This window comes from Camellia sinensis, unplaced genomic scaffold (assembly GCF_055761805.1).
Source record: "Camellia sinensis isolate YWXY unplaced genomic scaffold, ASM5576180v1 Unanchor14, whole genome shotgun sequence".
Taxonomy (NCBI): Eukaryota; Viridiplantae; Streptophyta; class Magnoliopsida; order Ericales; family Theaceae; genus Camellia; species Camellia sinensis.
Genome location: NW_028129020.1, coordinates 5,983,367 through 6,055,455, shown reverse-complemented (window position 1 = coordinate 6,055,455; position 72,089 = coordinate 5,983,367). Strand labels below are relative to the sequence as shown.

The 72,089-nt window shown below is 34.8% G+C and overlaps 3 protein-coding genes across 5 annotated transcripts; 2 read left to right on the top strand and 1 right to left on the bottom strand.

Moving 5' to 3' along the window:
• Positions 1–37,044: 37,044 nt before the first annotated feature.
• LOC114265331 (RGG repeats nuclear RNA binding protein A) lies at positions 37,045–40,020 on the bottom strand. The gene is given in 5 exon segments (XM_082911849.1): positions 37,045–37,441; positions 38,202–38,230; positions 38,233–38,257; positions 38,344–38,502; positions 39,738–40,020. Coding segments are annotated over 5 exon segments (597 nt in total). The 5' UTR covers positions 39,969–40,020; the 3' UTR covers positions 37,045–37,288.
• A 7,222-nt stretch (positions 40,021–47,242) lies between these two features.
• LOC114256146 (E3 ubiquitin-protein ligase RING1) lies at positions 47,243–52,042 on the top strand. Of its 3 annotated transcripts, XM_028195750.2 has the most exons (4): positions 47,288–48,415; positions 51,088–51,148; positions 51,577–51,617; positions 51,712–52,042. In XM_028195750.2, exon 1 carries the CDS (start codon positions 47,411–47,413, stop codon positions 48,404–48,406), a length of 996 nt encoding a protein of 331 aa, XP_028051551.2. In that variant the 5' UTR covers positions 47,288–47,410; the 3' UTR covers positions 48,407–48,415; positions 51,088–51,148; positions 51,577–51,617; positions 51,712–52,042. The 3 variants fall into 3 exon arrangements, 2 of the variants coding, with proteins under 2 accessions (XP_028051550.2, XP_028051551.2); XM_028195749.2 differs by lacking the exon at positions 51,088–51,148 and having other exon boundaries at positions 47,243–48,415; XR_014358146.1 differs by lacking the exon at positions 47,288–48,415 and having other exon boundaries at positions 48,475–51,148.
• A 2,035-nt stretch (positions 52,043–54,077) lies between these two features.
• LOC114311433 (uncharacterized) lies at positions 54,078–68,677 on the top strand. Its single transcript, XM_082911856.1, has 3 exons — positions 54,078–54,327; positions 67,111–67,276; positions 68,199–68,677. The coding sequence occupies exons 1-3, from the start codon at positions 54,198–54,200 to the stop codon at positions 68,431–68,433; spliced, it is 531 nt and encodes a 176-aa protein (XP_082767982.1). The 5' UTR covers positions 54,078–54,197; the 3' UTR covers positions 68,434–68,677.
• Positions 68,678–72,089: the final 3,412 nt, after the last annotated feature.

Genomic DNA, 72,089 nt, shown 5'->3' with positions numbered 1-72,089 from the left:
GATAACACCACTTCCTGTCACAAAAAAAGAAACTTTGTACAACGACAACAACTGCAGTCGCAAATAATGCGCATTTTTTGCGACGGTAACCCTTACTGTCACAAATAAAGCTATTTTTTGCGACAGCAAGAACTGCAGTCGCAAATAAGAGAGTTTTTTGCGACGACAATAGGTGTCGTCGCAAAAAAAAAAAAAAAAAAGAAAAAAAAAAGCGATATTATTTTGATATAACATTTCTCTTTTCACCCATTTTTTCATCTTCCTGTCCCTCTGTCTCATCTCTTTTCTCTTTCTCTTTCTCTTTCTCTTTCTCTTTCTCTTTCTCTTTCTCTCTCTGTCACGACCAGAACCCGCCCCTATGGGTTAAGGCCATAACTGGCCAGTAATCGCGAGATTACCTACGGCCTCAAATCAATTAAAACAAAATTTAATCAGAGTAAAGGGGCCAAACGGAAGCAAATTAAAACTTTGTCCATATAGCTGTGCTTATATGCACACCATAGCATTCCAAACATTTATATGTTAATAACTCACATCGAAATATGTACAAACACAAAACACTGTACATACAGGATCATACAAGTTAAAGTCAGTCGAACCCAAGACTTATATACAAAAGTAGTCCAATGCTTTCGCCAACATAACAAAACTATAACAAAGGACAAAAGCGAAAACAGTCTCGTGCGTGAGATGTTTGGGTTGACTCCTCAAAACTTCGACTGTTTCTCACAATTTCACCGGGGCTAGTTTTGGACGTCCCTTGGCTCACCTACATGTACATGAATAAGCGTGAGCGAATGCCCAGTGAATAATATCAAATGAGGAAGATACGTAAGCAATCATTAAAACAGTTACAACAAATGGCCTATGGCCCAATCATTTATATCTATTGGCCTTTGGCCCAAACGTTTATGTCAGTCGGCCTTCGACCCAGTCATTCATGTCAATCGAACTTCGGCCCAATTATTTATATTAATCGGCCTTCGGCCCAACCATTCATGTCAATCGGCCTTTGGCCCAATCATTCGTATCAATCGGCCTTCGGCCCAATCATTTATATCTATCGGCCTTCGGCCCAATCATTCATGTCAATCGTTGTCCACCATTCAGATTAATGGACTTACAAAACTTACATATAAGTAAATAATTGGACAACAGTATATTTCAAATATCTTGATAAGATATTACTCACAGTGGTCGGCTTGTGGATTTGCCCTGGAGCTCGACCCTACACATTCCATGAACACAAAAGGGTCACTAACAATTCAATCCGTTCTAAATTCACATTTTCCTCTTTAGGCTTTGTTCTTATGTCTTTAACTCATTTACAATGTTTAACACATGCCTAAGAGTGCTTGCAAGTGAAAGAGAACAGAAAACGAAACACAGAATGCGAAAACAAAATTTCAGAAAACAGGGTCCCCGCTCGAGCGTGGACTCCCCCGCTCGAACGGACCCTTAAGGCCTGCAAAAGTACTAGTTGCATGAAAAATAAGCTTGAGCGTGAAATAGGGCACTCGAGCGAAAGGCTTGTCTACAAAGCTCCCCGCTCGAGCGTGAAATAGGGCGCTCGAGCGGACACCAAGTTTGCAAAAAGTACTGGGAGCACGTAATTTATGCTCGAGCGGAGGTTCTCCCACTCGAGCGGACCTCAAAATTCTGGAAAATCCAGAATGTGTTCTTGAGCTCCCTCTCAACATTCAAACCAACATTTCTCACATTTTATGGCTCCAACCTCACATATTCTTGTACTAACATGGTATAAACACTAAAATACATCATCATGGAGCTCAATTTCATGAATCAAACACATGCATGCCCCAAATTGACACCAAACTCAATTTCAATATACACAATCATGCATTCAAAGCTCTTATCTTCATAAATTGTACATGCATGTGATGTATTGCTCTCATTTTCAACTTAGATGACACAAATGGTGATTATACATGAGCTTTAACCAAAATCCTACATGGATCATGTATTTTAAACTCAAACATGCAAATTCAAGCAATTACATACATGCATGCACACATAGGTCTTTAATACAACAAAATCAAACTAATTCATGTTCTTAACCCTCATTCAAACTTGAATTCACAAGATGATAACTAAAAACACATGAATTACTCACCAAGGAGCTTTAATCTTCACAATCTATGGCAAATTCTTGGGTTATCTTCAAGACCTTCAAAGTTCAAGAGCAAAACTTGCACAATTCTTCTTCTTCTCTCTCTCTCTCTATAGCCAGCCTTCACACCCTCTCCATGCCTATCTCAGATTTTTGAGTTCAAATAGGAACAAAGAGAGTGTATATGGCCATATAAAAAGTCCCACTAATGCTTATTTAATAATATTAAATAGTTGGGCACTAATTCACCAATTTAATCAACTTAATTTGATCCAAATCAATTTTCAATTAAATTTCACCGTAGGCTCTAAAAATTATGCCAATCACAATGGCGTAATCAATTTCGAGTTCTGTGGCCGATAAGGCCTTCAATTTAATTTCTAAAGTGGAAAAATCAAACAGATATTCCTACGATGAACAGATAGACATTCAAAACCACATAATGGCATACAAAATCATATCAAACACATACTCATATTCAAATAAGGACCAATTAACATAATACGGAACATGGGTATTACAGTCTTCCCCCCTTTAGGAAGTTTGGTCCTCCAAACTTAATTTACCTTCGTCAGGAAACAAATGCGGATAGCGTAGTCGCATTTCCTCCTCTTTTTCCCATGTGGCATCAGTCCCATAGTGTTTTTTCCATTCCACTTTCACCATTGGGATGGACTTGCTTCTCAATTGTTTCACTTACTGATCAACAATTCGTTCCGGCCATTCAGCATAGTCCATATTTTTATCAATAGCTACCTGGTGATAATCAATCACATGAAACGGGTCCCGGAGGTAACCCCTCAACGTTGACACATGAAACACGTTATGGATCTGTTCAAATCCTAGTGGCAAGGCAACTCTATAAGCAACTGGACCAAGCCTTTCCAAAATCTAAAACAGCCCGATGTAACGGGGCGACAACTTGCCCTTCTTTCCAAACCTGACTTGGCCTTTCATTGGGGACACACGAATAAACACATGGTCACCGATCTCATACTCAAGAGGTCTTCTTCGGATATCTGCATAATTCTTTTGTCGGTCCTAAGCTGTTTTGAGCCTTTGTCGAATAGTCTTAATTTTCTCGGAAGTGTCTTGCACAATTTCAGGCCCAAGTAAAGCCCTATCCCCGGCTTCTGTTCAGCAATTTGGTGATCTACAACTTCTGCCATACAAAGCCTCGTATGGTGCCATACCGATGCTGGAGTGGAAGCTGTTATTGTAAGCAAATTCTGCAAGTGACAAGTAGTCTTCCCAACTTCCCTGGAAATCCAAAGCACACATCCGAAGCATATCTTCCAAAATCTGTATTGTTCATTCTGATTGCCCATCTATCTGTGAGTGGAATGCAGTACTGAACCTTAGTTCTGTCCCCATATCTTTCTACAAACTTTTCCATAATCTAGATACAAATTTCGGATCTCTATTCGACACAATAGATACCGGAACTCCATGTAAACGAACACTCTCATCAACATAAATAGTAGCCAATCTATAAGCAGTAAATGTAGTTTTGACAGGCAGAAAGTGTGCAGATTTAGTCAGTCTATCAACTACAACCCAAATAGAATCCATACCTCGAGAAGTCCGAGGTAGGCTAACAACAAAATCCATAGTCACATGCTCCCACTTCCATTCAGGAATAGGGAGAGGCTGAAGTAGACCGCTGATTTCTGATGTTCAGCTTTGACTTGCTGACACTGAAGACACTTGGACACATATTCTGCAATCTCTTTCTTCATCCTGGGCCACCAATAGGTTTGTTTCAAATCCCGATACATTTTATTATTGCCCGGATACATAGCAAATACGAATCTGTGGGCTTCATCTAAAACCCTCTTCTTTAGTTCTGGGATATCAGGGACACACATTCGGTTTCAGAATTTCAACACTTCATTTTCAATACTGAACTCCGCTTTCGGACTTGTCTCAAATTCATTAATCACTTTCTTGAGGAATTCATCCTCTTTCTGTTTCTGCTTGATTTCTTCAATGATTGCCAGTTCGGCTGTAATAGCAGCTATCAATTCGCCCTGTTCACACATTACCACTTCAATTTCAGACTTCTCAAAGTCTTGCAAGATCTCTTTCTGTTCAGTAAGCAAACAAGCCATACTCCCCGTTGATTTTCTGCTCAAGGCATCCGCAACTATGTTAGCTTTCCCGGGGTGATACTAAATCTCTAAATCATAATCCTTAATCAGTTCCAGCCATCTCCTCTGTCGCACATTCAACTCCTTCTGCATGAAGAAGTATTTCAGACTTTTGTGATCCGTGTAGACTTCACACTTTGCTCCATACAGATAATGCCGCCAAATTTTCAAAGCAAAAACAACTGCGGCCAGTTCTAGGTCATGCGTTGGATAGTTCTTCTCATGTGGCCTCAATTGTCGGGAGGCGTAAGCAATAACCTTTCCGTTCTGCATTAACACACAACCCAAACCTTTATAAGACGCATCACTGAAAATTACAAAATTCTCCGTACCTGAAGGTAGTGTCAAAATTGGTGCGGTGGTCAATCTTGTTTTTAGTTCATGAAAGGCAGCTTCTTTTTCGTCATTCCATTCAAACGGTTGCCCTTTTCGTGTCAATTGGGTAAGAGGCACAGCTAATTTTGAAAAGTCTTTCACGAACCTTCTGTAATAACCAGCTAAGCCCATGAAACTGCGAACTTCTGTCACATTTGTCGGTGTAGGCCAATTCACAATTGCCTCTATTTTCTGTGGGTCCACTGAAATTCCTTCCTTGTTTATCACGTGCCCTAAGAAAACAACTTCATCCAACCAAAACTCACATTTCTTTAGTTTAGCAAATAATTTCCTTTCCCGAAGTATTTGTAAGACAGTTCTCAAACAGTGTTCATGTTCAAGTCTATCTTTAGAATATATCAAAATGTCATCAATAAAAATCACAACAAATTCGTCAAGGTAGGTTTTGAAAATTTGATTCATTAGGTCCATAAATGCTGCCGGAGCATTAGTCACTCCAACTGGCATAACAAGAAACTCAAAATGTCCATACCTCGTTCTGAATGCGGTTTTCTCAACATCTTCTACCTTAACTTTCAACTGATGATACCCGGACCTCAAATCAATCTTAGAAAATACCTGTGATCCCTGTAACTGGTCAAATAAGTCATTAATACGGGGTAGGAGATATTTATTCTTTATTGTTACCTTGTTCAATTCCCGATAATCGATGCACAAACGCAAAGTTCCATCATTCTTTTTCACAAACAAAGCTGGTGCACCCCAAGGCGAAGTGCTAGGTCGGATAAACCCCTTGTCAAGCAGGTCTTGCAACTGTTCTTTCAATTCTTTCATTTCGACAGTGGCCATTCTGTAGGGAGTTTTAGAAATGGGCTGGGTGCCTGGCACGGTTTCAATTGTAAACTCTATCTCCCTATCTACCAATTCCCCTGGTAATTCATTTGGAAACACATCTAGAAATTCTCTAACAATAGGGATATCATTCAATTCAGCATTTACAGATTGTTCAGACAACACATAGCACAAATAACCCTGACACCCTTTCCTGATCAATTTACATGCTTTCATTGAAGATATCAAATAAGGTGGAGGCACTACCCTGTTACCCACAAACACAATTTCTTCTTATTCTGGTGGTCTAAACACAACCCGTTTGGTCACGCAGTCAATGGTGGCACAATATTTAGTTAACTAGTCCATGCCCAAAATTATGTCAAATTGCCTAAAGTTCAAGGGTAACAAGTCCACATATATAATGGCATTTCCAATTCGCATGTCACAAAAACGATAGACAGTTTCACACAATACAGATTCCCTAGATAGAGCAGACACACATAGTAGATATGGCAATAATTCTAGAGGTCTACTTAGTCTAGATATAAATGCACATGTTACAAATGAGTGTGTTGATCCAGAGTCAATTAACACAAAGGCATCCTGATTACATATAGAGATGGTACCTGAGACAACTGCGTTGGCATTCCGAGTATCACCCGGAACAAGTGCAAAAACTCTCCCTTGTCTCACGGTATCTTCGACGGGAGTAGATCTCGTAGCACTTCCTGGTTTTGGGATTGATGCTGTCGAACTAGAAGCAAATTTTCCTCTGCTCTGTTTGCAATCTCTGGCCATATGCCCCTGTTTACCACAATTAAAACAAGCTCCTGTCACATGGTAACAAGCCCCACGATGTCTATTACCACAAGTGGTACACAACGGGGTCGTATCTCTGGAAGAATTAGAAGTATTTGAGGAGCCCGTATTTTGCTTCTTTGAAAATTTCTTCTTCGAAAAGAAGCCCTGTCTTTTGTTGCCTTTCCACTCTGTTGTTGGCTTAGCTTGTCTAGCTATGTTAGCCTCTGATATGATAGCCCTGTCTAGCACCCCAATGTAGGTCCTCTAGCTTCAAGACATTTACTCTTTCTAGGATGTCACTTCGGAGCCCACCTTTAAAGTGTCTCACCTTCTTATAGTCTGTATCAATCACATGTGGCGCAAACCTGGCCAACTTAGTGAATTTGGCCTCATACTCAGCTACAGTCATACTGTCTTGCCTCAGTTCCATGAATTCTGCCACCTTCCTATCCCGAACACACTGCGGGAAGTACTTGTCATAGAAAATTTCCAAAAATTTTGCCTAATCAACATCCCTGTGATTCTCTCGCGTTAACATCCACCATCTTCTTGCCTCGTCTTCTAGCATGAAAGTGGCTAGAAGCACCTTCTGTGTATCCGAACACGGGAACACTTCAAACAGTTTTTCGATGCCGAGGACCCAAGTTTCAGCTTTCAAATGATCTAATCCACCATGGAACTGTGGTGGTTTCATTTTCTTAAACTCTTTGGTGAGAGCTATGATTCGGTCATCATTCTGATTATCTGGCACCGGAGGTACCGGAGGTGGAGGTGGAGGATGTGGCTGCTGCCACTGCTGTTGCCATTCTTGTTGTTGCCTCAATGTCTCTGTCATTTCCTAAATTAGTCTTTCCATTCTATCTAGTCTGGCAGTAGAAGATTCCTCTATCTCATCACCTCTTGTTCTCACCATCTGATTAAACTTACATTATACTTTGTACAAAAGATTCACAGGTATGCATATATTACAGAGCATACATATTCAAATAATTTGCAAAGCAGCAATTCACAAATTTATAACACATAGTCGTTCACATTGAAACATTCAGATGCATTCTCGATGCTATCAAAGTCATACTTGTCACATGAATGCATCCTAGGTCTTTTCTAGACGCTTATTGCTCTTTTGGACAAGTGTGTGAGTTATTAACTCGCGCTCTGATACCAATCTGTCACGAGCCGAACCCGCCCCTATGGGTTAAGGCCATAACCGGCTAGTAATCGCGAGATTACCTATGGCCTCAAATCAATTAAAACAATATTTAATCAGAGTAAAGGGGCCAAACGGAAGCAAATTAAAACTTTGTCCTTAGAGCTGTGCTTATATGCACATCATAGCATTCCAAACATTTATATGTTAATAACTCACATCGAAATATGTACAAACACAAAACACTGTACATACAGGATCATACAAGTTAAAGTCAGTCGAACCCAAGACTTATATAAAAAAGTAGTCCAATGCTTTCGCCAACATAACAAAACTATAAACAAAGGACAAAAGCAAAGACAGTCTCGCGCGTGAGACGTTTGGGTTGACTCCTCAAATCTTCGACTGTTTCTCATAATTTTACCGGGCCTGGTTTTGGATGTCCCTTGGCTCACCTACATGCACATGAATGAGCGTGAGCGAATACCCAGTGAATAATATCAAATGAGGAAGATACGTAAGCAATCATTGAAACAGTTACAGCAAACGGCCTTTGGCCTAATCATTTATATCTATCGGCCTTTGGCCCAATCATTTTTATCTATCGACCTTTGGCCCAAACGTTTATGTCAGTCGGCCTTCGGCCCAGTCATTCATGTCAATCGGCCTTTAGCCCAATTATTCATATCAATCGGCCTTCGGCCCAACCATTCATGTCAATCGGCCTTTGGCCCAATCATTCGTATCAATCGGCCTTCGGCCCAACCATTCATGTCAATCGGCCTTTGACCCAATCATTCGTATCAATCGACCTTCGGCCTAATCATTTATATCTATCGGCCTTCGGCCCAATCATTCATGTCAATCGTTGTCCACCATTCAGATTAATGGACTTACAAAACTTACATATAAGTAAATAATTGGACAACAGTATATTTCAAATATCTTGATAAGATATTACTCACAGTGGTTGGCTTGTGGATTTGCCATGGAGCTCGACCCTACACATTCCATGAACACAAAAGGGTCACTAACAATTCAATCCGTTCTAAATTCACATTTTCCTCTTTAGGCTTTGTTCTTATCTCTTAAACTCATTTACAATGTTTAACACATGCCTAAGAGTGCTTTCAAGTGAAAAAGAACGGAAAACGAAACACAGAATGCGAAAACAAAATTTCAGAAAATAGGGTCCCCGCTCAAGCATAGACTCCCCCGCTCGAGTGGACCCTTAAGGCCTGCAAAAGTACTGGTTGCATGAAAAATAAGCTTGAGCGTGAAATAGGGCGCTCGAGCAGACACCAAGTCTGCAAAAAGTACTGGGAGCACGTAATTTATGCTCGAGCAGAGGTTTTTACGCTCGAGCAGAGGTTCTTTCGCTCAAGCGAACCTCAAAATTCTGGAAAATCCAGAATGTGTTCTTGAGCTCCCTCTCAACATTCAAACCAACATTTCTCTCATTTTATGGCTCCAACCTCACATATTCTTGTATTAACATGGTATAAACACTAAAACACATCATCATGAAGCTCAATTTCATGAATCAAACACATGCATGCCCCAAATTGACACCAAACTCAATTTCAATATACACAATCATGCATTCAAAGCTCTTATCTTCATAAATTGTACATGTATGTGATTTATTGCTCTCATTTTCAACTTAGATGACACAAATGGTGATTATACATGAGTTTTAACCAAAATCCTACATGGATCATGTATTTTAAACTCAAACATACAAATTCAAGCAATTACATACATGCATGCACACATGGGTCTTTAATACAACAAAATCAAACTAATTCATGTTCTTGACCCTCATTCAAACTTGAATTCACAAGATGATAACTAAAAACACATGAATTACTCAACAAGGAGCTTTAATCTTCACAATCTATGGCAAACTCTTGGGTTATCTTCAAGACTTTCAAAGTTCAAGAGCAAAACTTGCATAATTCTTCTCTCTCTCTCTCTCTCTCTCTCTATAGCCGGCCTTCACACCCTCTCCATGCCTATCTCAGATTTTTGAGTTCAAAAAGGAGCAAAGAGAGTGTATATGGCCATAGAAAAAGTCTCACTAATGCTTATTTAATAATATTAAATAGTTGGGCACTAATTCACCAATTTAATCAACTTAATTTGATCCAAATCAATTTTTAATTAAATTTCACCGTAGGCTCTAAAAATTATGTCAATCATAATGGCGTAATCAATTTCGAGTTCTGTGGCCGATAAGGCCTTCAATTTAATTTCTGAAGCGAAAAAATCAAACAGATATTCCTACGGTGAACAGATAGACATTCAAAGCCACATAATGGCACACAAAATCATATCAAACACATACTCACATTCAAAATAAGGACCAATTAACATAATACGGAACAGGGGTATTACACTCTCGTTCACTCATCACTCTTTGTCTGTCTACCTGCGTATTTCTCTATCTCTCTCCCCTCTTTCTCTCTCTCTTTCTCCTATACTGTGTTCGTGTTGCTCACTCTCTCCATTTCCTCTTCTTGATTTACCGATCTCCCTCTCGATTTATTAATCTCATTTTTTTTCTCTCTCTCTCTTTCTTCTCTTTCAATCGCTCATCTCTCATTTCTCTTAATCACTTGTCAAAAGAGGAAAAAGTCAAAAAATGAAATGGGCCTCTCTCTCTCTCTCTATGTCTCTCGACCATCTCTCTTCTCTTTCTCTTTATCTCTTATATCTCTCTCTCTGTCACCCATCACTCTTCTCTTTGGCTCTCTCATCTCTCTTACTCATCTTTCTGCTCTTTCTATCTTTCTATGTCTCTCTTTATATCTTTTGTTCATCACTTTTTGCTTTCTCTCTCTCTCTCTCTCTGTCTATCTCTCGCTCATTTATTTTCTCTCTCTATTTTTTTTTTCTCTCTCTCACTCATCTCTCTTCTCTTTTAATCGCTCATTTCTCTCAATCACACTCATTTCTTTCTCTTAGCCCATTGTTGTTGAAAGAGAAAAAAGTAAAAAAATGAAATGGGTGTCTCTTTCTTTCTCTCTCTCTCTCTCTCTTTCTCTCTCTCTGTGTCTCTCGCTCATCTCTCTCTTTTACTCATCACTCTTCTATATCTCTCCCACTCATCTCTATTCTCTATCTCTCTCATCTCTCTCTGTCTCTCTTGCTCATCTCTTTTTATATCTCTCGTTCATCTCTTTTCTCTCTCTCTCTCCCTCTCCCCCCCTCTCTCTCTCTTTCTCTTGCTGATCATCTCTTGTTTCTCTCTCTTTTTTTGTTTCTCTCTCTTCCTAGCTCTTATTGTGCAGCAAAATGGACACAGCAACACCCCCGTCGCAAATAAAAAAATTAGTTAAATGTCGTCGTTTCATTGTTTAAATTTTCATTTGTGAGAGTGAAACTTGACATTTCAAAAAAAAAAAAAAAAACAAAAACAAAATCTGATTCGTGCTCTTTTTCTTCCCTTTAACCAAAAATCCCTAATCTTTTGAACCAAAAATCTCTATCTCTTCTTACGACTCTCTCTCTCTCTCTCTCTCTCTCTCTCTCTCTCTCTCGCACGCACGCGCACTACTGTGAGCAGTGGCAGACGACGACGTCGAGCGATGGCTACGACAGCGTGTGACGACGACGAGTGAGCGACGACGGTGCGACGTGTCTCTCTTCAACTCTCTTAGTCAATCTCAATCTCTAAACCAAGTTATCTCTTGAAATTAGCCTCCATGGATGGATTTGAAATTAGCCTGCTGAATTACCATCAAACCTTTGATGAAAGGAACAATTCCCTTTTGCTGAATTGCTGAGGGTTTTTCAAGACTCCAGCTAATGTTTAGTTATGGTTTCATGCTTTCTTTCTTTGATTTTTTTTATTATTTAAATTTACATATTTATTTTTTGGTTGTTAGGCCTTAGGTTTTTCCCTTGTTTTGGTTTTCTGGTTTGCTATTTGCTATTGCTTGGGTTCATTTATCTCGCTTAGGAAATCCATCTAATATAGAGAGTGTGAGCAGAATGAGGTCATGAGATAAATTATAGGGCTCAAGTTATATGGTGTTAATTGTTGGTTTAACATATAAATCTAAACTTCATAATCTCATCCAGGGTTGATGATTTAGACCTCTGTTTTTGAGATGATTGTATTGTTGTAGATGATTTTGATTCATATGATAAATCTGAGGAGCATAATGAAGAACAGGACTAGTAAAATATGATGTTGCATAATTTATGGATACTGTTCTATTAGAAGCCATCTAAAATTTCATTCTTAGTGCATTGGCTAATAACCTTGAAAATTATGAAATTTAAACTCAGTATTTTCATTCAATTTTCTTCATATTGTTTGAAGTCCTTCAATCATGTTATTTATTTATTTTTAATTATTTTTGGTGTTTTTTTTAAAAAAATATATGTATTTTTTGTGCTTTTGTTCTTTTTTTTACTTCTCTCGTAATATGGGTCGTCTTCCTCACTGTTTAGCACTGTTTTAAAATCCTCTAACTTTCAAAGCTAGATTTGAAAACCCTGCAAGTTAGCACTATTTTATTCTTATTAAAAGCTAAGAACTTTTTTCTGATTCTTACGTAAAGGTACCAAAAACATGAAAACCCACTCCTTCACACATAATCTTTGCTCACATTGTAAAAATCAAAGCCAAACATCTTAAAAATATAAAATCCAAAAAGCTTAGAGCATCTTCAATCCTTAACTAATTTTTTCATCTAATTTAATTCTAAATTTGAGTAAAAAACTTGATTTGATATCAACTATTACAATCCTTAATCAAATTTTTATCAAAATCTTTTAAAAATTATTCTCTTATCCCATTTTTTTTTATTAAATTTGAAGAGAAAAAAAAAATCATCTCAAATGCTTTATCTTTTTAAATTGGGAAATTTTTTTTTAAGGTCCCTGGAAGTAGTAACAATTTTTGGGATTTGTTTTTTAATAGTTCATGCCATGTTCATTTGCATTCCCTTTTTGATGCTTTGATTTGAATTTTGTGAGGAATAAAATGCCTTCATTTTGTTTATACTAAGAAGTTCATAAATGATTACAGTCTGCTTCAGTCAAATTAAACTAAGAAGTTCCTAATGGATTCATTTCTTATTTTATATTTTCTTGCAATTCAATTTATCCATCTCAACTATCTTATTTCAGCTACACTCTTTTCGTAAACATGCTTTTTCTTAACCACCAAACGTTTAGTACCATACATTAACAGATCCTTATAGCTATTCTATAAAATTTTCCCTTAAACTTAACAAGAATATACTATGTGCAAAAGAGATATTTGAGGGGAGTACAGAGAATGGATAAGAATTGGATTGACTTGCCAAATAGGATGTCAAGGGAATACATTAATGGGATTGATCAATTCCTTGTGTTTGCCAACACCAATAGGGCTGAAGGTTCGATGATTAGTTGCCCGTATAGGAAATGTGAGAATCGATACCATCTTGTACGAGAGGGTGCGCGGGAGCATATGATTTTGAAAGGTTTTTTTAAAAAGTACAAACATTGGATTAATCATGGAAAATCTTAAGTATCTCTGTATGGTAATCGAGAGAATGAAATATTTGCTAATTTAGACAATGGGGATGATATGGTTAGAATGATATAAGGGGCTATGGGAAATCCACATGCGGTACAAGTGTTGAGGGTAATGAACCACAGGCTCCTGATCCCCATGCATCTAAACCCCAGCTCGGTCCAAATGCAGAGACTGCAAAGTATTTCAGACTTCTTTAAGATGCACAAAGTGAATTGTATCCAGGTTGTCAAAAGTTCACATCTTTGTCATTTATTATTCAACTTCTACATCTGAAGGTGTTTAATCAATGGATAGACAAATCTGTTGACATGTTGCTTGAGTTATTGAACAATTGCATGTTGTTTTTAAAAGAGGACGCCAATCTTGATAAATGTGTCATATGTAACAGTTATAAATGGAAATCAAATAGTGATGGTGGTTCAAATGGTCTTAACAAAGGTGGCAAACGAATAGCTGCAAAATAGATAAGGTATTTTCCTTTAAAGCCAAGGTTGTAGAGGTTGTTTATGTTATCCAAGACGGCCAAGTTAATGAGATGGAAAGCAGAGGAATGAATTGATGACGGTGTCTTTAGGCATCATGTTGACTCCTTTGCATGGAAATTTTGACACTCGAAATATTGACTTTAGAAATGATTGCCTAATTATAAAGCTTGGCTTAGCATCTAATGGTTTTAACCTATTTAGGACAATGAACATAGTTCATAACACTTGGCCTGTTATGCTCATTCCATACAATTTACCGCCATGGATGTGCATGAAGCAACCATTTCTAATTTTATCTATGCTTATTGACGTCCTGAAAGGACCTGGTGACAAGATTGATGTGTATATGCAACCGTTGATTAAGGAGTTGAAAGAACTATGGAATAACGGTGTCTCCACATTTGATGCATCAACAAATCAAATGTTTCAAATACATATAGTTTTACTGTGGACAATTAGTGATTTTCCTGCATATGCAAACTTGTCAGGATGGAGCACAAAAGGCGAATAAGCATGTCCTTGTTGCAATAAGGAAACTGCATCGTGTTGGTTGAAGCATAATAGGACACAATCATACTTGGGTCATTGCAGATTTTTACCTAGTTGCCATAAATTTTGAAAGGATAAAGTATCATTTGATGGTAGTTGGGAATTCAGACTAAAACCAAAATTATTGTCTGGAACTGAGATGCTACTACAATTAGAATCTAAGGGTATTTTAACCCAATACAAGAAGGATGACCTTAAGGAAAGGCATAGGAGACAAGTAAAAAAAGAGAAAGCTGGACATCGCACCCATAGCTGGAAGAAAAAGAGTATCTTTTATGAACTGCCATATTAGAAGCACAATCTAATAAGACACACTTCGATGTAATGCATATAGAGAAGAATCTTTGTGACAATGTGTTGTGGACAATATTAGAAGTTCCCAGAAAATCGAAGGATGGTATTAATGCTTGGTGTAATTTACAAGAAATGAATATTAGAAAACCCCTACATTTACAGTTAAGAGGGTCGATTAAAGCGTATTTACCACCAACACAATTCACGATGACCAAGGATGAGAAAGATTTGTTCTTGAAAGTGTTAAAGGAAGTTAGAGTTCCTGACGGGTGAATATCCAATATATTGCATCGCGTGCGCTCACAGGATAAAAGTATTGGGGGTCTTAAGAGCCACGATAGTCATATTCTGATGCAACAATTTATTCCATTGGCTATTTGAAGATCGTTACTGAAGAATGTAATTGAACCCTTGATTGAATTGAGCAATTTCTTTAGACAATTGTGTTCCAAAGTGAATTATGTGACGGATTTGCAATATATTCAAGATCGTATCGCCGTAACACTTCATCATCTAGAGAAAATATTTCCTCCGAATTTTTTTAATATAATGGAGCACTTGCCTATACATCTAGCTGAAAGCATTTTTGGTTGGAGCGATTCAGTTTCAATGGATGTGTCCAATTGAAAGATATCTTCTTACTTTGAAGCAATATGTGCGTAATAGAGCTCATCCAGAAGGTTCAATTGCTAAAGGATATCTTATGGAAGAATGCAAGAATTTTTGTGCACAATATCTCAATGATGTGGAAACCAAATCTAGTCGACCCGTGAGGAACTACAGTGGTGATGATAATCTGGGTCATGCTGTTGGTGAAAACACAAGCTTTTACCTTGATAATACTTCTTGGGTACAAGCTCATCGGTATGTCTTATTTAACACAAGCGCGGTTCAAGCATTCTTAAAGTAGGTTATGTCATTCACTCAATATTTTATTATGTTTTATTGAATTTTGAACCAAATTTTTTTTATTGATAAATTTCCAATCTACACAGCAAACACCTTGAAGTACTTAAGGTCAAAATGCCTCGTGTCAACAATCATTAGCTTCGGCATAAACATTTTGAAACTTTTCATGTTTGGTTCAAGGAACATATATGTATTAAATCTACAGGTTCTAGTTACCTAAGTCGAACTACATTTTAAATTTTACATTTTTGTTTTAAATAGATCCAAACTTTACGAAGGACTAGTGATGTCACATTTTCTGAAGAGATTATTGTATTGGCAAATGGTCCTCATAATCTAGCAAAAAGGTTCAGCGGGTATATAATGAATGGGTTTCGGTATCGAACAAAGGCCATGGATGACCGTTGAGCCACACAAAATTGTGGTGTAGCTTTGAAGGCAGAAACCATAAGTTATGCTAGTCGAAAAGACAAGAATCCTCGTGTGGGGTCTGTGTACTATTATGGACAATTGACAGATATTGTTGGGATTCGATATTCTAATGAGATGAAGCATGTGTTGTTCAAGTGTGATTGGATTGATAACATTCCAGCGAAGAAAGAAAATGTCTTCAATTTCACGTTGGTCAACTTCAACCATTTGTTGTACCGAGATGATTGAATTACCAATGAACCTCTCATCTTGGCATCCCAAACAAAGCAAGTTTGGTATGTTACAGACCCGTTACAACCAGACTGGCAAGTGGTGGTGAAGATATCTGAAAGAGGTTTATTTGATATGGATTCGATTGATCCAAAAATTGATCCATACATGAGCCATATATGAGCCAACAATTGGGCAAAAAAAAAAAGACATAATGCTTCGTGATGAAGAAGTTGGTCAGGTGAGGGAAATTGCAGAAGGAAAAACACTTAATGTTGAAATAGGCTGATATTTAATAAACATCAGTAATTCAATTAAGGCCAAGGTTATAGTTAATCATCAGTTTCTTAATTTACTTTGTCTTTGTAATTGTATTAGTTCAATTAATGTCATATTATAGTTAATTCAAAACCATTCTTTATGTTACTAATGTCAATTAATGTCATATTGCTTACAGATTATTATGGCAAGGAAGAGGAAGCATGATCGTCCCTTACGTATGATGTCTGACGTAGTACATAAGAGGACATCAGTGGCACCACCATCAGAGGAGGCATCATATCGATCTCCATCAAATGGGCCATTAGTGCCCCTACCATCTGACCAGCCATCGCAGCGACCACCATTAGTGGCACCACCATTACAGGAGACATCACAACGACCACCATCAGAGGGGCCATTAGTGCCACTACATCGACCGTCATCAGTGGCACCACAGCAACTATTATCTACTTAGCCTCCACGCCTACCATCGGTGCATCTACCATCAGTGACACCAAAACAGCTATCATCCTGACTAAAGTCATCATCTTCATAGCCAACGGTAGGTATATAAATTTTCTTTGATTTGTATGAAAATTATTTAAATATACATTTATTTATTCTTATTATATATAACTTGTTTATTATCATTGTATCTTTCAGAACTTTCAACTTCTTCACAGCCCACCTCAGGTATAAGAATTTGATTTGTATTAACATTATTTAAATTTGCATTTGTTTATTATCATTGTGTATTGTTTATTCTTATTTTATCTCGCAGGTCATGTTAGTTCTTCATCAATCTCGACTAGAAGTGGTAGCAGATGTGCCAAGGGCATTAAGGAGTGGGGTACCAGTACAAAGTTGGACATACAATTTGACAAAAATTATTGCCCAATAGAGAATAATGTGACTAAGTTAACTACTCAACTTGGCATTATTGTGCGCAATGGTAACATTATTCCTCTTACTTTTCTTGATTGGATCACTGTGCCTGACGATATTCTTAATGCTATTTGGAAGGATGTAAAGGTAAAAGTATATTTTTGTCCAAAAATTCAAATTTTAATATTGTGTTATTACTATTTAAACTTTTAAATTGTGTTTTGTAGGACAATGTGAATGTATGTCTAGAGGAGTATAAACCAATCTGTATGAAAACCTGCAACAACATATGGAAGGATCACAAGAATAAAATTAAGACCAAGTATTTCAAGCCTAAAAGTTCTGATCCTAATCTGAAGGATGATGTTCCTTTGCACATTGTACCAAGCCAATGGGAAGAACTTGTGGAGTATTGGCATACTTCCGATGCAAAGGTATACAAATAAGTTATATGTATGATATGTAAACATATAAATCATATTTATATACTTACATTTGTTGAACCTGTTACAGAAAATTGCAACTAGGAACACTAAAAATCGGCGAGCTCACAACATACCTCATATCACAGGGCGTACTACTTTCGCTCAGATCTAGCATGAGGTTTATATTTTATTGTTTTTATTTTTGTATATAAGTAAGCATTATATATTTGAAAATTATTTGGATTCTAATTTTCATATTTCTAAAAAAATCTAGATAACCAGCAAGTGAGAGTCTACTGATAAGATGAATGTTTGGCTTATGACACGTAGAGCAAATGACCCTGAGGTTATCCACACCTGGTAGTTTCCAAACACCTAGCGTTGTATTTAAATTTTATTTTTTATTTTTTGTGTCAACCATCTTAATTTGACATATACTTGTATGTCTTATTCAATACAGGATAAGTTTAATCGTCAACTCTCCATGCTACCTGAGGATTGCCGGACTTTAGAGTCTAGGAACGCCATTTTCCATGACTTGATAGGTCATGACGGACATGGATATTGTCGCACTTACGGGAGAATTGTGCCTCGGAGAGCGGTGTATAAAGATGGTGCTGGGCCACCACGATCAACACCCCAGCCATCAACTATTGTTTAGATCACCCAGCAGGTTCGGGCGGAGCTAAGGGATGAGTTGAGGGAGGAGATGCGGTGCAGCGTTGATGTATGATGAGACTGCCGAATCATTCACATGGTTGTTTCAGATTTTTTTGGAGGCAATGTCAAACAAAGCTCCAAAAACTATTTTCACCGATCAAGATGCTGCGATGGCTAAGGCCATTCCAATTGTCATGCCTAGTACAAACCATCGACTTTGTACATGGCATTTGATGCAAAATGCTGTGAAGCATGTGAGTTCCCTCTTTCAAGATGTTGGGGTAAAGGGTGTCTTTTCAAAATTTATGCATCAAATTGATGATGAAGAAGAATTCAAAATACAATGGGACCAAATGCTTCATAGGTATGATGCACACAACAATCATTGGTTGGCGCAAACTTTTGGTGTGAAGGAGAAATGGGGATGGCCATATATTATAAATTCTTGGGCAGCTGGAATGAGTACTACTCAACTAAGTGAATCATTCAATGCATTTTTGAAGGATTATCTCAATTGTGATCATAACTTGATGGAATTTTTCAAGCATTTTGAGAGGGTGCTCTATGACAAAAGGTATAAAGAATTGGAAGCCGAGTATAATTTGTGTCAAAAATTGCCAAGGGTTGCCATTCCAACTGTGATGTTAAAGCAAATGGCAGGGTATTTAGGGAATTTGTAGGAGATGAAACTCCATATACACCACAACCAGACGATTAGGTATAAAATGTATCTTTGCATTCTAAGATAAGAATAACCATCCATTAGCTGTACACAGACCAAAAGGATAGAGGCTAATTACATAATTAGAAAGAAAGACAAAGGATTTTACATTGTTAAGTTTCCCACTTGGACTGGCGCACCATTACAGCATGGTCCTTGTGTTCCTAACATACTCTATAGCAGCATATGGAGCAAAACACATCTTGTCCTAACACAGATTAATGCAGCCTGGAAGAACCAAAAGTACACAAATATGTAAATACTGCATAACATTATTCAGAGCAAAGCTCATAGTGTAAAAAAAATAAAAATAAATAAATAAATAAATTGAGACTCTCAATCCACACTAAAGACACATCTCAACAAACAGAAAATGAAGTTAAGGCTTTGGACAAGACGATGACAGTGTAAAAGATGTGAGTATTAAAAACCTACAAACGAATCTCACTCCTTTGAATAACTAAGTCACTCAACCCACAAAGGTAAATAACACTTAGCAATGATAGCATGTAAATGACACAAAAGTAAATCCTAACACGACTGCCTAGGCACGAGAGACTTGTAGGAGAAGACGAGACTCAAATCGGGTTCCTAGTTTGGGAGTTAGAGCCGGATTTCGGTCTAGACAAACTAGTTTCTTAAGAAACTTAGAATTCGAGGTGTTGACGCCGCAAAATCACCAAACGGTGTCGAATTAGCACGAAACTTGGCACGCACGACTGCCTAGGCACGAGAGACTTATAAAAGGAGACGGGACTCGAATCGGGTTCTCGGTTTGGGAGTTAGAGCCAGATTTCGATCTAGGCAAACTAGTTCCTTAAGAAACTTAGAATTTGAGGTGTTGACGCCCCAAAATCACCAAATGGTGTTGGATTAGCACAAAACTTGGCACACACAATTGCATAGTCACAAGAGACTTGTGGGAGAAGACGAGATTCGAATTGGGTTCTCGATTTGGGAGTTAAAGCCGAATTTCGATCTAGGCAAACTAGTTCCTTAAGAAACTTAGAATTCGAGGTGTTGACGCCCCAAAATCACCAAACGATCTTGGATTAGCATGAAACTTGGCACACACGACTGTCTAGGTACGAGAGACTTGTGGGAGAAGATGAGACTCAAATCGGGTTCTAGATTTGGGAGTTATAGCCGGATTTCGGTCTAGGCAAACTAGTTCCTTTAAAAACATAGAATTCGAGGTGTTGACGACGCAAAATCGCCAAACGGCATCGGATTATCTTGGCATGAGAGATTGGTGGGAGAAGACGAGACTTGAATCGGGTTTCCAGTTTTCAAGTAATAGTCGGATTTCGGTCTAGGCAAACTAGTTCTTTAAAAAACTTAGAATTTGAGGGGTTGACACCCCAAAATCACCAAACGATGTCAAATTAGCACAAAACTTAGCACACACAACCACCTAAGCACGAGAGACTTATAGGAGGAGACGGGACTCGAATCGGGTTCCCAGTTTGGGAGTTAGAGTCGGAATTCAATCTAGGTAAACTAGTTCCTTAAGAAACTTAGAAGTTGAGATGTTGATGCCCAAAAATCACCAAATGGCGTCGGATTAGCACGAAACTTGGCACCCACGACCGCCTTGGTATGAGAGACTTGTGGGAGAAGATGGGACTCGAATTGGGTTCCCGATTTGGGAGCTAGAGCCAGATTTTGGTCTAGGCAAACTAGTTTCCTAAAAAACGTAGAATTCGAGGTATTGACGCCCAAAATCACCAAACAATGTCGGATTAGCACGAAACTTGACACACACAACTGCCTTGGCACGAGAGACTTTTGAGAAAAGATGGGACTCGAATTGGGTTCTTTAGAGTCGGATTTTTGTCTAGGAAAACTACTTCCTTAAAAAACTTTGACGCCCCAAAAAAACAAACGACATCGGATTAGCATGAAACTTGGTACATACAACCGCCTTGGCATGAGAGACTTGTGGGAGAAGACGAGACTCAAATCGAGTTCCCGATTTGGGAGTTAGAGCCGGATTTTGGTCTAGGCAAAATTATTTACTTAATTATCTTTGTAATTGTATAGTAGTTAAATTTTTATTTTATTTTATTTTTGTAATTAACATATTGACACATAATTATATTGTCATTAATTATTTATTTTTATTTTTTTAGATATTTCCCGAGTTGGAGTTTGCTTTTGTTGGACAATCTTCACTGTATTAAGAATAAATTCTGTTTGCGTACTTAACAACAAACAGAACACAGAAGAAATAAAAGAAATAAGAGAGACTGTTTGATTACAAAAATCAAAACAATATATAAAAATAAATAAATAACAAACAGATTTTTATTTTGTTACAAAAACAAAATCAAAATCTGGAACAGAAAAAAAAATAATTAAACAAAAAAGTAATCAAGGCACTTACGTTATTATTTTCTTGAACAAATTTTTTGATCAAGTCTAATATTTAATATTGTGTCCTTAAGACAGATTCGTCATCTCCACGGTGCTTTCAGATTGTAGATGTCTATCTCCTAGAATAAAATGATCAACAATGAATAATAGCAGCACTACAAATTATTCACACAACAAACACACTTTGTGTTTGCACTCTTTCTCACAGAAAATTAAATGCAACAAAATGTAGAGAGCAATAGCAGATTTGAGGATGAAAATTGTGCAAAAAACCAAATGAGGGACTTGTCTATTTATAGGTGTGAATGTGGCTTTTCAGATTTGAATCCAACAGGTATGGTACCTGTTCGGACAGATACAAAACCAGTCTAGTTTGAATTGAACAGGTAAGGCACTGTTTTGAACAAATACAATCTGTTCGGTTTGAATTTTGAACAGATAACTGAATTTGTTCGGTTTCTTTTGGACAAATATAGACCTGTTTGGGTGTAGGAATAATCTGGACACCATTTCGAAATTATTTTCAAAATTTAAATTCAAAAAATGTAAGAATTTAATTTTAGAAAAATAAAAATCCAAAATATTTTTGGCCCAAAAAAATAATCATTGGGTCGGACAAGCCCAATCTAACCTCACACCACACACCCGTGTCCAGGCCCAAGCCCAACCCAACTCGTCTGACAGGACGATGGCGGCGGCGCGTGCATGTGTGTTTATTTTGGGTCTAATAGGTCTAGCCCACTTTGCCCATAACCTCTTCCTCTACAAAACTTGAGTGCCCCTTGGGGCCTACCCCAAGTTCCAAACCCAAACCTTATAAACCCACACCAAGGTTGCCTCCCAAAATAATGTAGGACAAGCCTTATTTCAAACCTTAATGGACATTTCACCAAAAACACCATTTCCATGGAGCTCACTTTGGCTTCAATTTCTCATTCACCCGATAATGGTTTTGAGCAACCAAATATACTACGTGAATCACAATACAGCATAGAACGTGTTACCACTTAGACCCGCCAACTTTGGCGTATGGGTCCCACCTAAAAAATAGACCAAAGTTGAGGAAAAATCTATTTTTCCAAAACCATTTCTAACAATCCTCCACATGAATGGAATTTGATGATGACGAAAATGCAACAATATGTAGAATTTGTCGAAAGAGTATAAATCAAAAATATCTTACATCAAGATAGGTAGCTTTTGGCATTGAACCTTCCCTAGTGATAACCTATCGGACTTACTAGCTAACCAATGGACGTGATATCTTAAATTGTTCAACCGTTTGTGTAAGTCAAGACAATAGGTTTCACACAAAATATCTTCTGATACATCGTGGTTCTCACAGTTGTGTTCATTTTAGCATTGAACACTCCTAGTTGTTCATGAGTACTTCTAGAGAATTTAGCCTCTTTATTCTCATAGAACCGGCCCCAGTTCGACACTCATATAGGTGATTCTTATTGTGAGTATCTCTTATACTCGTCTTGATTTTATGCCTAAACCAAGATATAAGTAATCATTAAAAGCAAAGCTTATCCTTAAACCCTTGCATACAACATATGTTACAGATATCACTCTCACCATAGGAATGGGTAGGGAATTTTAATCCCTTGGTGATTTCTGGCGAGCCATACATAACTTAGTTGTCCCTTTGAACTTTATTCTTGCTATCTCCAATCATATACGTAGGGTTACCATTATGATGACTCTTATGTAATAGGCTTTAATCCCATCCTCTTTGATGAACTATACACTTGCTCTTTTGTCAAACCTTTTGTTAACGGATCCGTAATATTCTCTTTAGATTTTATATAATCTATTGAGATTATTCCATTTGAGAGCAATTGCCTTACGGTATTATGTCGACGAAGAATATGTCGTGACTTACCATTATACATATGACTATGTGCCCTGCCTATTGTAGATTGACTATCACAATGAATGCTGATAGCTGGCACAGGTTTTGGCCTCATTGGAATGTTTTCTAAGAATTGGCGAAGCCATTCTACTTCTTCTCCTGCTTTGTCTAAAGCAATGAACTCAGATTTCATTGTGGAACGTGTGATGCACGTTTGTTTCGTGGATTTCCAAGAAACAACAGCGCCTCCCAGAGTAAAGACATATCCACTAGTAAATTTTGAATCTTTAGTATCCGATATCCAATTTGCATCACAATAGCCTTTGAGCACTGCTAGATATCGAGCAAAGTTTAAGCCATGATCGCCAGTAAATCTTAGATATCTAAGAACTTGAATGACCGCTTTCCAATGGTCTTCCCCAGGGTTACCAGTGTACCTACTCAATTTACTGACAGCATAAGTTATATCAGGATGAGTACAATTCATTAGGTACATTAGGCTTCCAATGATTTGGGAGTATTTTAATTGAGACACCGCATCACCTTTATTTTTTGATAAATAAAGACTGATGTCTACAGGTGTTTTAGCTACATTCATATCATCCTTGATAAATTTATTAAGAATTTTCTCAATATAATGAGATTGAGATAATGCATACCCATCAGATGTTTTAGTAATTTTCATTCCTAATATAATATCTGTGACCCACATATCTTTCATATCAAATCTTTTGTTCAATATTTTCTTAGTTGATTTGATCATGTTTTGACTACTTCCAATAATAAGCACGTCATCCACATAAAGACAAACGATGACATAACCTTTGTCAGTGTTTTTAACATAGACGCACTTGTCACATTCGTTTATCTTAAACCCATTAGTAAGCATAGCATGATCAAATTTTTCGTGCCATTGCTTAGGAGCTTGTTTTAATCCATAAAGAGATTTTACAAGCCGGTAAACTTTCTTTTCTTGCCCTGGTACTACAACCCCTTCGGGTTACTCCATATAGAACTCTTCATTTAGATCACCATTTAAGAAAGTTGTCTTAACATCCATTTGATGTATTTCTAAATTATACAACGCTGCTATGGCAATAAGCATGCGAATGGATGCTATTTTTGTCACAGGGAAATATGTGTCACAATAGTCTAGACCTTCCTTTTGTCTTTAACCTTTTACCACAAGTCTTGCTTTATACTTATCGATTGAACCATCTACTTTCATTTTTCTCTTGAAAATCCATTTATATCCAAGAGATTTAGAACTGAGTGGAAAATCCACCGATTCCCAAGTATGATTTTGCATAATAGATTCAATTTCATTATTAGTAGCCTTTTTTCACAAAAATGCTTCAGGACCTGTCATTACTTCCTTAAAGCTTTGAGGTTCATTTTCTAACAGATATGTCAGAAAATCTGGACCAAAGGATTTTGATGTTCTAGCTCTCTTGCTTCGTCTTAGTTCATTATCAGTTAAATCCTGCTAGTCAAGACCATTACTAGTCTCTTCAGTTTGATTGTCATTAGTCTCCTGACTTTGTGTAGAATCATAAGTTATTTTCTGTGAACTTAATTCCTGTCCTTTTTTGTAAGGAAAAACATGTTCAAAAAATATAGCATTCCTTGACTCTATAATAATGTTCACATTTATATCTGGTATTTCTGATTTATAAGTCAAAAACCGATTTGCACTACTATTCTGAGCATAACCAATAAACACACAATCCACTGTTTTTTGTCCTATCTTAGTCTTTTTCAGAACAGGAACTTCTACCTTTGCCAAACACACCCATACTTTTAAGTATTTATAGGAAAGTGGTCGACATTTCTACAATTCAGAAGGAGTGTTGTTTGTTTTCTTGTGTGGTATTCTGTTAAGAACATAGTTAGCAGACAATATTGCTTCCCCTCACAAGTTTCGCGGTAAACTTGAACTTAGTAACATGGCATTCATCATTTCTTTAAGGGTTCTATTATTTCTTTCAGCAATTCCACTTTGCTAAGGAGAATAGGGTGCTGTAGTTTGGTGAATAATGCCATGTTGTGCACAAAATTCATTTAAAGGTGCATGATATTCACCACCCATATCACTTCTAACCATTTTAATAGTTTTACCAAGTTGATTTTCAACTTCTATTTTGTAGATTTTAAACATTTCCAAGGCTTCATCTTTACTTCTAAATAAATATACATAACAATATCTTGTGCCATCATTGATAAATGTTATAAAATACTTTTCGTCTCCTCTAGTTTGAACAACTTTAAGATAACATACATCTGTATGAATTAATTCTAGAGGTTCAGTTTTTCTTTCAACCGATTTAAATGGAGCCTTAATTAGTTTCGCTTCTACACAAATCTCACATTTGTGATTAGGATCAATTTCAAACTTTGGTATATTATCCAAACCAATTAATCTACGCAAAGCATCAAAATTTACGTGTCCTAATCTACCATGCCATAAATTTGGCTCAAGAATATAAGCAAAAGATGTGTTATTCTTATTAATAGAAAGTTTTGGTACAACAGTCATTACATTCAATTTGAAGAGACCATCACTCATGTATCCCTTACCAACATACATACCACTCTTTGTTAATACAAATTTATCAGACTAAAAAATAAGTCTAAAACCATTCGTACTTAACAAAGAACCAAAAACTAAATTCTTTCAGATGTCTGGTACATGTAGCACGTTGTTGAGGGCAAGTTCCTTTCCCGATGTCATCTTCAAAACAATTTTCCCTTGTCCAGCCATAGCAGAAGTAGATGAATTTCCCATAAATAGTTGCTCACCATTTGCAGCCTCATTATAAGTAATGAACACTTTCTTGTCCGGGCAAATGTGTCGAGTTGCCCCAGTGTCAACCCACCATTCCTTGGGATTTCCAACCAAATTTTTCATGACCCAAACCCGCCCCTAAAGGTTAGGATCATAATCGACCGGTAATCATTAGATTACCTACGGCCTCAGATAGAAAACAAATCTTAAATAATCATATGGGGCCAAAAGCAGAAGCACAAAGATAATATTTGTCCAATAAGCTTGGCATAAATGGAATGAACAAAAACATTTCTTATATTAATAACTCACACCAAACATACCCACATAAAAGACATTCTATGTCTAGGTCCATGCAACACTATATTTATACAAAACCATAGCTTATATACAGATGAGGTCAAACATGACCATCAAAAGAAGACAAAAGGGTCAAAATGAAAGTTCTAAAACTAAGGCCTCGTTCGTTAGGCGTGTCATGGTTGACTCCACAAACTTGACATTCTTTCGTAGGTTCATTACAGTTGGGGTTGGGCATCCTGCTGCTCACCTACATACATATATACAAAGAGTGAGCGAAAGCCTAGTGAATAATACCATAGTAAAGAGGTTATATGAATGAGATTCATATTAAGTACATCAAACCCGTAAATTTCATATACAAACGACCTTAGGCCCATTCTATGTTTTTCTTGTACATGTCAAACGGCCTCGGGCCCATTTTAGATCCTTATCAAACATATCAAACGGCCTCGGGCCCATTGCATCAAACATATTAGACGGCCTCAGGCCCATTGCATAACTTTGTCGGACTCATCAAACGACCTCGGGTCCAATTCAAACACTTCAACGTATCAAACGGCCTCGGGCCCATTATTTCTATATTCGTATCTATGCGCATTTTCATATTCATGGTCATAATCACTTTTCATTCAAACGGCCTTTGGCCCACTACATTCATATTCAAACGGCTTTCGTCCCATTACGATATTCAAACGGCCTTCAGCCCATCATAACATTCAAACGGCCTTCGGTCCATCATAATATTCAAACGGCCATTGGCCCATTGCATTCGTGTTCAAACGGCCTAGGGCCCATCACATATTATTCAAACGACCTTTGGCCCATCATAATATTCAAACATATCAAATGACTTCGGGCCCATTATTTCCATATTCGTATATATGCGCATTTCATATTCATGGTTGTGATCACTTTTCATTCAAACGGTCTTTGGCCCACTACATTCATATTCAAACGGCCCATCATGATATTCAAACGGCCTTCAGCCCATCATGATATTCAAACGGCCTTTGGCCCATCATAATATTCAAACGGCTTTTGGCCCATTGCATTCGTGTTCAGATGGCCTTGGGCCCATCACATATTATTCAAACGGCTTTTGGCCCATCATAATATTCAAACGGTAGAATTCTCATTCATAATGTAAAATCATAAGTTCAGAAGACTTACACGTAAGTAGTGTTTACAAATAGCATATAGGAACATATCGTTACTAAAGTATTACTCACAATGTTCAGATGTCTGGTTCACCCTTATAGTTGACCCTACACAATTCATAATACACATAGAAATCGGGTCACAATACAATTCATTCTGTATTTACCTTATTTATTTCTCTTAGGCTTCTTTCTTACTATTTCGATTCATTTATGATACCCAATGTATGTTTAAGAGTGCTTAAAAATAAAAGAGAATGGAAATCGGAACATGAAACAGCTTTTCAAAATTTTCTAAAACAGGGCTCTTCGCTCGAGCACAACATTAGTCGCTCGAGTGGACCCCTTGGTCTGTAAAAATACTGGTTGCTTGAATTCTACGCTCGAGCGATGATAACCAATTCTGGGTTTTCCATAATCTTGTTTCAACTTCAAAACACATTACCAATGCTCCAAATTCATACATGACTCACTCGAATATGCAAAAACATTCCCAATTACATATATTTAAGGGTGAATTACACCAACGACCGCTATAGTTTGGGGTTTGTGTCATTTTGGCTCTTGACTTTTCAATTGTGACACATTTGACCCTGAATTTTGAATCTCGTTCAAAATAAGGACAATTGAAGATACTATTGGATTTTTCAATGGCAAATTCGTCAATTTGATAAAATATAAATTAATTTGACAAAAATAAATGTCAAAAAATTATTTTTGAATTTTTTAAAATTATTTCTACCTACTAAAGATAAAATTATATAAAATTGATAAATCTTTTAGACATTTATTTATTTTTTTACCAAATTAATTTTTATTAGGTGTTTGGATGATGATCATGTAAAATTAATTTTTAAAAATTAATCATATAATTTTTATTAATTTTTATCAATTTTACATAATTTTATCTTTGGTGGGTAAAAGTATTTTTTTTGAATTTTAAAATATTTTTTGACATTTATTTTTGTCAAATTAGTTTATATTTTATCAAATTGACGATTTTACCCTTGAAATTAAGTAATGCTATGTTCAATTGTCCTTATTTGAAACAAGATTCAAAATTCAAGATCAAATGTGTCACAATTGAAAAGTCAGGGACTAAAGTGACACGAGCTCCAAACTATAAGGACTATTAGTGTAATTTTCCCTATATTTAAAGTTAATTCCCCTTATACTTCAAAATTTCATAATTTTTAATTCAAATTTAAACCTTGGATTTCATGTTTAAAAATCATCTTTCAATTCTTTCTTTGTTTCATGAAATATAAAATTGAGGAATTGAGGTGGCTGTTGTGCTCTGCTGTGCAGCCAATTGGGCCCTTTTCGGGGCCCATTTTGATAATCCAAACCGTCACAATTCAGAATACATCAAGTAGAATATACTTGTAAAAAATCAAGTTAATCGGATATCGTTTACCCATTCATCCACCCACATTTGTATCTACAAAAATAAATAACAACTGTAATTTAAAGTATTAAACTGAATACAAATGTGGGTGGATGAATGGGTAAACGATATCCGATTAACTTGATTTTTTACAAGTATATTCTACTTGATGTATTCTAAAATATGAACGGTTTGGATTATCAAAATGGGCCCTGAAAAGGGCCCAATTGGCTGCACAGCAGTGGCTGCTGTGCACCCACGCACAGTAGCCACCACAATTCTGCTGTACACCCACGCACAGTAGCCACCCCAATTCCTAAAATTGAAGCTATAAGCCCTTTCAAAAATATTTGCATGTATGAAATTTAAATCAAAATCAAACTAATTTTTGATTCTCAAATATAAATTATATAAACTACAATTTATTCCCAAATTTGTCTAAATTTAGATTTAATTCATTTTCTTTATATCAAACCCAATTTCAAACTCATAAATTCCAAAACATGAATTAAACTTTCAAAATATAACTTCAAAACTTGGGTTCATATATGGCTTGTCTAAAAACATACAAGCTCTTAAATAACCAAGAGAACATGATCAATTTTAAATAATTTATATCAAAACTCCTTTAATTTACAGATTAAGTTCATTGTTCATAAACCCATAATTTTCCAAAGCTTAATTCTTATTTCATCAAAACATGAAATCAATTATTAGAAATCCATGATGCATGTACATTAGAGTATTTAAACTTGTAGAATTTGTCATGCATGTAGAGATTTGACTCAAACTCATGCAAGATATTCCAAAATCAAACCCAAAATAATTAATTTCTAAATTTATTCCATAACCATAAACCTAGATCAATTACTTCATCAATTTGCTAATTTCTTTGTAATTACATGAGATTGGACCCAATCATCTCTTAATTTCAATGAAATTTAAGTTTCAATTTCTTACCTCAAGTCTTCAATGACTGAATTTCTTAAACCTTTCTTCCTTCCTTCACTTGGTCTCAATTTCTCTAAGCTCTTTCTTCAATTTCCAACAAGAGTAATAGAGGACTTCCCTTCTTTATTTCTCTTGATTTGAACTCTCTCTTTCTCTCTCACACGGTTTTGTTTTTGCTCCAGCCGAGAATGATTATAATGCATGTATATAAGTCATGAAGTTCTCTCTCTCATATTATTTAATTGACTTGCTTAGATTATTTCACTTAACATAATTAATAAATTGTTAATCTTAGTTCATTATGTCTAGTTTTAAATTTAATTAATCTAATTGACTTCAATTAAAGCCCAATTAATTATATTTAATTTTTACCAATTTGAATCTAATTTTTTTAATCAAACTCCCCAAAGGTTTCAAATATTAAATTAAACTTATTGTCATCATAAATTTTGATTTCCAAAATCGTTTAGGCCTTCAATTTCTGATCAGACCCAAAATTTTGCTCAATAAATTACATATTCAAATTGGATACTTCAAAAATAGATTTAATCCATAATAATCATAATTGCTCAAACCTTATAACATAATTAAATTAATTAACTCTAATCTGGACTCAATTAATCAAATCTTGATTTTGCTAAACTGAACTAAATATTAATTAAGCTCCCAAATGGGTCCGTAATTAAAATTAAATTGATTCAACTTCTTGATTTCACTTCCTTAAGCCATTTGGACCCTTAATTTCTAATTCTAAAATAAATCTTTAATAGAATCATATACAAATCAGATTCCACAATTCTCATAAATCCTAAATTAAATTAGGATAGCGACTAATTAAATCCCAAATCTCCGTAATTAACCAAAAATAAAATATTATACGTGGCGAGTTCGTCACAAAATTAGCCTCAAACACCACAGCAGAGAGAATGATGTCATTCACCCCGTTAGAGATGTAATCAAGTTTTGTCACATTGGCTTAATTGGTAGTCTTCTTGCTTGTACTTCCGCGATCGATGTTCAGTCTTGCCACAATTATAGCATTTATCTTTGAACTTTTTATTGCCATTGTTGTCGTCTTGTTTAGGACCATCTCCAGCAAACTTCCTCTTTTTGTTGTATGGTTTGGACACATGTTCAACCACATTAGCCTTGGACTTGATGAGATTTTTACCATTCCTCTTTTCGGCCTTCCGATTATCTTCCTCAATTCTTAGTCTTACAATCAGTTCATCCATGGTCATTTCTTTGCGTTTATGTTTTAAATAATTTTTGAAATCTTTCCAAGCCGGTGGTAATTTTTCCACTAGCGCAACAACTTGGAAAGACTCGCTTAGAGACACACCCTCAGCATGAATATCATGCAAAATTAATTGAAAACTTTGAACTTAAGAAATTACCGTTTGCGAGTTTACCATAACAAAGGCCAGAAATTTAACAATGACAAATTTCTTTGTGCCGGCATCCTTTGTCTTGTATTTTTTCTTCAAAGAATCCTACAACTCTTTTGCTGTTTTCAGAGAGCTGTAAACATTATACAACATGTTTTCTAGGCCATTGAGGATGTAGTTTCTGTACAAAAAATCAAAATGTTTCCAGGCATTTACAGCGTCAACAACTTACCGATCACTTTCATCCTCTTTAAGTACTGGAGCCTCTTTACGGAGAAATTGGGTCACATTAAGAGTTGTAAGATAGAACAGCATTTTCTACTGTCATCTCTTAAACTCGGTGCCATTAAATTTTTCTAATTTTTCTCCATGAATTATTGGAACTTGCACATGGTTCTAGATAGGGACCAGAGTCGTTCTAACAATTGGAGTATCACTTTCAGTTGCAGTAGCCATAATATCTGATTACAAAAATCAGAAAAATCAAGACACATATTAATTTTCTAGTTACTAAAACCAGAAAATAAATTATAACACAAAATAATTTTACTTTTCTTGTTACTAAAACCAGAAAAATAAAATACCACACAATAATTTTCTGTAATACTACTACACAAATTAATATTCTGAAATTATTAATGACACTAGTATATTACTATTAGTTGTCAAAGAAAATAAACAGTATATTACTACTATTTGTCAAACAGTATATGACTATTATTTGTATTTTCCAATCAGAATATCACTTTGTAAAAGCACAGAAAATTAATACAATGAAGACACAGAAAATAAATATGTCTTAAGATTGTTGGACAATCTTCACTGTATTAAGAATAAATTCTGTTTGTGTACTTAACAACAAGCAGAACACATAAGAAATAAAGGAAAGGAGAGAGACTGTTTGATTACAAAAATCAAAACAATGTATAAAAATAAATAAATAACAAACAAATTTTTATTTTGTTACAAAAACAAAATCAAAATCTAGAACAGAAAAAAAAATAATTAAACAAAAAAAGTAATCAATGAACTTATGTTATTATTTTCTCGGACAAATTTTTGATCAAGTCTAGTGTTTAACACTGTGTCCTTAAGACAAATTCCTCCTCTCCACAGTTGAGGGGGCCGAATAATATTGGAAGTGGTAAATAGGTCGAATAGTCGAAATATATAGCACTCGGGCGTCGTCTCGCACGCTCAAATCCTGCCCTGCTCGGCTATATAGTCGGTTGAGTAAGAGGCCGAGTGAAAAGCGGTTTGTTACGGAAGAAGCCGAATGTCGGATTGAAAGTGGGCCCAATCTCGAGGCCCAAGAAAGAAAATATATAAATAAAAGAACACCAGCCAGAAAGAGGTATGTGAGAACCATTACACTTAACTTAAAATACAAGCAATTCAGAGAGTAGAGACTGACTTGCCCGTCGGAGTGCTAATTCCGGTACCCCCGACCGGAGTGTTAATTCTTTTTCAGGTGGCTAGCTGAGGATCACGAGCGTCCCCCAAGATCTGAAGAGTATTTCCAAACCACTTCTCCACAACAGTGCTTTCAGATTGTGGACGTCTATCTCCTAGAATAAAATGATCAACAAAAAATAATAGCAGCACTACAAATTATTCGCACAATGAACACACTTTTTGTTTACACTCTTTCTTACAGAAAATTAAATGCGGCAAAATGCAGAGAGCAATAGCAAATTTAAAAACGAAAATTGTGTGAAAAACCAAATGAGGGACTTGTTTATTTATAAATGTAAAGGTGGCTTTTCAGATTTGAATCCAACAGGTATGGTACTTGTTCGAAAAGATACAAAATCTGTCTAGTTTGAATTGAACAAGTAAGGCACTGTTTTGAACAGATACAATCTGTTCGGTTTGAATTTTGAACAGATAACTGAATCTGCTCGGTTTCTTTTGGATAGACATGGACCTATTTGGGTGTAGGAATAATCTGGACACCATTTTAGAATTGTTTTCAAAATTTAAATTCAAAAAAGGTAAGAATTTAATTTTAGAAAAATAAAAATCCAAGATGTTTTTGGCCTAAAAAAATAATCATTGGGCCGGACAAGCCTAACCCAACCTCACACCACGCACTCGCGCCCAACCGAACGGTGGTACGCGCGTGTTTATTTTGGGTCCAATGGGTCTAGCCCACTTTGCCCATACCTTTCTCCGCTATAAAACTTGAGTGTCCTTTGGGGCCTACCCCAAGTTCCAAACCCAAGCCTTATAAACCCACACCAAGGTTGGCTCCTAAAGCAATGTGGGACAAGCCTTATTTCAAACCTTAATAGAAATTTCCATGGAGTTCATTTTGGCTTCAATTTCTCATTCACCCGATAATGGTTTTGAGCAACTAAATATACTACGTGAATCATAACGTGGCATAGAAAGCGTTACCACTTAGACCTGCCAACTTTGGCGCATGAGTCCCACCCAAAAAATAGACCAAAGTTGAGGAAAAATCTGTTTTTCCAAAACCATTTCTAGCAGCTTCTTGTGGAATGCATGCATGTGAAAAATGCGACTAACTTTTGTTTTTGTTTCCCACGGAGAATGATGAGGAAAACTTTTATTTTTAGTTTATGTTATTTTGAATTGTGAACAACATTATGTATTTAAACATTATATATGTATTATGCAACATTATGTAGTGTGATAATTTTACTGATGTGTAGTTATGAATGTAAGAATATTTTTATTATGAAGAAATTGTTTTTATTATGAAGAAATTGTTATTTCTATACAGGAATTTTTATATTAGTATGCAATTATTGGTTTCTTTTTCAATTTTTTTAATTTAACACAGGTAATTTGAATATTTTTAATAATTTTATTGCATTTTTTTTTTTGGCGACGGCACCACATCGTTGCAAAAAAAATAAAGCCAAAATGTAATTTGTTTTTTGGCGACATAGGCAATGTTGTTGCAAAAAAATTTTGGCAACAGAAGTCATGACGTCGCAAAAAAAAAAAAAATTCGCAACATTTTTTTGGCTTCTCAAATAAATTTTTTAGCGACGATACAACAGTGCCATCACAAAAGGTTTCATTTTTTTACATATTATAGGTAATAGTAAGATGCCGTTGCAAACAAAAGGCGAAGTCATTATGCCGTCACTAAAACGTTTTAGCAACACCCTTTGTTGTGACCCCCCTTTTACTGTCGCTAAAAGTGATTTGTCGTAGCTAAAAGTGTTTTGAGATGGCATTATGAATATTAGCGACGGCATTTTGCCGTTGTAAAAAACTAAAATTTTTGTAGTGTTTTAACTCCAAATAAAGCCAGACAAGTTACAAAAAAAACTTATTATTCCAAACAATTAAAATAAAAATTTAATAGGCAAGAATTATATGACATTTTTACAAAGCAAAATTCTAGCAATTAACATGTAAATTAAACTAAAAATTAGAAATAAACTCATGCAAATAATTCTAAAACTCTAGAAAATGATAAGCATGTAACTAAAATCTAGAAAATTTAAAACATGCATATTCTACTAAAAATCTAAAAAATAATTAACATGTAAATTAAAGTAGAATATAGAAAACAATTAACATGTATACTATACTAGAAAAGTAGAAAACAATTAGTATGTCAATCTTAACTAAAATTAGAGATTCATAAGCATATAAATTATATTATAAAATTATAAAATAAAAAGGCATGCAAATTATATTAATATTTAAACTAATGTGAATTCCTAATCATGAAATCATACAATGAAACAGTGGGCTTATATACACATCCTGAAATTCCTACGCAGAACCAAAAAGATATAAATCTACCTAAACATCTCATGTAATAAGAAAAGTGCTTGTTCATTTGCTACCATACCTAAGAAAACAAACACAAGTTCTGTTTTGATTGGTTTTGTTTTTATATTAATAATTTACCGCAACAGTGCAACGTACACCTCACCCATGAAAATAATCTAAAGAGTCTGTTCTTTATTATAATACTAATAGAAGCAAATGACATGTAATAAATAGTGTATAATCCTAATTTCATATAAATCTATTTATCCAATAGCATGGAAAAAATATAATTTGTTTTAAGATTGTTGTATAAATTGTGTAATTAAATAAAAATAAACCGATTCATATTTAATAATTTAAATTACAAAACAATAACTCATGCAGGAAATTACAATTAGATGAACAGAAATACATAACAAGACAGGACAAGAAACCATAGTCTCCTTGAAACAGATTCGCTGCCTCACTGTGAGTGCTTAAGGTATGTTGGCATTTGTCTCCCAAGAAACAACGGTTAAAACCCGCTAACGGAGAAGCACCTTATGTTTAGCTTCGGCGAACTAACAATGACAGTACTCTCTTACACAAGAAGAATAATATTGGAACAGATTGAAAGTATAATATGTAAGCCAAAAATTCTGTACCTAAAACCAAAGAGGAGGTCTCCTTTTATATACAATGGGGAATAGGAGCCTTTCTGCAACAAATGCAAAATTCAATTTCTACAAAACTGAAGAAGTAATGCAAGAAAACTTATGATAATTAGTGTATCACTTGTACGCTCCATATATACATATGTGTATCACAAACCCAGTCCAAGAGGGCGACGAGCGTGGCAATTTTTGTATAATCAATTTGGACCATAGTTTTGGTCCAAGTTCATACTTGAAGGATCCATAACTCATTTCCTTCGGAAAATTTGGATGTCCCAAAGGACTTGTGCACTTACCAAAATCTTAAGCTTTAAATACCCATCAATATTTTCTTCTACAATTAATGTGGGATAAGTAGTTGTACACTATTCTAATACTTCATTCATGAGGCCAACTTTATAAGACAATTTCACATTCAATTCTTAATATTTTTTGTTATTCTTTTTGTAGTGTAAAGATCTTATTATAAAGAATCTAAACTAATTTGATCTCACCTCAACCGATGGTCAAAACTTACTTTAATTTCATATTAAAGTTACCATAAAACCATGTTTTTTCCATCAATTTTAAAGTCAAGAAGCTTCCTTATTTGATTTGTCCCGTTGGTTTGCTACCAACTTGTTTTTCACCATTTATACGGTATCACTTCATTGGTCTAGTGAATGTAGCAAGGCCTAAAGGTAGCTATTGCGGATAGCAATTTGAGAAAATTGGGTTGGAAACTAAACTAGATAATTAACAAGGTGCACGTCTACGATCATTGCATATATGTGGTGCAAATCTATCAAATCGGACTTTGCATGCATTCAAGACTTAAGTTATTTTTGCAACTTTCGCGACCTAATTTGAACTTATTTTTTTCTTTCTTTTTTGTGATTCCAAAACATTGATCTTTATTTCTTGGCAAGATTTGATTATGCAATTAATTTGCCGTTTGATTAAACTCGATCGACACTACAAAAAAATTGACTTTTTGCGACGGTAAAATACCGTCGCTAATACTCCTAATGCCGTCACAAAAACTTTTTGCGATGGCAAAATGACTTTTTGCGACGGTAAGAGGGGGTCGCAAATGGAGGGGTTGCAAAAGAGTTTTTGCGACGGCACTGTACAGTCGCTAATAATGTTTGAAATTTCTTGACTTTTTTGCGACGACACTATTTTACCGTCACTAAAAATGTTATTTGAGACGGCAAAAAATACTGTCGCTAATAGTCTTTTTTTGCAACGGCAAAAACACCATTTTTGCGACGGTGTGGTGCCGTCGCAAAAAGTATTAAATATATGAAAATTTTTATTTTTTTGCGACAGTGTAATGCCGTCGCAAAAAGTATTAAAAAATAATAAAATTTCTATTTTTTGCGACAGTTTAGTATCGTCGCAAAAAGTAAAACCTGTAACAAAATCAATAAAAATAATAAAATTTTCTGTTTTTTGCGACAGTATAGTGCCGTCACAAAAAAGAAAAAAAAAATTCTCCGATAAAATTATTAAAAATGTGAATTTTTTTAGCCAACTACTAACTACTAGGTACTTGCCAAGTATCAAAACTGACAGGGTAAAATGTGAAATTTGTTAGCATAAATGGAAATATCTTGAATGAGAAAAAAATAACAAAGATAAAACCTAAATTGTCTTCCATCTATTGAAAACAAAACTGAGCAACAAAAATTTCATGTCATAAATTAAATTTTCATGTGTCCCAAACTTTCAAAACATAAAAAAAGACCATAGTAGTATGGGGGGAGGAAGCTACATGGGAACAACACACGAAGAAACACCTGAAATTTACATTTAAGGCATTAAAAACTTTTTTTGGTTTTTTGATACAGAGAACTCCATTATTCTTCTAGTCAAACAAGGACAGTAGAGATTGATGGAAGAGGGCATGACGTAATAATCTCACTTGGCACCTACTCCACCATAACCTCCTCTCGAATCACCTCCTCCACCATAACCTCCTCTCGAATCACGTCCACGCCCACCCCTACCACGGGTGCCGGAATTGTAGTACCTATCTCCAGCGGGCTTTAAGAACTCGTTAATGCTGGCAAACTGCAACAAGTGAATCAAGAATCAGTTAACCCAAAATTTGAAAACACCACGCATTTTACGTCCACCAAAAGGATAAGTATCTGAGAAATACATGAGTATTGACGACAAATTTCAGGGTAAGGAAGGCAATATGCATGAAATCGTAAAATCCTCGGCTATATCCTATATAAAATGTGTTGAAATAGGTGAAAAGTGTAAATAAACGTGTATAGGAATATGTGAAATGTGTATATGATTTTTATTGTTTGTTGACATTATTTGGTCCTTAACAAACATCCATCAGATATCGTTAGTAGGACCATTATTTAATTATCTTTCAACAATTTAGGAATTTGGACTGCATTTAGGCAAACTTTGAAAACCCCAAGAAAAGGGCAACAGCAGTTCACTAAATATCTTGCAATGGATGAAAGAAATCTTTCCGCAAGCCATGTCCAAATAACTCGATCAGCCATATAATAATTGGCCAAGTACTGTCCAGTTAAGACTCTCAATGTGAGCCCTTGAACTATATACACCAATATATAAAACATCTTTGTTATGTGGAGCAGATACACTAGACGTTTTGAGACTGCCAGTTCACAGTGATCCAAAATCCAAATCAACAACGCAAACTAAAAGAAAGACAAAACAATGTGCAGATCAACAGAAAAGAAACAAACAAAAAAAAAAGTGCCAATAGTAAGTAGGAGTGCAGGGCTCGCAAATTTGACCACAAGGTTTAACTATGTCTCTGAAAAGTTCAGGCAAACCATCATACCTTTTTGGATTTCTTTTCATTTTCAGCCATTCTTTTCGCTTATCCTTGTCAGAACCCTATATAAAACATCATATGTAACTCATAATTAATATAGTTGTGAGTTTATGAAAAGAAAAATTCAAGTAGTGTCAACGGATTTCACCAATTTAACAAAGATGTCGTTATTGTCCTTCTTGCTTGAGAGTTGTTGCGTGGATGCCAATTCTTTGTCAACAGCCACCTTCCTTTCCTCAGTTTTAAGGGCCAGCAGTGCCTTCCTCTTCTCTTCCAGCACCTTCTCATACTCTTCGAGTGTCATCTCCTGTATTGTTTTCAGGACAATTACCATAAGAATATTTAGAGATGCATAAAAAATACCATTATCATGCTTAATTACACAGATGAACTGCGTCCTGACTTTTGAATTCCTCAAAGTTTTTTGTTATCATAATAGAGTAATCATTATCAATCAATCCTTCAAATTCCTACACAGACATTTAGGATAGCACTATTGAAAAGGTTCTGCTACAGCCAAGATGATAAGAAACTTAAAAAAATAAAATTTTGATTGATATATTTTAGGAAATGATATTCACACTCCCTCACATGAGAGGAAAGACGATGAAAAATTAGAGGCAAAGACCAAAAGAGTGTGATGTGAGTTAATATCATTTTCCTAAGCATTATTATCACGAGTATCTCAAAAAAAATTGTTTTTTTCTTCATTTTAGTAGGGCTTTTAGAGGCTTAAGTGACAGAATTTTGGTTGCAAGATTATTGTGTTAGGTAGGCTTTGTTTTAGTGGGTAATTGTGTCCCTAGCATTTTATGAAGCCCACATAGCCACTCATTGGAGTAAAACAAAATTAGTTTCAAATTAAGTTGAGTATTACAGGAGTAACGCTCTCTCCCCATCCTTTCCTCTTCTCCGTTTTTTTTGCTACTCCATTCTCTTCTATGATTTACTTCTCTACTCATCTTCTCTATTCTATTCTTTCCATCTCTGTTTCTCCTCTTTCCTTTTTGTATCGTTTTCATCAAAACATAACAAGAATTAATCAGCATGAGTATATAATATCGTGCCCATCCTTTATTTGAAGAAATACTCAAGAAGTCCAAGTTGCAAGAGTTTGTAAGGTTTAAACATGAAGAATTTGAAGAGCACAATCATGTTATTATACTAGAAAACATGCTATCAATTAGTTAAAAATAAAATAAAATTCTACCAAAAGGGGAAGGAAAAACCAAAAAAGACCCATATATGGACAATTCTGAAGAAAATAAATTCCAAAATGCTGAATGTAATATATTTTGCATTGTATTTGCTTAGAAAACCAAGTTGTTGGCAGATCAAAAGTGATCTGAAAAGGCATTTTCTTATCAACACGTAACCTCAGTCTAACCTGCCATCAACTTGCTTAATGTCCATTTTTCTTTGTTGAAACTTCAGAACTTAACCATGAGAAGGTGAATTTTGGGATTATCAATATATCAACCATGAGAAGGTGAATTTTGGGATTATCAATATATCTAAAATATAAAAATAGAAGATATTCACCTTCTCCTCGGGTTCTTTTTCTTCAGCAGCCTCATTTGCAGGATTCTCCTTATTAACATCTGTTGCTTCTTCCTCTCCAGCCGGCTTCTCAGAAGCCACATTTTTTTCACCTTCATTCACAACTTCTTCAGTCACTCTGAATAAAGTAAACATGGTCAGAAGAAATGTTAATTTAGACACCCTTAAAGCATTTTCAAAAATACAAAATGCCCCTAATATCAAAAAAATCATTCATACTTGTATTTGGTACTGCCCAATTTCAGAAAGAAACCAATAATAAGAAAAGAATCCAAACTGATAGGTTGATTAACAAGAAACCCAAGAAAGAAATAAATTAATCATAGAATAGAAAATTATACATGAAGGTTTTGAGATTAGAATGGATCTCGAGAAGGAAAGTACTGAGATCGGAGAGTAGATTCTCTTAGGGCTTGGTCTTGAAGTTCGATGATGACTTGGGGAATTGCCATAGCTCTCTTCGACATCCAGGGCACTTTGTGCTTCTTTCGTCCACTTTTTTGAACTTTAGCAATTGAAAAATCTGTGATAATCAAAGAACACGTCACGGTAATGAATCAATAAGAATTGATAGAGAGAGAGAGAGAGAGAGAGAGAGACCTTGATTGATCTTGGAGTTGTAAAGGAGGTGGAGAGTTCGTTCTTCCCATGGCTCGTCTTGAAGGCCGTCGTGAATGTCTTCACTCAACTCATCCAATTCACTATCACCGACTGATTCCGATTTCCTACTTCTACGCCTAGAACTCCTGCTCTTCCTCTTCCTCCTCGACCGTGAATCATCCGAATCAGCATCTAAAACAAATTGAGACGAAGAGAGAGAGAGAGAGAGAGAGAGAGAGAGAGAGAGAGAGACATAAGAAGAGATTAGGGATTTTGAGATTAGGGATTTTGGTTCAAGAGATTGGGGATTTTGGGTTTGGGTTTGGGTTTGGGGTGGGGGGAACCCGAGCAGGAATGGAAAGGGGGGGAGATCGGGGATTTTGGGTTTGGGGTGGGGGGAACCCAAGCAGGAATGGAAAAGGAAGGGGGGAGAATGGAAATTTTTTTGAATTTTTTTTTTTTCTAATTTTCATTACAAATGAATATTTAAATAATAAAACGACTTCTTTTTTTTTTTGCAACAGAGGATGTCATTGTTAAAAAAAAATATTTTTTATTAAAATAATTTGTTTATAGTTAATGAATTTTTATTTTTATTTTTTCATTTAGTAAGGTTGAAAATTTATTTGTTTCATATTTATTTTAATGAATACAAAATTATTATTATTTTTTTATTTGGTAAAAGTAGGGATAATATTTTCCATTAAAATAAAGTTAATTTTTGTGGCTAATGAAAAATATATTTTTTTTTGTTAAGTGATGGTGAAAGAGATAAGTGGTGAAGTTGTGGTTGTGGTAGAGGAGATAGAATAGCGGTGGTAGAAGAGTGGTAATTGTAGTAGTAGAGAGAAAGAGAGAAGAGCGAGAGATAGACAAACAGACAGAGAGAGAGAAAGAGAGAGAGAAGAGTGATAAGTGAGAAAGAGACAAAGAGAGAAAGAGATATAGAGAAACAGAGACAAGGAGACAGAGAGAGAAACATATAGAAAAAAAGAGAGAAACAAGAGATGAGCGAGAGATAGACAAAGAGAGAGAGAAATAGAGCGAAAAGAGATGATCGAAAGAAAGACATAGAAAAAGAGAGAGACGAAGAGAGAATAAAGATAAGCGAGAGAGACAGAGAGAGAGAGAGAAGATAAATGAGCGAGAGAGAAGGGAAATAAAGAGATGAGAGAGATAGAGAGAAGAGATATTAGCGAGAGACAAAGAGAGAAAGAGACAGGGACAAAGACTGACAGACAAAGAAGAGTGATAAGTGAGAGAGAGAAGAGAGGTAATATTTTGTGGTAGAGGAGAGGAAGCGGCAGTAGTGGTGAAGGTGGTGGATAAGAGACGATGGTGGTAGTGGTGATGGCGAAGGAAATTAGTGGTGAAGTTGTGGTAATGGTAGAGTAGATGGAGTGGCAGTGGTGAAAAAGAGGTAATGGTAGTAGTAGTAGTGACAATAGTGGTAGTGGAGTGGTGGCGATGGTAGTTGTAATGGTAGTCGTAGATAGGGTTGTGCATAATACCGCCGAAACCGCCGAAACCGCCAAAACCGCACCAAACCGCACCGCCAAGGCAAATTCGTTATTATTTGCCAATCGAACCGCCAGTTTTTGGTAAGAAAAATGGCAAATTCTAGTGACACTTTTATCAATCCGCCGGTTTCTATTTTTCTTCCAAACCGCACTGACCCGCACCGCTATTAAATCATGTTTTATAAGATTCTAAAAATTCTTTTTTACTTAAGTTTGCTTGTTATTCTATATCTTAGAATATAGTATTACATTACTGCTCGAGGGAAATTTTATGTATTGTATTTGATCATTGTAGCTTCCACAGATGCTTGTAATGAACTGATGGCATAGTCTTTGATATTATCATGTTGTTGCTATACTTGCTGCATCAGAAGAAAACTTCGCAAGATGCTTAACATCACGGTATCTCTAGTCTTTTTTTTACTCTTTGATTTAAGTTTTGTAATTTGAATTATATTTTTTATAAACCGCCAATCCGCCCGAACCGCCAATGCAAATCCGCCATTATTTGCCAACCGAACCGCCGGTTTTTGATAAGGAAAATGGCAAATTCTAGTGACACTTTTATCAATCCGCCACCCGCTATACGGTTTCTATTTTTCTCTCAAACCGCACCGATCCGCACCGCGCACACCCCTAGTCGTAGAGGTGAAATGGCGACCGTGGTAGTAGTAGTGGTAGTGAAATGGCGTTTGCAGTAGTGGTGAAAGTGGTAGAGGAGATGAGTGGTAAGAGAAAGAGATGAGTGAGAGACACAGAGAGAGAGAGAAAAAAAAAAGAGATAGAGAGAAGAGAGATGGACGAGAGACACAGAGAAAAAGAGAGAGACAGATAGACAGACAGAGAAGAGTGATGAGTGAGAGAGAGAAAGAGAAGAGAGACAGAGACACAGAGACACAGAGAGAAAGAGAGAGACGGACAGACAGAGAAGAATGATGAGTGAGAGAGAGAGAGAGACACAGAAGAGAGAGAGAGACACAGAAGAGAGACGGAGACACATAGAGAAAGGGAGAGACAAACAGACAGAGAAGAGTGATGAGTAAGAGAGAGAAAGAGAAGAGAGACAGAGACATAAAGATAGAAAGATGAAAAAATGGTGAAAAGAGAAATGTTCAAAAGAGTAAGGCGACGTCGTTTATAATGGATCGATAAATCGAGAAGGAGCTCGATAAATAGAGAAGATGTGAGTAAGAGAGTGAGCAATGAGAACATAGTGAGGGAGAAATAGACAAATAGACAAGTAGACAGAGAGAAAGAGAAGAGTGATGAGTGAGAGAGAGACAGGGAGAGGGAGAGAGAGAGAGAGATAGACAGAAAAGGAGATAGAGAGAGAAAGAGAAAGAGAGAGATAAATGGAGAGATAGAAAAAGAGAGAGAAACAAGAGATGAGCGAGAGATAGACAAAAAGAGAGAGAAATAGAACGAAAATAGATAAGCGAGAGAGAGACACAGAAAAAGATAGAGACAGAGAGAGAAGAGAAATGAGCGAGAGAGATAGAGAGAGATAGAAAGATAAGAGAGAGAGAGAGAGAAAAGAAATGAGAGAGATAGAGAGAAGAGAAATGAGCGAGAGAAAGCAGATGTGAGAGATAGAGAGAAGAGAGATAGACGAGAGACACAGAGAGAAAATGAGAGAGAAAAACAGACAGACAGAGAAAAAAGAGTGATGAGTGAAAGAAATAAAGAGAAAAGAGAGAGATAGAGACAGAGAGACAGGAAGATGAAAAAATGAATGAAAAGAGAAATGTTATATCAAAAGAGTAAGACGACATTGTTTTTTTTTATTTTTTTTGCGACAGAAAAAAGTACTAGAATTTATCCAAACCATTTTGTGACTGTATATATATGAAGCTGTTTTAAAACCACAATCACTATACTAGGTTAAAGTTTTCCAAAAACTCTTTTGAGAAAATTATACTTTCATATTTTTCGTGTTATATTGTTTTTACTGAATTTTTTTAATATTTTAAGTATTTTTTTTTAATTTTTAAGACACACCTAACATAAATACACCTAAAAATAAAAAATAAAAAATTGTAAAAAAAAATCTTTTAAAAATTCACTAAATACCAAAAATACAATAATTCAATACATTTTTTTTTGTATTTTTATATATTTATTAATTTTTAAAAATATTTTTCATAATTTTTTTTTAGATACATCTAAGTAAGGTGCATCTAAAAAGAATATTTAAAATTTAAAAAATATTCACTAAAAAACAAAAAACACGGAAGTCATTTTTTGCGACGACAGAAAATACCGTCTCAAAAAAGCAGAGTATTTGCGACGGCACCATATGCCGTCTCAAAAAATGAGAGCATTTGCGACGGCACAATTTGCCGTCTCAAAAAATGAGACCATTTGCGACGGTATTTTCTGCCGTCGCAAATGCTCTCATTTTTTGAGACGGCAAATTGTGCCGTCGCAAATGCTCTACTTTTTTGAGACGACAAATGGTGCCGTTGCAAATACTCTATTTTTTTGAGACGGTATTTTCTGCCATCGCAAAAAGTGACTTTTTGAGACGGCATGTGTGCCGTCGTAAATAGTTCCGCCTCAAAAACCCATTTATAGTGTGACTTCCATCATATGTACAAACCACTTCATTGTGTTTTGACACACAATAAACTATTATTCTTGTTTTCGCTTTATGTTTATGTTCATCTTTATATGAGTAATTATGGATGATTTCTACATCATAATTGAGAAAAAATAGGCTATGAATTTTGGAGGGAGACAGCCGATACTTGCTGCATAGAATTACTATGCGCAAAACTACTTTTAAAGATGGTGTATTCTCTTGCAATTGATAACTTCTGTGTCTTTATATATTTGTTATTTATTTTTATATTCAACTCCTTATATCTAACTGTGTGAGTAATTTTCTTACCACACTGCCCGCCTAGTAATCAGCTGGAGAACACTGGCAGAATAGATGGCTCCAGTAACCTGTAACAGAAAGAAAGGGCTTCGGCGGTGGCTCCTCCACCCGGGGACACTCCAACGATCAAGTCAGTATATCTCTCAAAGATAATCAAGTGCTAAACTCACAAGTTTGAGTATAAAACTACGTACCTTAGACCCATGGGGGTGCCTCTCTTTTATAATTAACTCAATCCAAGTCCTACTAGAAGCATGACTTCTATAGACTTCAATTTAGTGATTACTTAGGATTTCTCAAGAGATAAAGATAAACTCTCTAAGAGCTTTATCCTTATCTTGGCTAAGTCCCCTCTTTGTCCTAAGACTCTTGTCCCTTATCCGCTTATCTCGGATTCCGATATCTTCGGAGACAACCTCGACAACTCCGAGATCACCTCGGCGTAATTTCTATGACACGTGGTACCTCGGCCAAAAATGTCGGCGTCGTCATGCCACATGTTGGTACCTAAGAAATATATCCCCACACTAACGATATCTTATACATAAAATGTAGAGAAATACTAAGGGATTGTAACCCAACAAGGTCTCCAAGCCAAACACTCTGATATGAGAGAGGACAAGAATTTAAATCGCACTATAAACGAGGTAGGGTTGTAAAACTTCTTTGATTTAAATCTGTACCACATGCAACCTATTATGAAGTCATTTTTTTTTTGAAAAATTATGTAAATAGTTTCTGTAGTTTACACGATGTGTCAATTTGATCTTTATAATTTTAATTTGTTAGATTTTACCCTTTAGTTTAACGGATTGTGTCATTTTAGTTTAATAAATAATAATTGTTAAGTTAATTTAGTAGAAAGTCAAATAATATATCAATTTGGTCCCTATATTTTTCATAATGTGTCAATTTAGTCCCAATCAAAATTGAGAAAATTAAAACTACAGAGACCAAATTGACAAATCATAGTACATGGTCTAAATTGACATATTGTTTAATCTTCCGTTAAATTAACTTAACAACCGTTATTTATTAGATTAAAATAATACAATTAATTAAATTAAGGAATAAAATTAAACAAATTAAAACTACAAAGACCAGACGAACATATCGTATAAACTAGCGAGCTTATTTACATAATTTACCTTTTTTTTTCATTGCCTACAACTCCCTTCTCACGTATCAGCTACATGCAACTCCCCTTTTAGCAGCTTATCAATTATTGTCGCTTATGAGCATTTTCAACTTTTCATCAATTTTTTATTATTATCTAATTTAAATATAAATTTAAGTAAAAAATTTAATTTAATATGAATTATTTCAATGCTTTTATTATTATTTCATCAAATTTTTTAAAAATTTATCCTTTATTTGTAATTTATATTTTCATCAAATTTAATTAAAAAATCATCTTCGATATTTTATATATTTAAATTTCGATCAAATTCTAATTTGATAAAGAATTTTATATATTTAAATTTTGATCAAATTCTAATTTGATAAAGAATTTACTAAATTTTTAATTTGATAAAAAAAAAAATTTGTTTCACATATGCTTGTTTGGTTTGAGTTTTTTAAATTATTTTTTGAAAAAATAAAAATTAATTTGACAAAAATAAGTATTAAAAATATATTTTAAAATTAAAACAAATTACCTTCTAAAAATATAAAAATAATACAATTTTTTTATTTCTTTATATAAAATTAATTTTTAGTTTTAAAAAATTAAATTAACTTTTTAAAAAACAAACCATGTCTATCTAGGGTGGTCATTCATCGAGCTGTGCCAACATTTGTCCAAATTCACCAAACCCGAACCTCGGACTTATGTAATCATTTCAATCACAATTCTAATATAAATTATAATTCCTAAATCTATTCATCAAGCTATATACATAAGTTCTTAAAAAAAACTAAACATCAGAGTACCTATTATTTTTTTATAAATAAATAAAGGCTTATCGAATTAACAGTTAAACATTTAATATCATATTAATTAAAATATTATAAAATCCTTTGAAATGGGAGATGCACCTATAAATCCCAAATTAATAACTTATACACTGTTTAGTCCTAAAAATTTTCTTATAGACTGAAAGGTCCCATTACAATGTTTCAAGCATCAGATTAATGTTTCGAACATTAGATTTTGAACATCAGATTAATGTTTCGAACATTAGCTTTCGAACATCAGATTAATGTTTCGAACATTAGATTGATGTGCAAATTGGACTAAATGGAACATAAGAAAACTTTTAAGACTAAATGATTTAACTTTTCAGAAATTAGGACTTATGGGTAAATTTCCCTTAAATTAAACACAATTATAATTCTATAAATTCAAAGATATAAAATTATATTTTGAAATCTTAAAAAAAATAAACGGTCCAACGGCCGATGCCCATCCTGCCTATCTACATATTTTAATTGTTTTTCGAATTAAAAAAAAAAAAAAAAAAAAAAAAAAAAAAAAAAAAAAAAAAAAAAAAAAAGGAGAAACCCTCGTCCCATGTTATGTTGGGTGGTTGGGCCACGTGAGGCGAGTAGAATTTCTCGGCTTCGATCATTTAAATAGACAGAGGACAAAACAAAAGTGTTTTTCTCTTCTGTAAATTTCTGTGTCTCTCCTCACCTATAGATCGATCGAAAACATGGCCTCCGCCGGAGGAACCGTCGTGGACGGCGGCCCACAGCTCTATTTCTGCTACCAATGCAATCGGACGGTCACCGTCACTCCCTCTCCCAACACCGACCTTCTCTGCCCTTCTTGCGATGACGGCTTTCTCGAAGAATACGAAGATCCAAACCCTAACCCTAACCCTCATCTACCTCTCGACCCTTTCTCTCCCTTCTCCGATCCTCTCTCCGTCTTCCTCAGTGGTTTCCCTCTTCTCTTCTCCTCCTCTTCCAGTGACCCCCAAAACCCTAGAAACTTCCCCAACTTGTTCTCTCCAACTCGATCGTCCTATGCCCAAGACCCTCACATGTTCGACCCCTACGCTTTTCTCCAGAACCACCTCGCCGCTCTCGCCGCCGGCGGTGCCAACATCGAGTTCGTTGTCGCCAACAATACTTCGTCGGAGCAAGGGTTTCAGCTTCCGGCGAACCTCGGCGATTACTTCGTCGGCCCAGGGCTCGAGCAATTGATTCAGCAATTGGCCGAGAACGATCCGAATCGATACGGAACACCGCCGGCTTCGAAGTCTGCTGTGAATGCGCTTCCGACCATTACTGTTGATGATGGATTGTTGAGTTCTGAATTGGCTCAGTGTGCTGTGTGTAAAGATGATTTTGAGCGTGGTATGGATGTTAAGCAAATGCCTTGTAAACATGTTTACCATTCTGATTGCATTGTTCCGTGGTTGGAATTGCATAATTCGTGCCCGGTTTGTCGGTTTGAGTTGCCGACAGATGATCCTGATTACGAGAATCGAACTCAGAGGGAAACTGGTTTAGGAAATACAAATGCGGTGTCGGGCAGTGGTGACGGAGGGTCTCCAGGTCAGCGGATGGTGGAGCGGAGGTTTAGAATAGCGTTGCCGTGGCCGTTTGGGGCATTTGGGTCTCCGGAGTCAAGTGGCAGCGGAGATGGTAACAGCAGTAGCAACAATGGTGGAGGATCAAACACAAGTGGTCAGCAAAATTGAGCCTCCCAGGTAGTTTTCTCAGAGTAAACTGCCACTCTGTAGAAAAAATTGAAACTCTGTTAGTAATACCTTCTTTTTTATTTTTTATTTTTTTTAATCTCTAATTGATTAAATATTTGAAATATTTATCAAAAGCTCTCTTTGTCTCTAATTCCTGCTATTATAAATATTCCATTTTTGATACTAAAACTATGATATGTTTGTTGGTTTGTTTCTATTAGCTTTTTAATGTGTGTGACTATTTATGGAAATAAATGTTTGGAGCTAACGTAGGGTTGGTAGCTGGAGAATGAAGGTAATAGTAATTATTATAAATTATATTTCTTCTATTGAAAAACTTAGCATGGTACTTAGGCTTTTTGTAATAGGTTTCTGTATTTTGTTAGTGCTGTAATTGAATTTGGAGAAAATAGATGCAATCTTTTATAGTGTTACATGGATTGATGCCAACAAAAAAAAAAAATTCAGCTTTAGTTTAGGTAATTGATTTAATTTTTCTAATAGGAAAGTATTAAAAACTCTATTCATCAATCGCTGGTAATATGATGACATGGAGATCACGTTATTGCAACAATATCTTAAATGAGATGAATAATGCTACTTTCTGGTCTTGATTTTGTCTGTTGGTAACTGACATAAGCACCAGTTACGATATTCTTTTACCTACCTAACGTGTGCTTTGTATTTATGAGCTTCAAATTCAAAGCAAAGTGTTTTGAAGTTGAGTATACTTTTGGTGTGCAAATAGCATTTTTCATTTCAATTGTTATGTTTGATTTATCTCCATTTTCCTTTGTGCTCCTTTTTGCTACCAGATAGTTGAAGGCATACCCAATATGTTATTGGGATATTCTTTATCAAATTTTTGCTTGGATGTTCTTTTTTGTCAAAATTGATTTACTATTTAGTTTGCCTGCCTTGTGGTGAGGTTTTGACTCACGGAAATCAGCTTCTTTTGTTGTCTCTCCCTTGTGTCAGTAATTCTTTTGGTCCATGCTTTCAGGTCTTTCCTATATTCAGTTCAGCTTTTATGAAATATATTCAAATATGTATAGTACATATCTTTTAGTTGTAGTTCATGTCCTTTCTCGTCTAATACCACTACTAGTTCAGTAAGCCAGCTGGATTTAATTGGTCACTCAACCTATATCTTAGTACTCAAAGCCTCTGGTTCCTTTTTGTTTTCGTTTTTATTATTGTTATTATTATATTATTTATTTTTTATGCCATCTCATATTTTAAAACCCAAAACTAGTTGCCACGTCATTTATGTTCCTACGCGTGAGTGTAAATCTTATGGAGGTGCAAACTTCTGATAGTCCATGAACAAATAGGTGCATGAGTCTCAAAAAGGCATGTAAGCAATTCTAAATATTTGTTCTAATAAATGACCATGGTTATGCATCGGTTGCCTACCTTTTGTCCTCATAATGAATGAGGCTTCCAAATAATTATTCTTAGGTCTGATTTATTTGCACTCATGATGTGTTAAATAACCAATTTGTTTCACCTGATTTGGGCTTATTTCAATTTCTTCACAAATATACTGGACATTGGGAATTGAATTTTGCAGGATGGAATAGAACAAACTCAAAGCCTCTGGTTCATTTTTGTTTTCGTTTTTATTATTGTTTTTATTATATTATTTATTTTTTATGCCATCTCATGTTTTGAAACCCAAAACTAGTTGCCACGTCATTTATGTTCCTAAGCGTGAGTGTAAATCTCATGAAGGTTCAAACTTCTGATAGTCCATGAACAAATAGGTGCATGGGTCTCAGAAAGGCATGTAAGCAATGCTAAATAATTGTTCTGATAAATGGTCATGGTTATGCATCGGTTGCCTAACCTTTTGCCCTCATAATGAATGAGGCTTCCGAATAATTATTCTTATGTCTGATTTATTCGCACTTATGATGTGTTAAATAACCAATTTGTTCCACCTGATTTGGGCTTATTTCAATTTCTTCACAAATATACTGGAAATTAGGAATTTAATTTTGCAGGATGGAATAGAACAAAGCATCATCTGGCGTTTCTCTTTTCTTTCCCCACTTTTCCACTCTTCCTCTTCCTTTTCTTCCCTACTTTGCCCTCTGCTGGGATAAAAGGTTTCTTGCAGGTGTCAAAGTATGTTCTGGACTTACTTTGCTGATTTAGGTGATCGGCTGATCGTATTATGACAGGAAATTATTATCGTTTTGATTATTATTAGGACCCGATCCTGCGATTGTGTTATGCTTTAACGAGTCTGTAGAGAAGAGTGATGCTATTCAGGCTTGACCAGGCTCTCCGACTAGAGTCTCACCTAGCTGGGCTGCTGTTGTGGTCAACTGATATGGAACCCATGTCAACCTATGGAAGCATTAAAAACATACCCCCCAAAAAAGATGAAGATGAAAAACAGATGAATCAAAATGTTTGGCATTCCCTGGTTCCTTTGCATTGTCTTTTCCATTGTACGAAAACCCTAGATCAGTTAACCGAACCTTCCCAAAGCTATAAAAATTGGTTTCACATTGTAGGTACAGATTGAGTTTGTTTACTCCGTATCATGACTTTCGAATCGATACACGCCTTATATATAAGTATAATCATCTCATCTCAGGACTCTGGTGTAGGGCTTTTATAAGTAGTGTCAGTATTTCATTTCCCCATTTGTTATTATAAATGCATTTCAGGGTATACATATGTAGAGAGAGAGCAGGAGAAGAAGATGTTGATTGACTACTTGACTCAATGGTAAGACAGTCTGTCCGAAACAACTTACATATTGAAAGGGGAAAAAAAAAGTAAAGAAAGATAATATCAGTTCGACTTAACATACGGCTTAGCCACATTTGCTGCTAGTACCTACTTGGTTTGCTTATCATTTACCTTGTGCAAAATTGTCTGGTAGATTGCAGTGTTGTATTTATAGTTATTTGAGTTAATTGGCAGTCAAAAGTATATAAACTTAAATGTGCTACATTCAGTTATATGTAGCTTTTGAGTTGTAAATGTTTGATGAATACTTTTTACTCTCTCTCTCTCTCTCTCTCTCTCTCTTGGATGGTGAATTTCATGTACTATTGAAGGTTGCATTACTTTTTTTGCACTTTTTTGCTGTTAATCTAAGTAGTCTATAAAGTTCACTCACTGGCTTGGCCTTATATATTTTTCAAGTGTAGCTTGCTTTGTTTTGGATGGTGAATTTCATGTACTCTTGAAGGTGCATTACTCTCTTTGCATTTTTTTCCAGTTAACCTTGGTAGTCTATAAAGTTTACTCGCTGGCTTGGGCTTATATATTTTTGTCAAGTGCAGCTTGCATCATGTGTGACAAAAGGATGTTTGATTACGACAGTTCGATCTCAGAAATCCTCTTAAAAGTGGAAGAGTGGGGATTTCATTGTGAAACCATGGATGGGTACAGGATTTATTACAATGAAGACTAAGAACAACTTAAGCCTTGATGTTGTTTCCTAATGTACATTATACAAATGTTTTTATATACTTCATTAGTCTGGTGATTGGTTTTTTTTCTTCCTTTCTTTTCTTTATTTCTCGACTTTGAATTTTTTTGTCCTGTTACATATAACCTATCATTGAGATGTTTTTTGATTGCTTTTATCTATTCTGATAAAAAATTTGATAATCTTTGAATTTTGGCATGTTGGAAGACATTATTCTTTGCCTAATTAGTTGTTGAAGTCTAATTGGAATGGTAAACACAGGCCATGGTGACTACCAAGATCACTAGATAGATGGCTTCTCCAAGAAAGCTGGAGTCTAGTTGCATCATAGGCACCAATGGTAGATGATGTTTAAGGCTAATATGGAGGCATTGAGGTGTTTTTGGTATGTCTCTATGGTGCTGTTTGGTGCAGGTTATAGAGTTGCTTATTAACTTTAAACTTGAGAAAAGTTGCAGCAAACAGGCCTTGTGTTCTCTGCCGGTGCAATTACTCAAGAATTGTCTGATAAATACTTTGGTTTTGGACTTTCCAAAACTATCTAAGGCTTGTTTTGTATTGCTAAACTAGCTAGTCAAGTGATCTAGGGAGCTCATGACTTGGCCAGACCTGTTCTAGCAGTGAGTGTTGATCTTGAAACTTTGGTCAGATTCTCTTTATTTTTTCAAGTTCATCCATTTTTTTGGGCCATGAAAGATATTCTAATGTCATGTTTGGTTCATGGATTTGTAGAGGAATTTGAAAAGGGATTGGGAAAAAAATGTGTAAAACGTAGATAAAATATAGTGAAATGTCGTCATATTTCATTTATATTTTTGTTTTCTTTTTTCGATTTTTTTTTTTCACAGTTATGAACCAAACATGACTTAATGAACACAGAAAAATGAAATTTAATAAACTGAGTTTTTTTTTTTATTGAGAAAATTACAGTTCAGTGGATTGTTGGAAAAATAATTACAAAATTATTGAAAATTTTATGATTTTAATTATTAATATTGATAATTTTTTTTGGCTAATTTATAACTAGTTATATAAAAATATCTTGATATGTAATTTTTCCCTTTTTTTTTTTCTAATAAATGAAAATGCTATTTTATGAATTTGTTTTTTCAATTGAAAATCAGTCTCTCCCCCTTTCGCATATGACGTTCACATCTCCAAATGAAGAAATAAGGTTTGTGTTTTTTTCTGTTTTTTATAGTTTTGGTTCAAATGAGGTAATGAGAAAAGCAAAACACATGACATCAAGATTGAGATTTGTGTCGATAACTTTAATTTGTGTGGTGTCAAAAAATTTTATTTATTCAATTTATATTGTGACAAATTTCTATTCTTAAATTAACACTCTGATTAGTTATGAGTTTTGAAAATAATTTTTATATTTTGTTATTTCTAATTTTTTTTATATTTAGTTATTTTTTTTAAATATACATAATGTAAATGTACCTTTAAATTTATTTATTTTTATTTTTTTTGTGTTTTGTGATTTCTAATAATTTTTTTTTATATTTTAGTTAACTTTTTAAAAAAATATACATAATGTAAATGTACTTTAAAAAAAAAAGTTTTACGAAGAATTTTTTTTAAAAAATTAATGAATATAAAAAATATGAAAATATTTTAAGTTTTTGTATTTAGTAAATTTTTAAATTTTTTATATATATTTGGGTTTTTTAGGTGTATTTAGGTTACTTAGAGCATCTCCAACGGTTACTCAGATTTTTCACCAAATTTGAGTCAAAAATGACTCATTTTACCAATTTGATACCACTCGCTCCAACGGTGTACTTTCATCAAATTTGTACCAGGGGCAACCGGTTGGTCGACCGGTTAAGCGAAATTTTTTTTTTTTTGAACTTTTTGAACCTTTTAGTGGTCGACCGGCTAGTCGACCGGCTGGTCAACCGGCTGGTCGACCGGTTAGGCAAAAATTTTTTTTTTTTTTTTTTTACTGTTTGAACCTTTTTCTTCGAACCGTTTGAACCTTTAGGCAGTCAACCGGTTGGTCAACCGGCCGGGCAACCGGCTGGTTGACCGGTTGGTCTCTCCCAACGATTAGGAACAGTGATTTGGTAAAATGCTTCGCCTGTTCTCATTTTGGTACGAGATTTGCTGAATTCTGGATTTGATATCGATTTGGTGAAACCGTTGGAGCTCAAAAAAGTGACTTTTTCATCAAATTTTGAATTTGATATCAGGTTTGCTGAAGCGTTGGAGATGGTCTTACATTAAAAAATTAAAATATATAAATTAAAAACTCCAAAACTTGTGAAAAAAACCACCTGTAAATTTTGATTTTTAATGTAAAGATTGTTTTGATAATTGTGTGCTTTTCATATGCGTGTGCGAGAACGGGTAAACCAAGAAAAGTCGTCGATTTACAAAACAGACATGGAAGCGGCGAAAGGCGAAAGAGAGAGAGCAGCAGGAGCAGAGTCCCCAGTGGCCGATGATTCCCAGCAAACAAGTACGTAAACTCTTCTTAATTCCTCAATTTCATCTATATTTCCATCGAATTTACATACTCAAACAACACTCACGTATACAATCTCATCCCTCAAAGAGAGAGAGAGAGAGAGAGAGAGAGAGAGAATTTTTCGATGCTGTCCATGAATGGTTCTGTGGTGAACTAAGGTTTAAATAAATTAAGCTTTTGTGCGTAGGGTTTTAAAAGTTACAAAAACATGTTGTAGATTGAAATTGATGTGATTACTGATAAGGGTTTTGTTTTAAAACTAAAGCTATTTGTTGCAGTAATTGCTGACCACTAGATATTGGGACTTGCAAGTATATCTGTTTGGTTTCTGTTTTTTGAAAAATACATTGAAAACTAGTTTGGTGAAAATAAATACCAGGATGATGTTTTTGAATTTTCAAAAGCTATTTTTGCTCACACAAAACATCAATAGTGTTTTTTGAATTTTTCTTTATTTTTTCACCAATTTAGTTTTTTCATGGAAAAAATTAATGAAAGCACCCAAGTTTTAGGAAACAGTTTTAGGGTACGTTCGACTATGAGGATTATACCATAGGATTGGAATTGTTAGAGCATCTCCAAGAGGCAAATGGAGAGAATTAGGCATTTTGCCTATTGAAGCTGCATTTCTAGGGCTCCAACGCATGAGGCAAATGGTGAGGCATTTTGCCCATTCTCGTTTTGGCTCTCCACAAGTAGCCAGCATCCATTGCTAGGCAAAGCACTCTTCCCGCCATCTGTTCCAGCCCATTGATCACAGTATGGCTTTCTTTCTCTCTGATATGCAACCTCAGAACAGGGCCAAGAACATCACCGACCTCCCTTAATTTATTCTTTCCTTCTTGCTCAATCTTGAGATTGAATTTTGTGAGTGAAATTCTACAAAATTAAGGAACCTTCGGTTCTCGATGGTGTAATCAACCGATTGCTCGAAGTTCGGGGCCGACCAGGGAAACAAGTGCAGCTTTCGGAGTTTCTGTTTGGGTTTCACTTTTGAGGGTTCTGTTTTAGGTCAAATTTAATTATATTGAACTGGGTTTGGCTTGATATTGATTGTGTGTTGAAGTGGGTTTCACTTTTGAGGGTTCTGTTTGGTTATTTTTTATTTTTTATTTATTATTTTTTTTTTTGTCCACTTGGAAATCTATTGATTTCTAGAAATGTACTGCATTTAAACATGTTTGCTTCTCAGTATGACTTGCCGTCAGTGAGCACAATTTTTTTTATATCAATGATTATAATTTTTTTTTTCCAAAAATAAGTTAGGGATTTATTGACAAAAAAAATTTATTCTAAATATCACTAAAGATCATCGATTAAAAATAAATCACTAGTGATATATTATTGAAAGCACCTAAAGTAGTACAAATATTTTTGAAAACACACTCACTAAAGCATATAAACTAGTACAAAAATCAAGAAGAACCAACTAGTACTTCTCACAAGGAGTCTCCATGTAGTGTCCACAAGTGTTCGACCAAGTCCTCTTTGAGTTTGGAGTGAGTTCCTCTATCTCTGATGCGATGATGATTTTGAATAAATTTAAAAAGTTCTGATGTACGCTCATGCGACACTGGTGGAAGACTTTCACTAATTGTATCATAATTAAAGTCTATTCCATTGGCATCCCTCTCATCTTCAATAATCATGTTATGCATTATTATGCATGCCATCATAATATCTTCCATTATTTCCGTTTTCCAAAAACGTGCAGGTCCTCGCACAATTGCGAAACGTGCTTGGAGCACACCAAATGCTCGCTCAACATCCTTCCTTGCCGATTCTTGAGCTTTTGCGAAATATATTTGCTTATTCCCTTGTGGAGATGAGATTGTTTTGACAAATATTGCCCATTGCGGATATATACCATCAGCAAGATAGTATCCCGTTGTATAATCATTTCCATTGATTGAGTAATTGACTGGAGGAGCACAACCTTGAGTAAGGAGTGAAAATACAGAAGAACGATCTAATATATTGATGTCGTTATGAGATCCGGGCATCCCAAAAAAGGCATGCCATATCCATAAATCTTGAGAAGCCACAGCCTCTAAAATAATAGTTGGTTCATGAATGTGACCAGAATACATACCTTTCCGTGCAGTAGGATGATTTTCCCACTTCCAATGCATACAATCAATGCTCCCTAGCATACCAGGAAACTCGCGATTGCTTCCCATCGCTAATAATCTTGAAATATCATCATTGTTAGGACTCCTCAAGTACCTCTCAGAAAACATTGCAACCACCGCCTTAATAAAGTGTTTTAGACTCTCTATGGCGATGCTTTCACCAATTCTCACATAATCATCCACCGAATCTGCTGCTACTCCATAAGCGAGCATCCTCATAGCAGCTGTCATTTTTTGAAGGGAAGACAAACCAATGATTCCAACAGCATCTGTTTTCTGGACAAAATATGGATCGTATGCTTCCACAGTAGATAGAATATGAAGAAAGAGAGATCGATTCATTTGGAATCTCCTCCTGAATAAATGGGCAGGATATATAGCTGTTTCTAAGAAGTAGTCTCGATAAAGTCTCTCATGGCCTTGAACTCGATCGCGATAATAACTGCATGGCCTTCAATGGAACCACTACGTCTTCTCGAACATCTTTCTCTATTGAGTCGCTCATCTTCCATTGCAGCTATCGTTATTAGCTGCAATTTGTCATCACTGTCAAAGTCGTTAAGAATCATTTTCATGGTATTGCGAGCCATTGTAATTAAAAAATAAATGAAGTTGAGAAATATAGTTCAAATTGGTAAAAATGAAAGAGCAAATCCTTTTTATAAACAAAAATATATGACCGTTAGGAATATGTTCGTTACAGAATATTGTCGTTACAGATAATACCATTTGAAAATATGACCGTTGAGAGAATATTACCGTTTGAAAATATGACCGTTGAGATAATATGATTGTTGGAAAATATTTTTTTATAAATAATTTAATTATATATTTTAAATAAATAAATATTTGCAAATGCCACGTCAATATATGCAGCATGTCATAAAAAGATTATTTATTTATTTATTTATTACTGTTTATAATAGTTTTCTTTTAAAAATTAGTTAAGTTAGTTTGATTGGTTTCCTAAAATAAAGAGTATGGTTGGTGTATACACTAGCTAAACTAGTTAGGCAAAATAAAGAAGGTAGTTTTCTGTGTACTTTGCAGAGGCATTTTAGAGAGTATGGTTGGAGATGCTCTTAGTCCATGGAATCACAATTCCATATTTGTTTGCAAATTTTTTATGAATGGTAAATTATCAATAGGTTCTAATAGTTTGACTTAATTTTTATCAAGTCCTATTGAATATAAGTCCTAGTAAAATTATCGCTAAAAATAATTTTTTTGTGACGATTTTTGTATGTCACTAAAAATTGACAATTAGCAACTTTTTTGTCATAGTTTTTATAAATTATCACTAAAACTTACAATTAGTGACTTTTTTTGTGACGAATTTTTCAAATCGTCGTTGAAAGTTAAAAAAATTAGTGACGATTTTTTTTAAATTGTCGCTAAAATTTATAATTAGTGACATTTTTTGTGACAAAATTTTCAAACTATCATTGAAAATTAACAATTAGTGACGTTTTTTAATAGTGTTTGATGAAAACTATCATTAATTATCATAGGACCTATTAGACAATAAGTCTATCTATTAAGACCTACACGTAAGTCCCTCTATTATTAACCGGATTATAATCCGACGAAATTGGTGAATTTTTAATATTGAGAGAGGCTAAGGACCATAATTTCAAGTATGAAAGAAAAAAAATATAAATAAAAACATAATAAATAGTTATCTCACTAATTTAATTAGATAACTAATCCTACACTAATTCATGGGATTATCAATCCGTTCACTATTATTCATGTTAATCAAACAAGCCCTTAAGTTGTTTTCTAAACTTTTGAAAACTGTTTTCACTCAAGAAATGAGAATGGCTAGTTTTTTCGAACTTCTCATTGCTTTTGTTTTCCAAAACACCAAAATCAAAAACAAAAGACACAAACAATGAAAATTAAAATGGTACCAAACTTGCCCCACCTAAGAATAATTTTTAAATGTTGAATTAAAGCCTAGGTTTTGGAATGAAAATAAAAACTAAAAATAAAAAAATTACAAAGAAAAGAAAAGAAAAGAAAAGGAAAGCAATGGCCAATTGTGGTTTGAATAGATAAACAAATATGTTGTATAGCAAGAGGAGGATAAAATGAGGAAAACAAAAAATATAGTAAGGTTGTATTGAAAGAATATATAGACATCTGTCAGTTGTTTTTTCATAATTCTAGTAGTGTTGAATCTCTAAAGAATTAAACTTTGATCCAAATACCACGGACATATTCAAGTTGGCCTCGTTAAAACTTCGGGGGGAAAGCAAGACAACATTGAAAGAAATGGTTTGTGAAGAGGAAAAAAGTTTTCTTTTCTTCTTATTTTTTTGTTTTGTGTACTCTTGATGCATATTTCTCTTTGAGAACCGCCTCTCGACATTCAGAGTGAATCTCTCAATCTGATTCACTATTGAACTCCCCAAAATAGGGAAAACAAGTGACCAACAGATGCATCAACCAGATGTGAAAGCTAAGGAAGACAAAAAAGAAAGGGCAGGGTCCCCAACTGATTCTCAGAAGACAAATGAGTTTACTTTCTTTGCTCAACTTCATTTGGTGAATTATTCATACATACATATACATCACAGTTTTTAGTAGGAAAAATCAGTATCTCCTCTCTCTCTAGTTTTGAAATGCTAAATTTCCCTGTGTATTATCAGTGCCCCGAATTTTTTTTTCTTTTCTTCTTTCCCATGTTGTTGTTTGTTTCAATTTGTGTAAGTCGAATTTTGGTTTGTTAGTAGATGTAACTAAACATATGTTTTTTTATCTATATTGAGAAAGCATATAATAGAGTGCAATCTAGTGGGTGTTAGAGAAGAAATGGGTGACAAAAGGCTACATCGATGTGATGAGGAACATGTATGAAGGCGTGATGACTACTATTAGATTGCTAGCTGGAGCGACAAGTGAATTTTCAATTATTGTGGGGTTACACCAATGATCAACCTTAAGTCCTTATCTTTTTACTTTAGTTACCAATGAGTTAATAAGAAATATTTAGGATGATGTGCTATGGTGTATACTTTTGCAAATGATATCGTGTTAGTGGATGAGATTAGAAAAGGAGTTAACACTAAGTTGAAGCCTTGGAGAGAAGCACTTGAATCTAAAGAATTTAAGATAAGCAGAACTAAGACAGAGTACATGAAATGTAATTTTAGTAATAGTTAATAACAATGGAAACAAAGGAGAAGTAAAGATTGAGAATCAAGAACTACTTAAGAGTGAACTTTTTTGTTATTTAGGATCGATTATCACAATGGCAAGGGAGATTGGAGCAGATGTGGTCCATAGAATTAAGGCGAGGTGGCTTTGCGTCTAGGTACTGTGCGATAAACGAGTACCCACTAGATTAAAAGGAAAGTTCTATAGAATGGTTATTAGATTAGACCAACGATGTTGTATGTGATGGAATGTTGAGCAACTAAGAAATAACATGTAGATAAAATGAGTATTGCCGGGATGAGAATGTTAAGGTGGATGTGTGGCAAGATTAGAAAAGACAGAGTTAGAAATAACTATAGTTGTAAATGGGTAGGAGTAGGCTAGTGTAGTAAATAGAGAGATGGATCTCTTTAATTTGACTAATCAAATAGCCTTTGATAGAGTCGAGTGGAATAGAAGGATTCATGTGGCCGACCCCATTTCATGGGACTTAAGTCTTGATTTGGTTTGGTTAGTAGATGTAACTAAACAAGTGTCATTGAGGTTCTCGTGTCTAGATAAATTACTTTATGAATAACATTCAATTTGGAAAACTACGTAAATATGTTTAAGGCTATCAGATCATGAGTATTATTTCTTTTAAGAATGGAATGGATGAAATTAATTGAATCAAAACAGTTTTAAACTTATATCACATTTATAAGCAGTTTGTTTTTCCTTTTTGAAGTTCTAGTGTAAATATTAATCATAGCCACAGTGACGTGGGCTAGTGTAGTAAATAGAGAGATGAATCTCTTTAATTTGACTAATCAAATAGCCTTTGATAGAGTCGAGTAGAGTAGAAGGATTCATGTGGTCGACCCCATTTCATGGGACTTAAGGCTTGATTTGGTTTGGTTAGTAGATGTAACTAAACGAGTGTCATTGAGGTTCTCGTGTCTAGATAAATTACTTTATGAATAACATTCAATTTGACTAACCTAAATTAACGTGGGCTAATGTAGTAAATAGAGAGATGAATCTCTTTAATTTGACTAATCAAATAGCCTTTGATAGAGTCGAATGGAGTAGAAGGATTCATGTGGCCAACCCCATTTCATGGGACTTAAGGCTTGATTTGGTTTTGTTAGTAGATGTAACTAAACTAGTGTCATTGAGGTTCTCGTGTCTAGATAAATTACTTTATGAATAACATTCAATTTGGAAAACTATGTAAATATGTTTAAGGCTATCAGATCATGAGTATTATTCCTTTTAAGAATGGAATGGATGAAATTAATTGAATCAAAACAGTTTTAAACTTATATCACATTTATTAGCAGTTTGCTTTTCCTTTTTGAAGTTCTAGTGTAAATATTAATCATAGCTAAATTGACGTAGGCTAGTGTAGTAAATAGAGAGATGAATCTCTTTAATTTGACTAATCAAATAGCCCTTGATAGAGTCGAGTAGAGTAGAAGGATTCATGTGGCCGATCCCATTTCATGGGACTTAAGGCTTGATTTGGTTTGGTTAGTAGATGTAACTAAACGAGTGTCATTGAGGTTCTCGTGTCTGGATAAATTACTTTATGAATAACATTCAATTTGACTAACCCAAATTGACGTGGGCTAATGTAGTAAATAGAGAGATGAATCTCTTTAATTTGACTAATCAAATAGCCTTTGATAGAGTCGAGTAGAGTAGAAGGATTCATGTGGCCGATCCCATTTCATGGGACTTAAGGCTTGATTTGGTTTGGTTAGTAGATGTAACTAAACGAGTGTCATTGAGGTTCTCGTGTCTAGATAAATTACTTTATGAATAACATTCAATTTGACTAACCTAAATTGACATGGGCTAATGTAGTAAATAAAGAGATGAATCTCTTTAATTTGACTAATCAAATAGCCTTTGATAGAGTCGAGTGGAGTAGAACGATTCATGTGGCCAACCCCATTTCATGGGACTTAAGGCTTGATTTGGTTTGGTTAGTAGATGTAACTAAACGAGTGTCATTGAGGCTCTCATGTCTAGGTAAATTACTTTATGAATAACATTCAATTTGGAAAACTACGTAAATATGTTTAAGGCTATCAGATCATGAGTATTATTTCTTTTAAGAATGGAATGGATGAAATCAATTGAATCAAAACAATTTTAAACTTATATCACATTTATTAGCAGTTTGCTTTTCCTTTTTGAAGTTCTAGTGTAAACAGTGTTGTCAAAGTCGCGCCTAGGCGCACGCCTAGGCGCAAGGCGAGTCGAGGCGCACCATCTGCGCCTGTACAGGTACCAGGCGAGGCGGCTTGAGCCAGGCGAGCGCCTTAGCCGTGCCTTGAGCCAGGCGAGAGAGGCGCAAGGCCCTCGCCTAGGCGCGACTGAGCGTTTAATCTGTAGATCAGATCGAACGACTCAGATTCGACTCAGATGAAGCTTTCGAATGGCATAAAATCACAGAGGATCAGAACTCATGTACCATATCAGCTGGGTTTGAAGCTCCGACCAGTCGAGTTTGCCCTAACCAGTCGAGTTTGAAGCTTCGACAGTCGATTGACAACCTTCGAGCTTCGATCGACCTCCGACGAGCTTCGATCGACCTTCGACGAGCTCCGACGACCTCCATCGACCTTCGCCTTCGCCTTCTCTCTCTCTCACTTTGCCTGTTTCTCTCTTCTCTCTCTCTCTTCGACTCTGTTTCTATATATATGTATAGATATATGTATAGTATAAATTATAATTTATATTATATTATTATAACTTTTTATTTTTTATTTTTTATTTTTATTATATATTTTTATTTATGTTTTTATAAATTATATTTATATATATGATATGTTTTTATTTATATATTATATATATACCTTTATAAATTATATATATGTTTTAAAATAAATTATATATATGTTTCAAAATAAAAATATTTATAAAAAAAATTTTAAAATTTAAGAAATAAAATTTAAAACCCAAAACCATTTTCCAATTTGCACAACAAACCATATTTTATTCATCTCCGGGATTCACCCCGATCCACATTTTACACCACAACCACAAAAAAAAAAAAAAACAAAAAAAAAACAAAATAGACAAAAAAAACAAAAAAGACAAAAAAAAACCACACAAGATCACCATCACCACCACAACTGATTTGTTTTCTTTTCTGCCGACGGCCACCCACCGACCTACTCTGCCGCCGGTCTCTTCTTTTTGCCTCCGTCCTGGGCGGTCCTTGACGGTGCTGCCTCTGTGCTTCCTAATCCACCAAGCACATTCACTCCCCCTTGCTCCTCCACTGCAGCATATGGCGGACCTCCAAATCGGAACATCACGGTGGCCTTCCGCTTCAGCTCCTTGTTTTCCGCCTTTAGCACACTTATCTCTGCTCGCGCATCCTTATACATGCGCTGGAGCAGAGCCAGTTGAGCGTTTAAATGCTGCACCTCATTTGTCCTACTCTGCAGCCGGTGCGACAAGTTTGTGACCGCAGTCATGGTTTCCACACATGACTTCAATGTATACTGATTGGCTTCAATATCCGTTTGCCCTGCCATTTTTTGCTCCACAGACCGCATAGGAAAGTTCAACGGAGTAAAACCTGGGGCGCTTGGTTGAGGTTCACTGGCCACCACACCAGTTATCTCTCTTGTTGACTCGTTGAGGTCGGGAAAGAGAGTGAGCAGACCACGGGACGAGGAGGCCATGTTCTGGGTAGCTGGACGGGAAGAAGAGTCCATGTTATGGGTTGCAGAGTGTTTCAGAGAAAAGGTTGGTTACAGAGTATTTCCGAATGAAAGTGTTCAGCGGTTTCAGCCTGGGCAACAGAGTGTTACAGAGTATTACAGAGTTTATCTCTCAGAGATTTTTTAGCAGGTTTTGGCTCTGCCTCAGTCTCAGCATCCGTCTTGGTTAAATAACCAAGGCAGACACGCGCATCATGCGCCGCTCGGCGCTCGACGACAACATGGGCGCGCCTTTTGATGGCGCGCCTTTTGATGGCCCGCCTTTTGATGGCGCGCCTTTCGATGGCACGCCTTTTGAAAGATTGGGCACACCTTTTGAGGGTGCGACTCTTACATAAATAGATTATACTGAAATAAATAAATTAGATACATTACATAAATTAATTAATTAATTAATTCATACATACATTACATTCATTACGATTATACATACATTATATTACATTCATTATGATTATTACATACATAAATAAAAAAAATAGATACATTACATTCATTATACTGAAATTGTTATAATCATAATAATTAATTATTTTTATTTTTTGAATTAATTGTATAATCATATAATCATAATAATTTTTATTTATGAATTAATTATTTTAGTCTATATTAATTTTTCTATTTTTACGAAGACTGTGCGCCTTATTTCAATAAAGCTCACGCCTCGCCTTGCGCCTTGCGCCTAGGCCCCGAGAGACCTTCAGCGCCTTAGTGCGCCTTGAGCCTTTAAAAACACTGAGTGTAAATATTAATCATAGTTAAATTGACGTGGGCTAGTGTAGTAAATAGAGAGATGAATCTCTTTAATTTGACTAATCAAGTAGCCTTTGATAGAGTCGAGCAGAGTAGAAGGATTCATGTCGCCGACCCCATTTCATGGGACTTAAAGCTTGATTTGGTTTGGTTAGTAGATGTAACTAAACGAGTGTCATTGAGGTTCTCGTGTCTAGATAAATTACTTTATGAATAACATTCAATTTGACTAACCTAAATTGACGTGGGCTAATGTAGTAAACAGAGAGATGAATCTCTTTCATTTGACTAATCAAATAGCCTTTGATAGAATCGAGTGGAGTAGAAGGATTCATGTGGCTGACCCCATTTCATGGGACTTAAAGCTTGATTTGGTTTGGTTAGTAGATGTAACTAAACGAGTGTCATTGAGATTCTCATGTCTAGATAAATTACTTTATGAATAACATTCAATTTGGAAAACTACGTAAATATGTTTAAGGCTATCAGATCATGAGTATTATTTCTTTTAAGAATGGAATGGATGAAATCAATTGAATCAAAACAATTTTAAACGTTTATCACATTTATTAGAAGTTTGCTTTTCCTTTTTGAAGTTCTAGTGTAAATATTAATCATAGCTAAATTGACATGGGTTAGTGTAGTAAATAGAGAGATGAATCTCTTTAATTTGACTAATCAAATAGCCTTTGATAGAGTCGAGTAGAGTAGAAGGATTCATGTGGCCGACCCCATTTCATGGGACTTAAAGCTTGATTTGGTTTGGTTAGTAGATGTAACTAAACGAGTGTCATTGAGGTTCTCGTGTCTAGATAAATTACTTTATGAATAACATTTAATTTGACTAACCTAAATTGACGTGGGCTAATGTAGTAAATAGAGAGATGAATCTCTTTCATTTGACTAATCAAATACCCTTTGATAGAGTCGAGTGGAGTAGAAGGATTCATGTGGCCGACCCCATTTCATGTGACCGACCCCATTTCATGTGACTTAAGGCTTGATTTGATTTGGTTAGTAGATGTAACTAAACGAGTGTCATTGAGGTTCTCGTGTCTAGATAAATTACTTTATAAATAACATTCAATTTGGAAAACTACGTAAATATGTTTAAGGCTATCAGATCATGAGTATTATTTTTTTTAAGAATGGAATGGATGAAATCAATTGAATCAAAACAGTTTTAAACTTATATCACATTTATTAGCAGTTTGCTTTTCCCTTTTTGAAGTTCTAGTGTAAATATTAATCATAGCTAAATAGACGTGGGCTAGTGTAGTAAATAGAGAGATGAATCTCTTTAATTTGACTAATCAAATACCCTTTGATAGAGTCGAGTGGAGTAGAAGGATTCGTATGGCCGACCCCATTTCATGGGACTTAAGGCTTGATTTGGTTTGGTTAGTAGATGTAACTAAACGAGTGTCATTGAGGTTCTCGTGTCTAGATAAATTACTTTATGAATAACATTCAATTTGACTAACCTAAGTTGACGTGGGTTAGTGTAGTAAATAGAGAGATGAATCTTTTTAATTTGACTAATCAAATAGCCTTTGATAGAGTCGAGTAGAGTAGAAGGATTTATGTGGCCGACCCCATTTCATGGGACTTAAGGCTTGATTTGGTTTGGTTAGTAGATGTAATTAAACGAGTGTCATTGAGGTTCTCATGTCTAGAAAAATTACTTTATGAATAACATTCAATTTGGAAAACTACGTAAATATGTTTAAGGCTATCAGATCATGAGTATTATTTCTTTTAAGAATGGAATGGATGAAATCAATTGAATCAAAACAATTTTAAATTATATCACATTTATTAGCAGTTTGCTTTTCCTTTTTGAAGTTCTAGTGTAAATATTAATCAGAGCTATTTTTGTATTTGATCACTTAAGTCAGTCGTACCCATTTAGCAATAGAAGTTTTCCTGCTTCAATCAACATAATGTATTTCTTTGGCCCTACTGATCCAAATATAGAGCAGATCTGCCCACAATATCACTTACGCAACAAGTATTATTTTGCCGTCTAAAGAAACAAACCATCTAAAGTTTTCTCTAGTGATTGATGACAATAGAAGGAGAAAGAGAGCGTAGGTCTCCAGCAAACAAGTTGCAATATCATTCTTCGTCGACTTCATTTGTTTAATTAAATGCCATATTTATGTATCACTTAATCGAAATTCTTTTTTAATTTGTAAAGCCTTAATTCCATTGTTCTTTTTCAATGTTGTAACGCCTCTCTCTCTCTCTCTCTCTCGGTTTTTTTGCCATAATTGTTCAGGTGTTTGTATGCAATTCAATTGGTTAATTTGCGAAGAGATACAACAGTTCATCAAATTTGTTGTCAACTTTATATTAAACATGATTGTGACATAAGCATCAAGGAAATGTGATTTACCCACTCTTCGATTCTAAGAATCTAAAGGCTAACAATTTGCAAGAATTGCTTGCTAGTTAAATTTAGTAAAAATTACAAATACAACCCCCTAAAATTTACTTAAAATACGAATTACCCACTATGGTTCTAGAAATTACATCATGCACCCTTAAAATTTTTAATTGCGTAATAAATGACTCATTTTATTAACAATCATTAAGTCAATTAACAGTTTTTAATGATGTTATAAATATATTTCAAGTAATAGTTTTAGTAATTTTATTATTGTGTGGGAGGGTTATTAGAAATTTCTATATTGTGTGGGAGGGTTATTAGGAATTTCTAAAACCACAAGGGACAATTCATCTTTTAAGAAAATCTCAATGGTGCATTTATAATTTACTCTTAAATTTACTTTCCTTTATTTGGTCCTTTGTTGCAACTTTAATATATCATCCCTCTTGTTCTATTTCTTTTCATTTTAAAATCACTGTTCACATTCACAGTTAAGTGTTTACAGTGCTTGAATTCGTTATTTAAGTAGTGGTATGTCGTATGAGTTCTAGTAATATTATAGTTGTAATTGGAGTTAACATTCTTATGAGGCTGCATTTGATACATTTCTCAGTTTCCGATGATGATGAAATAGACTACTCCATCAAACCAGAATTCTATGATCCAAATCTTGATGACAAAGATGAATTATGGGTTCAAAAGCAAAGGAAAGGTCATTATTCTGATGCTGTGCTTAGCTGCCCAGCTTGCTTCACTACGTTATGTCTTGAGTGTCAAAGGTATGTAATTGTATCTATAAGTTGGTATAATTTTGGGTATTTTATATTTGCTGTCAAGGAGTTGTTTCATGATGTGAGTTTTGTTTTCTGTGATTATAGTTGTGCGGCAAGCTGTAGAATTAGGAGAGATGCTATAGAATTAGGAGTTCTGAGTTAGGTAGGGCTAAGACAATAGGAGAGGGAGATTGAGTAGGCTGCTGAGAATAGGCTTAAGAGTTAGCTGGATGAAATGGAAAAGTAATTTGAGTATTTTTGCGATCGTAGATTTCCTGCTACATTGAAGTAAAAATTCTATATGGAACTATAAGGATAGCTGTGTTGTTTTGTGTTTTGGTCAGGATAAGATTAGGCAGTGGAACTCTCTCTCTCCTGATTGCATGACTGCTTTAGAAAGCACCCTATGATTTTGAAAACTTCAAATGTGTTATGCTTTATGCGATACATAGATTCATTTAGCCCATTCGAGGAAAGTTAATACCTACCTATCTCTTCTTTCCATGGTTTGTGCATTTTGACTAGGGGTGAAGGTTTGTAAGATGTGTTTTTTTAGGGAAAAATTTACTCTCATTTTTAATGTTTAGCAACTATCAGTAAATGTTTTTTAATGGAAAAAACATGACACCAAATTCAAAACAAAGATAGAGATTAAAATATCCTTTTTTGAATTCAACAATTTGATCACAAAAGAAGGATGGGGATAAGTCCTTCAACCTTTGTAAAAACTTCTATAGATGGAGTGCCTTTGTTTTGAAGAAAGAGGACTTTCATCAAAGCTTGATCATCATTTACACCACCACGAACCTTTTGTTAGATTACTGCACAATCTATTGTTTTGCATTTTGAATCCTTGTACAAGGTTTTGGAATTTGACGCTTCATGAATTAAGTGGTGGAATTTGTGACCGACTGTATGGGTCTTGTAGGCATGAAAAATACGTGACCCAGTACCGGGCAGTTTTTGTTTCCAACTGCAAGATCAAGACTGATGAAGTGTCGCCGGTAGGTCTGAAACGAAAACGGGGCAAAAGGAGGATTGAATATGGAGACGGTGGTGAAACATTTAAGCCAGTATGCTGCTCAGTTTGTTCAACTGAGGTTGGAGTAATCGATGAAGAGGAAGTCTATCATTTCTTCAATGCTCTTCCAAGTGAATGTTGATTTCTTAGGTTTAACAAAATTTGAAAATTTGAAGATGGTTCAAAATGCAATTACAACAAGGGCCTGTCATTCATTCAGGCAAGTCTCCTACCTAGCCCTTATATGCCTCCTTCCCTAACATCTTGGGCTTAAGCTTGTGAATTGTAATGTTTTTTGTGCTTTTAAAGCTTTCCTCATTGCAAGAAGATCAGTACTTTTGTGCCCACAATTTATTATTATTATTTTTTTTTTTGAGGAGTACAAATTGCAGTTTATATCATCGAACCTAACCTAACCTAACCTAACCTAACCTAAAGTGGAAGGGATTGTGTAAGGGGCAGCCTACAAAGATCTCAATCCATTGAGCTTCATGGATATCATGCCCGGTTGGGACTTGAACCTCCCTTCCCTCACGGTACTACTTCGATATTGGTTAGCCAAGAGTATTTAGGCTTGTAAGGTGGTCCTTGTTGATTCACACGGGATTCCACATGTCCGACAAAGTGGCTTTGATACAATATTCACAACAATCGGATTTTCATCGAGACATAATCAAAGGTTCAATGCAAACCTTCAATTTTCCGTACAAGAAAATTGCTCTCACAATAACAATTTTGGTTGGTGGTCACTAACCTGCCCTTCACAGCTTATTTTTTTAAGGATTTAAGATTGATATTTAAGCTCATAAGGTGAGAAGTAGATAACTTTTTAGGTCTGTCCTGACTCCCGTAATCTATATTATAAACATGCATATACGTTAGTATGTATATAAACAAGATGTCATAGCAAAATATTAAGTTTTTGTTTCAACTCAATTATAAAATTATTAATAATATTTGTTTTTATTTAATATATGAGTTTGTTGGCCGGGGAAAGGGAAAAGTTAGGTGAAATGTGAATAAAATATATTTACATTTCACTTAGTTTCACACACCTTTTTACTTTCATTTTTCAAATTCCTCCCAAATCTTCCAACCAAACACAGCATAAAAGAAAATTTTAGTTTCCAAATGCTGATTGTTTTTTAACCAAAGGACGATTTTAATAACAACTACTACCTAACTGAGCAATTAGTGTGTGATTGCCTACCTGTATAATAACTGTATCTGGTATTTGGTATGCCAGAAAATGATAATCAATAAAAAAAAAAAATGAACTTACTTGGGCGAAAAACATTTTTCATTTTTAAGAGAATTTTTTCCACACTAGGGGTGCCGGCATTGGCGTTTGTAGGCCTAACTTTGTTTTTGTAGATAATATATATGTTTAGCCTATTCCTCATAACTTGAATACTCAAGGTTACATATTTGAATACCCATCTTCCAAATTTTGAACACCTCAAAGAAAAAAAAGAAAAAAAAACTCAACTCATTTTATACTTTGCATATCGAACTTACAATTTATTTGTATACAATCTCCTTTAATTATGCATATAATACCCTTATAAAAATAAAAAAACTTTAGTAATTAATATATGAAATAAATTTAAAGTTAGGGTGATTGAGTTACATTCAAAATGTATCTAATCCATATATTTTGTTTTCTAAAGTTGTGTTTGGAGTATAAATTTGAGTAGGGATTTAAAAAATATAAGGATAAAAAAATATAAATAAAATATGAATAAAATTAATTACATTTTATATATATTTTTTCATTTTACTTTTTTAATTTTTACTTAAAGTCATGCTCCAAACAACCAAGTATTTTACTTTGTACGAAGCCATTGTGTATCTTTATCCAAGGACCAAAAAAGCTGCCTTACAAAAAAAGAAGATAATACTGGAAAGATAGCTCTTTGGTAAATAGCTCAGATTGAATTATGACATTAAATTTGTGAAAATTTGATTTCAAGGTATGACTTGTCCAGAACAATTGTAAAAGCGCTACTGTATTAATATAATAAAAGGATAAATTACAGTGATAGCCCCTACTCTCTCTCTCTTCTGTGCTATTTTAATTCTTATAATTTTTATTGACTTATTTCTAATTTTTAATTTTTGATTTTATCAATTTGCCGCAATTGATAAAGCCGGTAAGATTTTTGATGAAAAATAATTATTAAATTAGATGAGTTTAATTTATTGAGTTGTAAATTTATAATTTTATCTTAAAAGCATGGCACATGCTCTACTTATTTGTGTATTTTTATAAGAAAATATTAACAATTATAATCAATTAAAATAAAATTATAAATTTAAAGATCAAAATTCAACCAATTAAAATTATAATGTAAAGTGACAGTGACCTACACTAGATCAAAATTTCTAGAGCTGTTGCCATTGCACCATCCCACTACAATCACAACCATAACCTCTAGCATCCTCCACTACAGTCACAACCATCACCTCCAGCATGCTCTCACCACCAACATGCACTAGCGCATTAGTTCTTAAACGAGCAATCATAGCTTTCTTTCATATAATTGAAACTGTATTTGTTTTGGAGTTAAATAAATTGGAAGGGATTAGGATGGAGGTGGGGTTATTTATTGTTGTGTTTGTTTGTAGAGTTAGTGAGGGAATTAGGATGGAGGAGGCGATATAGATAGAGGTTGGAAGAGAGATTGAAATGGAGAAGGTGGAGATGGTATTAGAAAAATAATGAGGAGATTAGAAATTTTTTTATTTTTTATATATTGGGAATTTTTTTAAATATTAATATTTAATTTTTTATATTTTTATTTGTTTTATTATTTTATATAAAAATAATTTAACAATTCCTACCCTAACAACTATATCATCAAAACAAATATAATTTTACTTAATCCCTTTACTATGAATATCTTTCATTCTACCTCTGAGAACAAACGGTAACTCAAACATCAAGAAATATAGTGAAATTTTATGGTACACATACCTTTTGAGTGCGCACCATATGCCTTCTAATTGGGATTTTTGTATTATATAATTATGATTTATTATAATATTAATTATGATTTAATTATACATATTATGATATTAATTATAATATTATTTTGATTGTGATTTTAAAAAAATTTAATTATACCGAATGTGATATTTTATTATAATTTATTTTATTTTACTTAATTATAATTCACATTAAATTAAGTTTGTGACTGCAAAATGCAGAGCTTGGCAGTGCCACCTTCTTCACTGTCCTTGACCCAACTAGAGAGCCATGCAGTGCCACGCCCCCCTTTCTCTCTGTTTTTGCTTTGACACCATCCTCTCTCTCTCTCTCTCTCTCTCTCTCTCTCTCTCTCATCATTTAATGCCTGAAAAAAGGCTTCAGATCGTCTTTTTGTGGTGTTTGTCTCAGTATGTATATATATATATATATATAATGAGTGTTCGGTGAGAATTATACAAACAACTTATAAAATATATTTTAATTTAAAAGTTTGTGCAATTTTTATTTATAATTTATTAAAATATTATTGGGTATCTTTGATATCAGTATATATTTTTTATTTTTTAGTCATATTATCTTTTTATTTTTTTATATAATTTTTTATAAAAAATTAAAAAATATACTTATTTAGATCATCACAAGCAATTCCTTAAGTAAAAATAATTTAAATAAATTAGAAAAAATTGATTTTTCAAAAATTGAGAGAGATGCATTTAACTTATACTTTTTTTATTATTAACTTTTAACTTAAAATAATGGATAAATTACCAATACACCTCTTGAGATTTAATTAAAATACAAATCGT

What these genes read in the sequence shown, in the direction of transcription:
- LOC114256146 (XM_028195749.2), top strand. Translation starts at nt 47,411, where the DNA reads ATGGCCTCCGCCGGAGGAACCGTCGTGGACGGCGGCCCACAGCTCTAT.
- LOC114311433 (XM_082911856.1), top strand. Translation starts at nt 54,198, where the DNA reads ATGCGTGTGCGAGAACGGGTAAACCAAGAAAAGTCGTCGATTTACAAA. An exon ending in CGATGATTCCCAGCAAACAA is followed by an intron (nt 54,328 to 67,110) that starts GTACGTAAACTC and finishes TACATTTCTCAG; the next exon opens with TTTCCGATGATGATGAAATA. An exon ending in TTATGTCTTGAGTGTCAAAG is followed by an intron (nt 67,277 to 68,198) that starts GTATGTAATTGT and finishes TGGGTCTTGTAG; the next exon opens with GCATGAAAAATACGTGACCC.